The 72,089-nt window shown below is 32.3% G+C and overlaps 5 protein-coding genes across 16 annotated transcripts; 3 read left to right on the plus strand and 2 right to left on the minus strand.

Moving 5' to 3' along the window:
* Positions 1-8,206: 8,206 nt before the first annotated feature.
* LOC100251052 (kinetochore protein NDC80 homolog) lies at positions 8,207-27,617 on the minus strand. Of its 12 annotated transcripts, XR_002032211.2 has the most exons (11): positions 26,367-27,582; positions 24,841-25,087; positions 21,303-21,449; positions 20,044-20,253; positions 18,848-18,997; positions 18,676-18,717; positions 12,043-12,132; positions 11,799-11,861; positions 9,480-10,953; positions 9,336-9,391; positions 8,207-9,177 (listed from the first exon to the last, which is right to left on the minus strand). XR_002032211.2 is itself a non-coding variant. In XM_002279626.5 (4 exons), exons 1-4 carry the CDS (start codon positions 27,455-27,457, stop codon positions 20,838-20,840), a joined length of 1,716 nt encoding a protein of 571 aa, XP_002279662.1. In that variant the 5' UTR covers positions 27,458-27,617; the 3' UTR covers positions 20,597-20,837. The 12 variants fall into 12 exon arrangements, 1 of the variants encoding a protein (XP_002279662.1); XR_002032208.2 differs by having other exon boundaries at positions 9,480-11,861; XR_002032209.2 differs by having other exon boundaries at positions 9,480-11,943.
* Positions 27,618-29,879: 2,262 nt separating this feature from the next.
* Positions 29,880-31,248, minus strand: LOC104882073 (separase-like). Its single transcript, XM_010664001.1, has 3 exons — positions 30,995-31,248; positions 30,402-30,489; positions 29,880-30,262 (listed from the first exon to the last, which is right to left on the minus strand). The coding sequence occupies exons 1-3, from the start codon at positions 31,232-31,234 to the stop codon at positions 29,880-29,882; spliced, it is 711 nt and encodes a 236-aa protein (XP_010662303.1). The 5' UTR covers positions 31,235-31,248.
* Positions 31,249-32,305: 1,057 nt separating this feature from the next.
* Positions 32,306-33,273, plus strand: LOC100242632 (ethylene-responsive transcription factor ERF105). Its single transcript, XM_002281777.5, has one exon. It carries the CDS (start codon positions 32,358-32,360, stop codon positions 33,189-33,191), a length of 834 nt encoding a protein of 277 aa, XP_002281813.1. The 5' UTR covers positions 32,306-32,357; the 3' UTR covers positions 33,192-33,273.
* A 15,422-nt stretch (positions 33,274-48,695) lies between these two features.
* On the plus strand, positions 48,696-49,798 carry LOC100264915 (ethylene-responsive transcription factor ERF105). Its single transcript, XM_002281835.5, has one exon. It carries the CDS (start codon positions 48,891-48,893, stop codon positions 49,713-49,715), a length of 825 nt encoding a protein of 274 aa, XP_002281871.1. The 5' UTR covers positions 48,696-48,890; the 3' UTR covers positions 49,716-49,798.
* A 12,252-nt stretch (positions 49,799-62,050) lies between these two features.
* LOC100259725 (ethylene-responsive transcription factor ERF105) lies at positions 62,051-63,016 on the plus strand. The gene has a single exon (XM_002281876.5). The coding sequence runs from the start codon at positions 62,107-62,109 to the stop codon at positions 62,932-62,934; it is 828 nt and encodes a 275-aa protein (XP_002281912.1). The 5' UTR covers positions 62,051-62,106; the 3' UTR covers positions 62,935-63,016.
* The last annotated feature ends 9,073 nt before the right edge of the window (positions 63,017-72,089 follow it).

A 72,089-nucleotide genomic window follows, 5' to 3' on the forward strand; every position in this document is an offset into this window, starting at 1 on the left:
TGTTAATGGAAACTATGGTTATAGTAGTTCCTTAAGTGGAACTTGACATAGGCTCTTTGAGAGCTAAGACATGTTAGTTAAACACATAACAGAAGGATTTGTAACTCAATGATAATAGAGGTAGTGTTAAAAGATTGACAAATTTTACCTTGTTAGACTGCGGACATTAGTTCATAAGGAGATTAAACACAATGGATAGCAAGTCACGGACCCGAGTATACAGTGTCTTGTTGTTATTTACATAAAATATTGGAGTTATGGTCCCTGGTTTGAGCTCATATACCTTGTTGGCATAGGTTATGAGGGTGGGATTGGTTTTAGGTTCGCTTTTATGCATAAGGGCATTTTGGTAATAACATAAGGTTATACAGGGGTAAGTGAACAAGGTCTTTGGATTAAGCTAATTGATTCATTAGTACACCCTATTAGGTTAATTAATCAATTAGGATCCAATTGGAGATTTGTTAGGTTCCCTCGTATGTGAGGGAGTGGGCCCCATATTCTTGGGGGCCAAGTCAATTACAATAAAATAAATAAATAAACAAAAACATAAATAGATTAAAAAAAACAGAGAAAAGAGAAAAGAAAAAGAAAAAAACACATCTCACTACCCAAATTTCATCAAAGAGCCGATACTGCTTCATATGTGGTTTGATCGAGTTGAAATTTGGAGGAGAGGTTCAAAACTCGAGTAGCTACAATTTGAAAGGTGGAGATCATATTTTGAGCTCGAGAACTGGTGTTACTGCCCGTGAACAGTAACAACGTGTTTTTGGGTATTATTTCTCCAACTTTCCTTGTTTTTTTACCAAGAGAGATAATCCAAGGCTATATATGCTCTTGATGTAGTTGGTGGCCTCTAAAGATTATTCTAGAGAAGACAGGTGTAATCCATTGTTGTTGATATTGGAGTTTGAACTAGACTAGGTCTCGTGGTTTTTTCCTTCGCATTAAGGGGTTTTCCACATAAAAATTTTGGTGTCTGATTTATTTTTCCATTCCATGAGTTTATTTATTTATTACTACTAGTTACTATTACCTATTTAATTTTACACAAAGAAATGGTAGAAAAATCCTGGTGTTTATTGGAATATTGTGAATTCACCCTAACAATTATGATAAATGAAGATGGATAGGGAACTCAAAATATCCATTCCTGGAAGGGTCTTTTCTGTTTCTCTTCTCTTGATGTTATTCTTCTCCTTTACTCAAAACCAAAAACCACCAGAAGAAAAATCTTTTACTCTCTCCAACGTCTCCTCTCTTACTCTCACCCAGAAGAAAGAAGAATAATGTCTCCCTGAGATGGCCTATAGCTTATGTCCTTCTTTTCTAAGACTCCCCACTAGAATAGATGGTGCCCCATTTGCAATGTCTTACTCTGCAGCCTACTCACCACCACAATGCCTCGCCCACAACTTTTCTTCGCATGCTACTTTTCCCAAAAACTCCCTCAAACCCCCTACTCTTTGCCTCACTATCGCTGTAAAAACCAATTCTCTACCCCTTGTTCCTTAGCTATAGAGAGCATCTCCACTACCTTTAAAAGGTGGCCAGCAAGCCCCCTCTAAGAAAACTTGAGCCAAAAGAGTGAAAAAAAAACCCTTCACTAAAGGCCAAAAAAGAGACAAAAGAAGGCTAGAATGAGTACACATGTCCTCATCCCAACCCAACTACTCAAAGACTCTAAAATTCCAAAAGCAAACCCTAAAAAAAAACTAATCCTAATGGGTGTCCGATAATCATGCTAGGACCTGAAATAACCCTTTAAGTGGTCTCCAAAATATAGCTCAAAAATCAATGATGTGAAACATGGACCAGGATGATGAAAAGCTGAGCAAAAATGGATCTAAATACGTGTTAAAAAAAGTGGGGTGAGAGAAAAAAAATATATATATATATATATATATATATATATATATATATATGTGTGTGTGTGTGTGTGTGTGTGTGTGTGTGTGTGTGTGTGTGTGTGTGTGTGTGTGTGTGTGTGTGTGTTAGGGCCAAAATAGAGGATCTATAGTGTTTTTGCTAAATAATAAAACTATTTGAACATATGATTTACAAACAAATTTGTTTTTAAAAAATTTGTACCACTATTTGATTATCGTACTCTATAAACAAAGCAAAATAGAAAACCATTTGTTTTTACTAGAAATTCAAATTAAGGAAGACTTTGTATTAAATTTATTAATAAGTTTAATAATTTTTTAAAAGAAAATTTGAAACTCAAAAAATATATATAAGGACTATAAAAAACAATGGAAATAATTAATATTTTGAATCCTTTAATAAATATTTTAATTTTTAATAATAATTTGAAATTCAAAAAACTAATTTATTAATTATAAATTAAATAAAAAATTTAAGAATACAATGTCTGAGTATTAAATGTATGTATGTAATTAAAAATTTGACCCATTTATACTTAAAAAATTAAACTTTATTTAATTTTATATTCATTTAAAATAAATTAGTATTAGAAATTATTAATTTTGAATTATTATTATTATTATTATTTATTAACAAAATAAATCAATTATGTTATCATATTTTTATAATATTTATAAAAATATATGTCACGCCCCAAAACCCACTCCATGGGCATGATAGTCATTTTACACCTCAAGCCCAAATGCTCAAAGTGGAAATGACACAAACATTCGTATTGTAGGTGGAAATTTACCAATTACCAAATTCCTGTTCAGAGTAGTAGAACAAAATTCTAAAATCTCCAAGTATCAACTTTAAAAAAAACTAACACATCAACCAGAGTGTTATTATCCAAATAACTACAAATTCAAATAATTTAAACGGAAATTAAATTTTAACATCTAAACAATATCCAAAATAAAGTTTGAACCAAAATCCTAACAAAGAAAAATTCCCAAGTCTAGCCATCACTCTTCGCTCGAACTGAAAGTACCTGAAAAATTATCAATAAAGGAGCATGAGCTTAAAGCTCAACAAGGAACATTAATGCAGTTTCATGGATCAAACATTTTCAATCGTGTTTGCAAATAGGAGATATAACATATACTTATTTTCATAAAAACGTTTAAGTTCAAAATACTAATACATTCAAACTTTTCAACAAAACTTTCTCATATCTATTTCAAAACAATTTCTCATCAAAACCAAATCAAATACATTCAAAATATATTTACTCTGGTTATCAAATAACAAATGGTGCCCAATTAGGTGGGACTTCACAAATGAGTGGCTAGTTTCAAATTTGTTCCATTTAAGGTGAATAAATCCAAATGTCAACAATTATAACTCATTGACTAGGACCATAAAGTCAACAATTACAACTCATTGACTAGGGTCATATAATATCAACTATTATAACCCATTGATTAGGGCTGAATATGTCAACAATTATAACCTATTGACTAGGGTCATATAATTCAGAGTCAAACAAATTATTTCATAAATTCAAACTTCCAAAACAAAATATCATATCTCCAAAAAATTTCACTTTTCATAAATAAACAAAGAAAATTCTCAAAAAAAATACTTTCCATACAAAACACATATTTGATCCATGAGAAAAAGATAAAAATAATATTTTTACACATTTCAAAATACAACATAAAATGAAAATTATTTTCTTTTATAAAAATCTGTATTAATTTCCTTTACCTTGGAAAAACACTCAAAATCTTAAAGTATATAACTCTGAAGAATTTCCTCCTCAGCTAACATAATATCATACACAATATTGATTATTGATTATTTATCCAAACATATAAATTTGAAATCCTAAAAATATTTTATTTAGTATTAAGGATCCTAATTAATTTCTCATGCTAATATTATTACTACCCAATATTATTTGTTAACTTACTAAAAAATAATAAATTAATTTAGTGAGTTTCCAAATTATTATAAAATTCATTTTCTTTCCTAATCTTACCCTCACTATTTATTTCTTTGTATACTTAACTTAAATTAAAACCTATATAAGAAACTATTATTATTATTATTATTATTATTTCCTTTGTTAGCTTAAAACTAAATATTATAATTTTTATTAATTTTCAAATTCAATACATAACCAACCCATTACCCTCATATCTTCATTATACGCACAAAATCCTAAGAATAAAACAGTAAGCCCCATGTTTCTTCTCATTATTTATTATTATAAAATATATTTACATATACAATCTTTTCCAATGCCTAAGTCGACACATTGGCAACACACGCATACTCCATTTTTTTTTTCAAATCTAAAGCCTACATAAACAATTTATTTATTTATTTTATAAATCTAAAATTTCTTTTCTTCCATTGATTTTGTTTTCTATTTAATAGAAAATTTCTAAATTTTCCTATTTTCATCACAAATTAATTCACATTCATAAATTTTCAGTCTTTTGATCTAAAAATTAATTTAACAAACCCTAATCTAGATTGAGATCTTCCAAAGAATATTTAAAGTTTTTAAAACTAATTAACGAAAAAATTGATCTTCAAACCCTAAACCTCCAAATCTTCAGTCCTATGCTCTCTGATCTTTCTGATCTCTGTGTAAAAGGGTTTTCTAAATAGAGAAGATAGGAAAAATCTAATTTATATCTAAGGATTTTAAATACGAAAAGACCTTTTTACCCTTATTAAATTACTTTAACTAATTATTAATTTCTAAATTTTGATTTTACCCCTAAATTGGGTTTGGGGCATTACAATATAATTTATGATTTTATTATAATATTACTATTAATATTTTATTTAAAATATTTATTTTTAATAAGGCACAAATTAAATTTAGTTTATATTATATAACTTGAATTTAAAATTCATTTCTTATAAAATCAAAATAAAATATTTTTAAAAACATATTTTTAAAAACAACTTATCAATAAAAGGTTTATATTTTTAACTTTTTGAAAAATATCTTTAAAAATAAATTGTATTATAGAATTAAAATACCTCAAAGATAAATTGAAATATCATTTATAAGTAAAATTTCATTTCCTTTGAAATTAATTTTTATATCATTATCATCAACACTTGAGTTATCTAAATATAAAAATGAATAAGATATCTATCCTCCCTCTTCATTCCCACATCAAACATAACCTCAAGATATGACCATTTAGTTTTGTTTACATCATTTTTTTTAAAAGAGAAAATAAAATTAAATAAATAAAAAATATTTTAAAAATGGATCCTAGTTTGTAGGTACTTGAAATAAAGATGGATTTTAGTCTCAAATTAATATAAAATATATATTTTAATAATGTGATTTTAAACATCTTTTAAGTGTGTGATAATAAAGCGTTTAATGGAACTAGCGCTAATGAATGGTAGTTATTTCATATAAAATAATACAAAACACATTTTTTTATTATTATTATTTTTTAATTTCTTGTGTTTTTTTTTTGTCACCAAAAAATATTTAAGAAAAAAAATTCTTTTTCTTTTGACCTTTTCTACCCACACAACATTTCCTTGGATAAATATTAATAAAAATATTGTTTTATATTGAAGATATTAAGATAATAGAAAATAATATTTAAAAATTATAGATGTAAATTGTTCTATTTTGCATTGCAATATTATATTTTTATTTTCTTGGGGTGAAATAGGAAGTTTCTTTTTTCTTTTCTTTTTTTTGACAATAATTTTTATTTTTCTCTAAACAATTATGTCCATATAAAATAATTTTGCGAAAAAATACAATAAGGAATAACAAGAGTGAAGAAAATAAGAGAACCAAAAAAAATAACCACGATTTGTGAGGTTCTGTTTAAAGTCTACATCAATAGGCAAGTATACATATATAAACTCCTTTATTCAAAATCTCTTATTTCGATATATAAATTCTTAATTACATAGAAAAGATTTGGTATAGGATATTAATTGTCTAATTGTGAAAGATACGTATTCCTATACAAAATTAATTACATAATTATTAAAGATACTTATTCCTAAAAAAACCTTACAATAGGGTGCTTCCTTTATAAAATATACATTTTTTAAGGGCAACACATAATGGGAAAATAGTTAGAAGCTTATAATATTTTATTTTCTTATGATGAGACCATGCTACCATTCAAGGTCAAAGAATAAAGTTGTTTTCAATTTTGTTCATAATATTTTGTACTTTCTTGCTATCCACCGTTATTTTAATTTATTTGATAGATGGTAGTAAGAGTACATTTGATAGTGATTTTAAGAAGTGTTTTTAGTTTTTTTTTATGCTTGAAAAATAAAATTTTTTAAGTATTAAAAAAACTAGAAACACTTCATAAAATCACTGTCAAATGCACTCTAAATAGAATTCAAAATGATATTTTTTAAAAATTTAAATATTGAATAGATTATGTTATTACTCTAAATATATATATTAAAATTGACAACAAATTGTGTAACAATTTTGAATCTTCTGAACCAATATTAGTAATTAGAAGACAAATACTAAAACATTAAAAAAAAAAAAAAAAAGGCCAAAAAAGAACAAATTGAAACATGGACAAACGTAATGGTAAATAGAACATCAATGCAACACATTGTAATAATCTCAGGTTTTTTAATCTTTGATTTCTTATCATCAATATATTACATTTTTATGAAAAAATATTTGAAGTATAACAAATTTAGAACTTACAATGTTGATAAATATGATACAAATTTAATTTATAAAAAAAAAACTTTTTACCTTTTTCTACATCATATTGCATTTTGGTGGTCCAAATATAAACTATAATATTGTTTTGTATCAAAGAGATAAAAATAAGAGAAAAATCAAATTATTGTTTTGTACCAAAGAAATTAAAATAAGAGAAAATTATTATTATTATTTTTTAAAATGAGACTACGAAGTAGAATACCTATAAATACGATTGAAAGATGAGTCATAGTAATATTCAAAACTTAACTTTCTAATATCTTTAAGAAAATTTGACCACCAGATGATTGATTCTAAATTACAAATAATTTTCTTTTTTATAAAAGGAAACTAGAAAGTAGAATACCTACAAATACAATTGAAAAATGAGTCACAATAATATTTAAAACTAATCTTTCTAATATCTTTCAAAAATTCAACCATCAAATGATTGATTCTAAATTGCAAATACCCTTTTTAGTTATGCAATTGTTATTATCAACTTTTTTTTTGTATCGGTTCATATTTTTTTCACCCATTAATATTAGAATTTCTTCAATGGATGGAAATAAGTATATATAATTTACATAAATATATTTAAAAAATTAATATTCGACGTATTATGTTATTACTTCAAGAATTTTTATTATAATTTAATTATTCCTAAAAATGTTTACCAATAAAATTATTTAAGAATATTTTTATAGTATAAACACCTAAGACAACGTGACATTCATAAATTTCCTAAATTTGTTCAAGAAAAAAAATTAACTTTGCTAATTTTGAAGTTGGGAATTTATCTCCAATTGGATATCATCGTGTTTCCAAAAGCCATTTCAGTTACTTTCTTTATAATAAATAAAAATACCAATTGTACCCTTCCTTTACGTAAATTTTTAATTGTAAGGATGATGATAAATTGGGTTGACGATGAGTTACCCATATCAATCCTATCAAGTTTATACAAAGTAATTTTCATGGCCATCATACTCATTGTATTTTCTTTATTTAAAAAAAATTAATAATTTTAGAATTTTTAAATTACATTAAAAATAAATATATTTTATAAATAAGTAAAATATTATAGTTTTTATAACTTATTTTATTTAAAAATAATTTTTTTAATATTTTGTGTTAAAAATGGTAATAGAAAGAAAATCAACAAAATTATTTTTTAAAATTAATTTTATATATAATCGAGGTTAAATGGTACCGAACAAGATAATATCTAAACCGCCAAGAGCCCGTATCTTCAATATCACTTCCTCTTTTTTATTCGATTTTGATTCCTAACATTGTTTTTTGATTCGACTTTGAAAGGTGGTTAAGGACAAGTGCATCTCATTGTAGGGAATATACTCCATCAAAAACATGTTTTTTCCTATTAAGAGTTAAGACTTCGGACAAACACAAGATTATGAAAACAACGTCCAATATGCGGTCTCCCAATACTGTTTTACAGATATTTGCAGGCTCCCAATACCTACAAATTCCCATTCAACCTTCAAATCCAACAGCTATTTGCTCCATTGACAACCCTAGGCTCATCTTTATACCATTCTCAACCCAAACCACACTGTTACCATAGGGCAAGTTGCTAATACTAAATATTTAAGATAAGTAAACATACCATTGCCCTGAAGCCATGTTTGGTATATGGGAATGAGGAATGAAAATAAAAACTTTGTTTTCATTCCTATATCTTCTTGAATAGAAATAGATTTGGTGATTCCAATTCTTATGTTTGGATGCATATAAGAATGTAATGTTGGAATGATTATTTGTTTCCATTGAAGTTTATACATACCGGCTCCAATTCGGGATATGGATGTTGCCGAGGCTCCATGTATCAGCTGCAAACCCATAACCATCGTTCTCTCGTTTGTCCTCATTAATGACCTACAGTGGCACAAATTATTTGTAAAATCAACACTTACAAGAAACTGTAATGCTTGGAGCATCCTGTGCCACATAAAAAAATTTTCAAATATGGTTAACACAAATACTTATAACATGTTTTGGACATGATTTAGAACAGGGATTTAAGAGTTCTACTCCCAACTGGTGCAGGATTTATAAATAAACACAGTTGTAAGACTAGGGTGTTTGAGCATGATTTGAAACTAAAAACTGATTCAAATCCACAGATCTGGGCGGTTGCAAAACCACAATACATTCTCAGGGGCAAAGAGTCAGAAATTTATTTCAGAAGGGCAATATCGAGCTAAAATTTAGATTGCTGGTGACCATATTTTGTTGATGCTTGATGCTTAAATTCTCAGATTTGAATGGAAAATCCTCATCAATTGAGCATTCAGTGGTTCCATGCATCTATTAGTGTCAGTATATTGGCAGTTGTACAGAAAGATACTAATGACTGATGCTAAATCAAAATGCATTGGTAAGACTAAATGCCTTGTAGGATAAAATCTTAGAAAGAGCAACAGTTCGGAAAACAACTTATCAATTTGTTAGTTGGCATAGCTCCAGTCCAATAGTCGGGGCTATTCAATAACCCAATTCAATCATGTGATTTCCTTTTCTGACGCAACCACCTGCTGAAAGACAAGGGTTTCAGAGCCTACATTTTAAGCATGCTTCTTCATGGTATAAGAAGATTCTACTGAGTACAGTTCCATAAAATATAGTTCTCAATTCAAAACCAAACATGATTTGTTAGTTTAAGAAATGAAGGAATGAAAGAGAGGAAGCATACCTCAGGGGCCATCCAGAATGCAGTCCCTTTAAAAGATTGTCTTTCAATTTGCAAAGCTGAAAAGATATACAACCAGAAATATAATATTTAGAAGTCTAGCATTTTGAAACAATAGAGAGATAACTCTAGTAAAAAGAAACTAACCTTTGCCAATCCAAAATCCACAAGTTTCACGGTTCCATTTACATCCACCAGATATCCCTCAAAGATGATACAGAACCAATTAGTATTACAACATAAACAATTTATGTGTAAGTAAATGTACAGCATTGTGGCTTCAACTGTCATTCCAAATGTCTAATTTCCTGAAGTAACCTCAATTGATTCCCAATGTCCACCCATCTCTTCTTAACAATGCAATTATTGGCCTTTGTTGCGCATGACCAAATCAATAAGCCTAATTTCCCTTATGACCTACTGGTGGCACTTCTGAGTCCCATGATCACATCCCTCCATGGTTCTAGCCTTGCTAGTTATCTCAATCACATGAGAGAGAGAGAGAGAGAGAGTTTGTAGCATTGTAAATGGCTTTTGCATTAGGATTCTTTCAATTTTCAGGTTTCCATTCTGTAATCATGACCCAAAAACTCTCTTGAAGAGACACTCAAATCAAGTGAATCAGAGAGATAGAGAGAGTTTGAATCATTATTATGTATTTTTTCTTATATGTTGCTTTTAAAGAAAATTTTGACTTACAAATTAAAAAAAAAAAGAGGATATTATAGCAAGATCAAGCACTGAGGCAGAATATACAAAGTGATATATAATACAGCTAATTGCATGAAGTCAAATGGAAATGGAGTTCTTTATAGTTGATGCAGATATGAGGTTGTTATTTGATAACTGGACCACACCTCATATTATAATTGACATGGAGTTTTATGAAAGGATTAAACTATTAAGATACACAATAATCTCAAAACAAACAACGTAAACCCCACATGTGAAGACACAATGTAAGGTACACAGAAAATTGGGGATATCTATATCTACACCAAGGCTTTGGGTAGGCTCATCTTAGTTATCAGATAATGACCATGTTTAACATCCATGCTCCTAACTCTTCTTTTTGTTTTTGGTTTTTCCATTTTTCTTTTCCTGGAAGAGGGCAGGTGGGAGTGTTGAACTTTTCACTTCACCAAGCAGTCTGTAATCACAGAATTCAGTAAGTGGGCTAACTGGTGCAATCCAAATAATATTGAATGTTTCAAGAAGATAAAAACAAAAATAAATTAATAAAATAAAAACTGAAGAACTTTCTCAGCAGAGTGAACCAATTTTCCCTGAGTAAGAAGGCCATTTAGTTTATGCATATGCAATTCTCTTGGTAGCAAAGGCAGATAATTGAAATAATCAGCACATGTTTCAAGCAGTAATGGCATGTCGATAGAGCAAGGTATAAACAAATAAAGCACAAGCAATATAACCAAAAAATGTAGTAGTAAGATCATTTGAATCACCTGTGAACTACATTATGCTCATGTAGATATTTCAAACCTTTCACAATCTGCCTGGTGTATTTAGAGGCTTGGGAGTCTGACAGTTTATGCTCTTGATAGAGATTTAAAAGTGAACCTTCAGTTGCAAGCTCAAGAAAGATATAAAGTTTGGTCTTGTCCTGGAATGGCAAGACATTTTGTGAGTAAGCAAGAAAAAAAATGACATGAACTCCAATCCTCTTGATGCAGTACCAGAACCAGATCATAAAGGAACAGACAACAACAAAAACATGAAAAATACTAATTCACCCCAAAGAACAGAAAAATGTAACTACTGAGTATTTAGACTGTCAATTAGACAGCCTGCAAGGGAAATAAAAGATGCCTATGATGCATGAATGTTTAGAAACATGCATTCAGAAGCAGACCTACAAGACAAGAACATAGCTTGAAACAACAATAAGGCCAAATACCATGATAAAATAGCTGATACGATAAGTAGATGAGAGATTAAAAAATGATTCTTTAGAGGAAAAAGTGAACTTGAAAAATAACAGATGGGAAGCTCAAGAGACCCCCTCATGAATTTTAGTCCAAGGTTTAGTTCTCATCAAGCAGCTAAAACAGAACATGTCACTTTAAGAGTCATCCAGTCAGGGCAATCCTTCTATAGCCTCTGAAATAAAATTTTGTGATTAAGTACTCTGAGGTACGAAGATGCCAGAGGACTCATGCAACAACTCTACAAGACCCAGATAAAGTTCCTAAATTTGTGTCTTGCTTGCAGCAATATGTAGGTTTTTTATTTTTTTATTTTATTTTATTTTATATATATATAGACAAATTCTCCCCTTTATTCAGGTATGAAATTGACAGGATTTCATGAATAAACACAAAATAAAAGAGAAAAAAAAAAATCTAAGATTGCCACAGTTGACAAAATGCAAAATTGCAAATGGTAGCCCTAATTCCAAGAATGGTACATAACATGAACCCAATCCAACAAGAAAGAATTGAAAAATACCTTGAACGAGCCATAATACTGAACTATGTGCTTATGTTGGAACTGACTCAAAAGAGAGATCTCCTGAACCATTATAAAAGAAATTAGGAAAGAACCCTCTAGTATGCAGCCTGGATCAATATGAAATTGCTTTTGACTGCATAATCTGAGTATGCAATTACTTAGAGGTTAATCAAGATGTATGGAAAACAGATTTAAGGAAGAATTGAACTAATACACAATCAGCACATTTCATCCTTCTAACCTGTTGAAGTTGATCAATGCTTTGCTGCCCGGCCCAGCCCGTCCTTGATCAGTCAACAAAACCTCCTTCACAGCAAAAAAGCGTCCATCACTGCAAGAAAAAGACAAAAAAAGAAAAAAAAAAAAAAAAGTTACTTGATGAAAAGGGTCCCATCTTTTAAATCTAACCCATCACTTTTTTTTTCCCTAAGAAATTTGAGGTTGAGAAGTTTGATGGAAGAAACGATTTTAGTTTGTGGCATGTCAAGATGCGCGTCTTATTGGTTCAACAGGGGTTGTCCAAAGCATTGAAGGGTAGAGAGGCTCTACCAACAACAATGTCTGATGAAGAGACGGATGAACTTATGGAGAAAGCACATAGTGTTATTCTATTGTGCTTGGGTAATGAGGTGCTTTGTGAGGTTGCAAAAAAAGATACGACTGCCAAGTTATGGTTGAAGTTGGAAAGTTTGTACATGACGAAGTCTCTTACAAATCGCTTGTATTTAAAGAAGCGATTGTATACTCTCCAGATGAAAGAAGGTACATCCATTAAAGACACCTTGATGAATTTAATAAAACTATCATGGATTTGAGGAATATTGACGTTAGAATTGATGATAAAGACCAAGCCATAATTTTGATGTGTTCCCTACCAAAATCTTATGAGCACTTTGTAGATACTATGATGAATGGTAGAGATAATCTCACCATAGAGGATGTTAGAGTAGCCTTGAACTCTAGGGAGTTGAAGAAGAGGGTGTCTGAAAGTAGAGAAGATGACTCGGATGAAGGTTTGGTGGCTAGAGGGAGAACATGAAAGAAAAATAATGGTAGAAAAGGTCAATCTAGATCAAAGTCCATGGGAAACAACAAATGTTTCAAGTGCAAGAAAGAAGGGCACTATGTGAAAAATTGTCCAGATTGTAAATGAAAAAAAAATGAGAAAACTTCTAATTTTGGTGATGCAGCAGTTGTAGAAGAAAATTCAGATACTGCAGATGTTCTTTCAGTCACTGTTACAAACTCAAGTGATGAGTGGATTCTTGATTCAAGGTGTTCCTATCATATGTCTCCCAACAGGGATTGGTTCAGTATCTACCAACCCATAAACGGGGTGGGAAGGTTCTCATGGGAAACAATGTGGCCTATAAGGTTGTTGGGATAGGCACAATTTGAATTAAGATGCATGATGACATTATAAGGACATTAACTGATCTAAGGCATGTTCCAAAATTAAAGAAAATTTTGATTTCTTTAGGGACACTTGACTCAAACAAATGCACATATAAAGCTGGAGGTGGAGTTCTGAGGATTTCAAAGGGTGCTCTTGTTGTGATGAAAGGAAAGAAAATTAATGGTCTCTATACATTACAGGGTAGCACAATTATAGGTGCAATTGTAGTTTCAACCTCAGAATCAATTATAGAGACTACTAGATTGTGGCATATGTGACTTGGGCATATGAGTGAGAAAGGGTTAACAATTTTGAGCAAACGAGGTTTGCTTGATGGACAAAAAACGGGAGAATTGAATTTTTGTGAGCATTGTGTATTCGGGAAACAATGCAGGGTGAAATTCAGTGCAGGTGTTCATAGAACTAAAGGTACTTTGGATTATATCCATTTGGATCTTTAAGGCCCTTCTCAAGTTGTATCACATGGTGGTGGAAGACATATGTTGACCTTTATTGATGATTACGCTAGAAAGGTTTGGGTATATATCTTAAAACATAAGAATGATGTCTTTGGAAAGTTCAAGCAATGAAAAGACATGATCGAGAAACAGACTAGGAAACAGATCAAGCGCTTGAGAACCAACAATGGCATGGAATTTTGTGGGAAAAAGTTCAATGAGTTTTGCAAGAATGAAGGTATTTTGAGACAACGCACAATTAGGCATACTCCACAACAAAATGGTGTTGCAGAACGAATGAATAGAACTCTTTTAGAGAAAACACGATGCATGCTTTCGAATGTAGGGTTGTCAAAGGAATTTTGGGTTGAAGCGGCAAATTTAGCTTGTTATCTTATGAATAAATATTCTTCAATTCCTATTAATTGTAGGACTCTTGAAGAGGTATGGTCTGGTTAACCTTCTAATTATGCTAATTTAAGAATTTTTTGTTGTCCTGCTTATGCTCACGTGAGTGAAGGTAAGTTGGAACCAAGGGCAAGGAAGTGCATATTCTTAGGATATGCCGATGGAGTGAAATGGTACAGGTTATGGTGCCCAGATTCAAAATTTTCAAAATTTCTTATTATTAAGATATAACTTTTAATGAGTTTGCAATGTTAAGTCCTAGGAAGGAGCAACTTCATACAGAAAACGACCCCCGTATGAGAGAAAAGGTGGAGTTTGTGACTAAAGCTTCAGAAACCACAGAAAAAGCAATTTCAATAAAGCCAAAGGAAGAAGAAGTGCAACTTCTTGATGATAAAGAAAGTGCACCACAAGAGCAACAATATTGTTTGGTTAGAGATAGAATAAGGAGGCAGATTAAACCATCACAAAGGTATGCTTATGCAGATTTGGTTGCTTATGCACTTAGTGTGGCAGAAAGCATTGAAAATGAGGAACCTCAAACTTATCATGAAGCCATCACTGGTAGAGAGTCTACATAGTGGATTGTTGCAATGAATGAAGAGATTGAATCTCTTCAAAAGAACCACACTTGGAAACTAGTTGAGAAACCTAAAAATCAAAAGATTGTTGGTTGCAAATGACTCTTCAAAAGAAATGAAGGAATTCCAGGAGTGGAGGATGCTAGGTTCAAAACACGCTTGGTGGCAAAGGGTTACACACAAAAGGAGGGTGTGGACTTCAATGAAGTGTTTTCTCCGGTTGTGAAACATAGCTCAATCAGGGTGTTACTTGTTATGGTTGCTTTATTTGATTTAGAGTTAAAGCAACTTGATGTCAAGACTACTTTTCTACATGGTGAGTTGGAAGAACAAATTTATATGCATTAACCCAAGGGATTCATTATTTCAAGAAAGGAATACCATGTTTGTTTATTGAAGAAATCTCTTCATGGTTTGAAGCAATCTCCTAGGCAATGATATAAAAGCTTTGATACTTTTATGATTGGTAATAGTTACCATAGAGTATGATAATTGTGTTTGTCATAAGGAATTGTTTGATGGTTCTTTCATTTATTTATTATTATATATTGATGACATGTTAATTGCCTGCAAGAATATGTCTGAGATCAACATGTTGAAAACTCAACTTCAAGGAGAGTTTGAAATGAAAGACCTTGGAGCTGTGAAGAAAATATTGGGTATGGAGACTCACAAAGACCGAAAAGTATGGAAATTGTACTTATCATGGAAAAAGTACATTGAGAAAGTGTTAGAACGCTTTGGAATGCAAGGGTCAAAACTAGTGAGTACTCCGTTGGCAGCTCACTTCAAACTTTCTAGTGCTTTATCACCATAGACTGAAGAATAGAGGGAGTACATGTCACATGTTCCTTATGCTAGTACAGTTGGGAGCATTATGTATGTCATGGTTTGCACTAGGCTAGAAAAATCACATGCAGTTAGTGTGGTGAGTAGATATATGGATCACCCTGAAAAGATTCATTGGCAAGCAGTGAAATGGATACTTCGACACTTGAGAGGAACATCACATGTTGGCTTAGTATATGATAAAAATTTTGACATCTCTAGGGGAATTGTTGGTTATGTTGATTTTGATTATGTTGGAGATTTGGATAGAAGAAGATCTTTAACAAGGTATGTATTTACTTTATGTGGTAATGTTATTAGTTGGAAAGCAACTTTGCAATCTACAATTGCTTTGTCAACTATTGAAGCAAAATGTATGATAGTCACAGAAGCAGTGAAAGCAGTTATTTGGCTTAAGGGTTTGGTTAGCCGATTTAGGCTTATAACAGGAGTTGACTGTTGTGTATTGTGATAGCCAAAGTGCCATACATTTGACTAAAAATCAGATGTTCCATGAGGGGACCAAATATATTAATGTCAAAATACATTTTATTAGGGATGTGATTGCACAGGGTGCTATTGTACTAAAAAAAAATCCCTACAACAATCCCGTAGATATGATGACTAAGTTTGTTCCTATGATTAAGTTCAAGCATTGCTTGGACTTAATTGGTGTTAGCAATATCTAAAGGCCCCTATGGGGTATGAGAGTGAAATAACCGGGAAGACTTTTGAGTTTGTTTGAATCTTGGAAATTTGAGTCAAGGTGGAGATTGTTGGAAAGTGTCTCAAATTGTATTTTGAGTCAATTTGGAAAAGTTATTGATAGTTTCCTAATACAAGATATTCTTGAAAGTGGGTTTCCTATTATTATAGGAAATATCTTATTATGAGATCTTCTTTTTTAGGAAAAGGTATCTTTGACAATTATACACTTTGTTACCTATAGAGAAACTTCCTTTGTAATTAGGAAAAAATATATGAAGAGATTTTGACCAAAATAGTAAGTCTTTTTTTGGGTATAAATTAGGGCTTTGGGATTTAAGAGGTTCGAGAGTTGTAATCTTGTTTAACAATAGTGAAAGTTCTTCTTCTTCTTCGCTCGTGGATGTAGGCTTAAGGTTGAACCACGTAAATCGTTGTGTTTTGATTTTCGTTTTTTCTTATTCTTTTCTCCCTATTATTATTCTTTGTTGTGATCAGTCACAACATATGTACATACATGAACAAAATGGGATCAAAATAATATTATTATAAACAATATTTTTGCTTTCTAAATGACCTTTGACTTAATAAGAAATAATAAAGATCTCAAACCTCAAAATGAAAGAATACGACACATAAATGATTGCCTAAAATGGAAAGAACTAATGCAAGTAGGATTAAATTCATTGAGTCCAAATGCTTAAAGATGTAAAACCCATTGGGTATAAATGGGTATTTAATGAGAAAAATAAGATTGTAAGATATATAGTGTGATGAGTAGTACAATGTTTCTTGTTGAGATCTAGTATTAACTACGAGGAAATACACTCTCCCGTCATGGATGCAATCACATTTTACTTTCTAATTAATTTAATAGTCTTAGAAGGACTATATATTCATCTCATGAGTGTTGTTACGACATATTTATATGGATTCATATATAATGATATATATACATGAAAATCTTTGAAGGACTCAAACTGTTTGAAACAAATATTACAAAGTCTCCTTTATTCAATTAAGTTACAACAATCATTTTATGGCTTGAAGAGACTAAGACGCATGTGGCACAATCACCTTAGGAAATACCTATTAAAAAAAAGATATGTGAATAACCTTACATGTTTAAGTGTTTTTATTAAGAAATTAAAAAATGATTTATAATTATTATAGTGTATGTTAATAACTTAAATCTTGTTAGGATTACTGAAAAACTCAAAAGAACAATAAATCATTTGAAAAAGGAATTTGAGTGGTTGACTTCTAAGTCACCTTCTCATTCAAGTATATCACATTTGAACACTCATCCCAAATGCATCTTACTTAAAAACCTGTGTGAGTTATTTAGTAGGACTGGGACAATTTTGGAAGCTAAGGCGAAACCAATTTTGATAATAGAAAAAAAAAATCAAAATGTACCTTATTATAAGATTTGTTGAAAGGGGAGTTCTATAAACAAATGACATGGTCATATTAGTTCTAAAATCCTTGAGAAAAACAAATTGGACAATGGATTATGCATCGCACACTAGGTTAAGGAAGTGCAATATTAGGTTTTGCATTCATATATATATATAAGATTTAAATAGAATTTCTCATTGTCATGTTATTTTTGTAATATATAATAGGAACAAAGAATTCAATATTATGTTCTCTAGTCAAACAGTAAACAAGCTTTTATGAAAACTTATGGACCAATGATCCACCCAATTAATAGTTAAGAAGTGTGGTTCAAAATTGGAATAACACCATTGCCAGTTCTAGTATACAAAAATCAACCTAGAAAACTTAAGAGAGTGAGGAGAAGAAAGCTAGACAAGATAATGCCACCAAATCATTCATATAAATTAAAAGGGTTTCATATAGTTATCGGGTATACAAAATGTGACCAAAAAGGCCACAACTTGAGATCATGTTCTAGATTAAGACAACAATAAGAAAGAGAAAATAACTCACATAGCATGGGATGCCCACCAAACTCATAATAATAAGACAACCATGTAATTATACACTTTTTCGCTTTCTTTTTTTATTTTGTTTGCGCTTCTCCATTAGGAGTTTTATACAATGTTTAATATTCTTAAACTTTGCCTTATAATTAGCATGGAAGCCAAACTGATATTTTTTTTCTTTGCCCTTTATTAAAGATTTGTTTTTTCTTTGTTTCAAGAATTTTTTCAATCATTTAATTTTTAAAACATATGTTCTTTTTGTAGGGAACCCATATTACTCCTTTCCTAGGCCATGGATCATAAGGGTGCATGCAATCTATCCTAGGCTCCTCTAGATCTATCTCAGTGGAAATATACGATATCAAAAGCCAAAATGGATAGTAGATTAAGAGTTTCCATAAAGCGTAAAGAGTACAAAGCTTAGACGTGTGTGATTGTGAGAGGGATAAATTCAAAACACTGGATTAAAGCAGGAAGCTGATGGTGTTGAAGAAAGATCATAAAAACACAATAATGAAGCCGAATAAGACTAATGCAGAATCCTACCACTTGGGTTGGGTGTGAGTGCAAAGACTTGCATATGGTCCCCTACACATACACATATTACCATAGTTAGCTGGAGAACAAAACCTCTGTTTCGGTAATGCAGTAGTGTTTACATCTTCATGAAACAGCCATGAATAAGAAGCTACCCAGTTTTCATCACCCTAACACAAACCTCAACTCATGATGCTGCCAGTTCTGCCTTTTGGTCCTCCAAAAGCTTTAGCTCCTTTCACCAACCTTCCAGTTTCATCATCTTGTCCAATTGCTCTGGGTTCATTTCTTGTTGTGATGCTTTCTGCTGTTGGGCTTCTGTGAGCTGAATCTGCAGTTGTAAATATGCACCATAGCATGATTACTGACATTTAACTGAAACTAGATAGATAAAAAAATAAAAACATTCACTTTTCTTATTCCTTCTCGAATTACATTCTTAATTTCTTTAAAGAGGAAAGTCATGGATTAAGATGTAAACCTATTGCCTTACAGGAGTAGAAAGTAGTTGATCTAAGAATGACAATGAAATTGAGCATGTCGTCAACTGCTCCACCCATAATTACTCAAAAGGCCCAATTCTCTCACTCATGAAAACTAGGTAACCGTAGTAATTCTCTCCCAATGAAAGCTGGGTGACCAGATATATTCTCTCTATCCCTCTCTCTCAAACTAGCAATTACTATTGTGCCATTCAGCACAACAGCCAAGAGCCACATAAGAGATCCTTATCCAACAGATCTGAACCTTGAGTGAGTGAGTGAATCCCTCTCACTCTCAAACACCTAAGCAGAAGAGTCAAGACCTGCATAAGAGACAGTTTATACTGCAGGTCCATATTACAGTGGTCGTGATCAACTAAGGCTTCTTCCCACAGGTTTCGTTTGGAATTTGCATGCATCCCCATGTAGCATTTTTCATATTCACATCAGTCTTGAACAAGATCATTTCAACTCTAGAAAAAAATAAATCCGCTCCCTTGACATAACAAATAGAATCCCAGAAATTGAAATATTTAAAATCTCAGTAGCATTTTCTCACAAAAAATATTCCACTAGAGTATGTTCATTAGAAACTGCAGTGAACAATATTGACATCAAACCAAAAATTATTTTTTCTTTTTTTTTTCTTTTAAATAATAAGAACAGACGAAAGGGCTCAGTTAGAACTAAATAATAGAAAGGATCCAGTAATGGACCTTAAGCGATTGGGTTATAAAACTTTGTTGAGTTAAACATTTTCAATAATGATTGAAAAAAAAAAAAGAACAGAGCTATATGTTCCTTAGAGAACAAGATCAGTTTGTTGAAGATAATATAATGTTTAAAAATCAGTGATTACCATTCCTAGGGAACACAGGAGCATAAGAATTCATACCTTCTTTTTTAATGCTCGGATTCTTTTATCAATATCAGGAGCAGCTCCCCCTGGATTTAGACACTCTATTGACTCTGAAGGAGGAGTAACTGTTAGCTCATTCATCTGAGATGCCACTGACTCGACAAATTCTGATCCATGATTCACATCTTCAGCAGAAAGCACTCCATCTACCATTTGCTCCAAGTTCTTACCCTTATCAAGTGCAGTCTGCCACAAGTAATTTATTAAATTTACCTCCAATCAGAGAAAAGGAAAGAGAAATAGGCAAGCAAGCAGCAGCTTACTGTCAACTTCACAAACTTTATGAAATTTATTTGCCTGTTATTGATAATATAGGTGAAAACTAGAAATATGAAAAAGAGTACTCTATTCCCAGTAATTGTGAGGCCTGTTGCAAACAATATCCATCTCCCTACTTGATTTATAAACTTCATAAAACCTTTGATGAGCTGACATGTCAGCCATTTGATAAAATAAGTTCTACATCTTATGGAAGTTTTCCTTCAATGTATCAAAAATGTAGTGCACCAGAAACTGGGGACTGTTGGTATGACAATGATTTCCATCCAAGAAAATCAGATAACTTTGTTTACCATACAATTTCCATTCAACCTTCAGATCCATCCCATGCTCCATTGTCAACCCTAGGCTCATCTTTATGTTACCATAGGGCAAGTTGCTAATACCAAATATTTAAGATAAGTATACATACAATACAAATCAGTCCATTACCCTAAAAGCAAAGGAAAAAGAAAAAGAACTTGTGTCACAGAAAGGAATAATCTATTGGGTCAGTGGTTTGTATCCAAAGTGATACCAAACTGTGCTAACAAGGAGCCTTTGTAAGAATCTGATACAGCTCCTGCTGTTTCTGAAAGGTTGCACTTCATCTCTGAAATTTTTGATGCCATGTGCTCTTTGTATTTTGAAACTGAATCAACCAAAGCATAGAGTTCCCAAGCACACATCTGAATTTCTTCCTCATTTTGCTTGATTGCTTCCTGCAACTTCAATTTGGACGTCTTCATGACAACATCAAAGTCTAGTCAGAATCCCTTGAATTATAAAACCAGGTAGGAATTTTTCAGTGTTATTCACATTAATCAAGAACAATTATAAAGCCAGGTAGGAATTTTTAGCTCTGAAAAGGGAAACCAACCTACGTTAGAATAAGTTTCTTTCAGGTTTACGAGATCCACCCTGGCAATATTGATATCCTTAACATACTAGTTAAGAGAAGAAAAACAAAATTATACCTCCAGAACATCTGCCACTTCTCTTTCCACAATATCTACATTATGGGTTTCTATCTCAACATCCTCCACTAACTTCTTAGCTTCCGTTGCACATCTGGAGGTGTAGTTTTGCGATTCCTTCTTCAAAAAAATTAATTGAGCTTCCACCTGACAAATTGATCATTCATCCATGGTTAACCTCATACAACAATAGCCCAAAAAGTATTCATTCTGATTCCTTGTCAAAAATCAAACAGAAGATAAATATCCATGAACGAAAAACAATTAGATTAAACAATGTGTAACCCAACAATTTATGTTGCAAAATCAAGTTAAACATCAGATCCATCAGAAACAAAGAGTGATTCTGTGATGGATGATACTATTCAATAGCTTATTAATAAAATCACATTATTAGGAAGACACTACTCAATAGCTCTTGACACTAATAATGGAGTTCTTTAATAATGGAATAACCTTACATGGCATAGTTATGCAAGCATTGTTTAAGCTAATGTCAAATATAGTCAAAGCCTTAACAATAATTTCCAATCAACAAGTTGGAAAATTACTTGCTAAAAAATATACTTGGAAAAAGAATCAAATATAGTCAATCTTTTGTAGGGACTAATTATCATCCAAAAATAATTTTTCTTAAGTGTTTTATAGGCCATCAAAGCTACTTTGAAAATTTGGGGCCTGACAACCTATGTGCAATAACAATTGACGTCTCCAGCAGATTTTCTTTTTTTTTTATCCAAAACAAATCATTCATTGATATGAATTTTATTACAAACCAAGGATGAAAAACCCTTTCAAAATATAAAGGATGATTAAAAATTGAGGAAAAACCTAACAAGAGTAGCAAAATAGCTATACTAATCAAGGATGATACAAGAACTTGTACAAAATATAGAGACAATGTACACTTGAAGGGGGCAAAACATACCTTACAAAAGTGTCCATTTGCATGGCTCCACATTTAGCCAAACAATCTGCAACCTGATTCGCTAAATGAGGGGACCAATAGAAGGAACAACCCAAGCTACTAGCTAGATCCAGGGTTTTAGGGAGCCACATGTCATACATCCCAAGAGATGTGATGGGGGAAAGCCTTTCAAAGTATATTCAAAAAGGAAAGGAAGGCACAAATAAACTTTAAGTGGGATTAGTATTAGTTGGAATAAAAATAGAATTAGTATTTATTGGAATCAAATTAGGAATAGCTAAATAATTTATTGGAGAAATAGAGTCATAATAGGTTATATTAGAATCCTAGTAGGCTTTGGATTTTTTAGAGAAGCATGTAAATAAAGCTAATTGATGTAAATCAAAGTAATGGATTGATAATTAATAATATTACGTTTTCTTGCATACTTTGCAATTTTCAATGGTAAGACTCTTGATTTTCTTCCAGGTGAGACTCTTATAAGGCCTTAGTGAGACTCAAAAGTTTCTATCTCTTCTTCTTCGTATCTTCTTTCTCAATGTTTTTTTATTTTATTTTTCTTTACCATAAACTTTATCCCTTGTTCCTCTCCTTAAACCCTAAAAAATAAAAACCGTAACCCACTTATTTGATTGTAGGCAACCATCATAGGGTTGTCCTACATCAATATGTCCAACAATTTAATCATCCCTTTTAATCCAATTTGAAAATATCGCCTATTCTCAACTGAATTATATTAAAGCATATTCGGGTCACATGTTTGATTTCCAAAAGTGGACACAATTCTAGAATTATGCATTTGGAGTATATGTACATCTAGGGCATCCTGAAGATGTGTGCATTCTGAAAATGAACACGTATTCCTATTTCTTATTCTTTCTTCTTCTCCCTCTTCCCTATATTTGTTATTCATCATATCTTCACATCACCTCGGTACCATATCAAAACCATACAACAAGCTGGCCCTTGATCAGCATCCATCTGACCCTTATCAATGGACTTCAGAAACAATGGCATGCACCCCAGATAGATACTATTGGACATTTAACTTCCAAGTCCCCTGGACCAATCTGACATAACTATGGTAGCACACTTTTTGGGTCACACTTTGTATTAGTTCAAAGGAACATTACAACCTGAGCTGTCCATTGATGCCAAAAAGCTGTAATGTGGGTAATACATGCTCCGCTCATATACAATAATTGTTTTTAGCAACGGATACGAAATGGATGTCTATCTAGGGCATCCAAAAGCTAAGATTTCATCTACAACCAAAAGAGTACAACCCCTAAAGCTGAATGGATACAAAATGCCCATGATTGTCCCTTAATAATAACCCCCAACCCACAACCGGCTCAGATTTCCCAAAAAGCAACCTTCCCAGGAAGTGTTTCTAGGAGGAATAACAAACTTATATCTCAACTTATCCCCTTCATCACCCATTCACCCATTAGGCGGTTAGACCAGGCAGCTCTTGCTATCAAATTTTGAGTGACAACTGCTTGTGTAACTGACACATCATTTGCCCTTTGTACCAAATTTTAGATCGACCATTAGGTGGTACTATGCTCCTTTCCAATTATTTTCTCTCCCATATTTCATTTGAGTCATTCTGGAATTTAGCAGTATTCCATCCCCATGGAATTTCTAGGAACATTTTTCTGTCAAAATTTGAATACATCTAAATTATCACCTTTTTGAATTCTAAATGTAGTCTAATCAATTTAACCACAGTAATTGATTTTCCAAGAAATTTTCTTATTGTGCATTCAACTACTAACAATTCAAGAAATTTTTTTTTTTTTTTTTGGAGTGGTAAATCACAATTCAAAAAAACAAATTAAACGAAGGGGAAAGCAAGATTCCAAACAATTTTGTCTTTTAGATTGCAAAGAAAATACCAGAGAAGCTTACGGTAACAACTTTAGTTTTCCTAGAGTAGCATCCATGCAATATAATGACCATGCAATTGTATATGCTACTGCTGGTACTTTAGAAATGGTATTGCTAACAAGTTAGACCACTAGGTAAAGAAGACCTGCTTTGATTTGTTATATAGATAGATGGATAGATAGATACACAGAGAGAGAGAGAGACAGAGAGAGAGAGAGAGAGAGAGTTTGGCCTTTTCTAAGAGCAGCAAAAAGAGGTTGAGTTAATTTGTACTTCGGTTAATTGCATATTCAATAGGGGACCATTGGCTCCAACCATGTGCACGCTCCCTCCATCTGTATCCCTATGTATGTGTGTCTGAGAATTTTATGGGTTAGTCATTCTTTCCAAAATTTTATGTTATGCAGAGTTCTTCTTTCTTGTAACATGATCAATCTTGTTATTTGTACCAAAGATATTCAGGAATGTCTTTGAGAATTTTATGAGTAGAGGATTCATCATCCTCTCCAAAATTTTTGTCTCCTAGAGTTAATCTGGATCTAACATCACCAATACTTTTACCCTTCTTTAAAATTTTTAGGAAAACAAAGTGAAAATCCGGCTGCTCCTGTTGACACCCTAAAAGCATATAAAAAAAAGGCATAGTTTTCTATTCTTCATGAGAGGTATATAAATGCATAGCTGCTGAACAAGAAAAATGAGTTCTAATTCACTTACTTCATCACTACTGGATTGAAGTGCAGCAAGACGATTTCTTTTTGCTTCAATTTTAGCAGCATTTTCAACTGATTGTTGCTGAAGAGAAATCAACTCTTCCAACTTTGACATAGAGCTTTTATTTATGTCATCAGCAAAGGAGTCAAGTGCAGGCTTAAGCGTTGATTTGTAATCAATTCCCAAAACCTCAGCAGGTGAAGACCCTTTGGCATTCAACACATACTGCAAACCATTTCCTAACTTTAACCTGGAAACCATCCAAGAGAAAATACTTCAATCACACAATAGATTGTAGTTTAATAGGTTGAAAGAGTTGCATGAGGCGGCATGCTAATTTGTCAATTCAAAGATGCTCCTGAAAATTAAGTACTTAGTGTTGCCTCTTCATGACTATTAGTTTACTTCAAAAAGTTAAAGAGAACATGGTCCAAAGGGAAACAATAGGCTCCTAAGGCAGGGCTCAGGAAGCAAAGGGTTGGGTGGGTATGGGAAGGTTCCAAGTTGAAACTCATATACCGAGAGATAGAGAGAGAGAGAGAGAGGGGGGGAGGGAGAGGAGAGGGGAGGCTACCTCAAGAAAAGAGGTTGCCAAGGGCAACTGTATCACCTATCTCTGTCTAAATAAATGATTAGAAAACTTGTGAGGATGGAAGTGTTAAATGGAGATTTTTTTTTAAAAGCCAAATCGAGAATGAACATTAACAAACCTTAAAAACCTTTTTATTTTTCTTACTTTGACAAAGCTGTAATGCACCCCAAAGATAAATGCAGGTAAGGCAAATTACAACTCAGAAACTACCCATTGTTGGTTTTGAATCACAACCCAAGTAAACGAATGAAGTTTGAGTTGGCTACTTGGAAATAATGCATGTGACTCAAGAAGACATAAGCCATTGAATGGTTCAGCAACTATATTCACCTGGTCTGAATTTTTGTCTACTGAAATTTTATTTTTTTGTTAGGTAAATTTTTTTGTCCCTATTAGGATTTGAACCCGAACCTCCACAAACCCTCCCAACCCTTTACCTCTTGAGCCAGGCCTCAAGGGCGTGTTCACTGGAATAATTTAAGCAGAGAACAGCAGCTGGATCCTTCTTAGGAATCACCGACTAGTCATGCTATAACTACAGAGCCAGATCCTATGTTCTCACTGAAGTTATACTAAAATGTTGTATATGTTAATGTGTTTGCTAAGAACAGGAAAATATTTCATATCACCCATAAATGACAGACTAAGTCAAAACGAAAAAAAAAAAAAAAAAAAATCTTGTAATCTAATTCATGGAGGTAGATAACCTAATGTTGATAAGAATCACAGTAGACTTCAATGGAATAGAGAAAATCAATTCCAAGCAACACCAAACCTAAGAAAGAACACGATTCTACCATGTTCATTAATTATCAGAAAGCATACTGAAGATTGCTAGAAAGACTTTAGAGTATGCAACTTAAGAAATTAAGAAAATCCTAGTGGAGTGGATTATAGAGGTATGAAAGCCAAACAAAGAGGATAAGGAAAAGAAAACCTCCTGAGAGCTTGGTTGCATTCAATTGAAAGAGCTTCAAGCTCCTTAAACTTGTGCCCAATTGTCGTGTCAAGATCCCAAGACTTCTCCTCCCAACCATTCCTTGCAACCTCAGCCTCCGTGATATCTCTCTCAACTGCCTGCAACTCCCTCTTCATCCTCTCTGCATCTCTTGCATTAAACGTCTGCAACTCAACCCTCTTCTTCAGCTCTTCATTCTCCTCGCAAATTCTATTATTCTCCTCAACCTTCACCCCCAACTCCTTCTCCTTCTCCTCCAAAATCTTCTCCACTGATGCAATCCTTCCTGAAAATTCTGCAATTATTGCATGAAATTTCTTCACATCCTCCTCCAACACCCCCCTCTCCTTCTCCACAACCTCCTTAGCCGAAGGCCCCAACCTCAATTCCTCCAACCTCCCCTCCCTCTCTGCCACCTCCTTCTCCAATGCCTTCACACCTTCCGCCACTGCATCCCTCTCCCTTTCCAACTTCCCCATAAACTCCCTATCCACCGCCTCCATCCCATCATCATCCCCGCGAATATAATGCAAGTAACTATCCAATGCATACACAAAAGTATTGTCAAAACACTGCAAATTCGACACAAGATGGTCATTATACAATGCGATCTGGACCAACCAATGCATTACGCCTAAAAGGGAAGGCCAAGCATGTGGGGTTCCGGGGGCTTTGAGAGCGGACTTGTTGAGCTTGATCGGGCAATTGAGGTGCTTGAGGAGGATAGGAAGATCGTCTTCAAGTTTGGTTGTGGGGAAATCGAGTTGGGAGATGAGGAATTTTAGGGTTTCGGAAATGTCTTTGGCGGAGGGGAGAGGGGGTTTGAGGGAGAGAGGAGAGGAATGGGAGGCGAGAAAGGAGTTGATGGTGCGGATGGCGGAGAGTTGGTAGGACCGGTCGGTGAGGGCATCGCCGGCGGACGAGCGGCTGATTCCAAGGGAGGAAGGGCGGCTGCCAGCGAAACTAGCGTCAGAGTCGCGGCTGAGTTGGCGGTGGTGGTCGACGGAGGGAGGTGGTGGTGGCGGTGGGCGGAAAGAGTCCTTCGGACGGCGGCGGCCGGTGGCTTTCATCTCCGGCTACGTCTCTCTCTTCTGTTCCCGCCTATGTTGCTTATGACTTTGAATCCAATAAACTTTACTAAGAAATACAAAATCCACCTACAAGCTATAACAATAAAAATTAGGATCCAAAGGAAGCTTATGACTTTGAATGTTGCTTAAAAGATGAATTATACCAACGAGCAAAAGAGAACCACATTTTCTAATTAATTTTTAATATAAAAATTTAATTAATTTTTAATATAAAAATTTAATTAATTTTTATTAAATAGCTTACCGTATTATCTGATTAATCAATTATTTTTTTACTATCTTCCTTATCTAAATAATCACTAAGGCTATGTTTGATTCTCGATAAATACTAAGGAAATAAAAAAAGTATTAATATGTTTGATTCCCGTAAACTATAAAGAAAATAAAAAAATTATTAAGGAAAATAATTTTCTCATATTTGATTTTACTATAAAAAAATCAAATATAATTAAAGTTAGTTAGAAATTTATGTAATTTAAAATTATTTAATCTTAATACAATAGAAAAAAATAAGTTATACAAGTTTAAAAAAACATATAAAAATAATAAATTATTTTTTAATCTATTTTTTATTTTTATTTTTTCACTTTTTCTCTTTATTTTCTTTCCCTCAAAATTTCTAAAAACCAAACATAGCCTAGAAAAATGATTTTCTCATGTTTGGTTTCACTATAAAAAAATATAAAAGAAAATCAAATATAATTAAAAATTAGTTAAAATTTTATGCATTTTAAAGTTATTTAATCTTAATACAATAGAGGAAATTAAGTGAAGTAAATTTTAAAAAGTATATAAAAATAAATTATTGACTTTGAAAGTAATTTTAATTTAATATGTTGACTTTTTTTGTTTAAACTTATTTAGTCATTCTAATTAAATAACTAAAAAAAGGAAAAAAAAATAATAATGATATGTAATCTATAATTCTAAACTTCTTTTTAAATCTTTATGCACTTCCCTAATCAAATCCTAAATTTCCAAGTCAAACCCTAAATGGGAAATTTTTTTTGAAACCCCAATTTTTAAATCCTATATTTAAAAATAATAATAATAAAATCTTTGTACACTTCCTAAATTACATTTATAACCATATCTTACTTTATCTTATCTCATTATTTTATAATACATTTAATAAAAAATAATAATGATGTAAATGAAGTGGTGAATGACCATATTGATGGTTAGTTATAAACTCCATTTACTCATCTTTAAGATGAGTAACGAGAGTTCATATGGTGAAACCTATAAAAGGCTTCTTATACCCCATGTAAGAAGCATCCCGAGTAAAAGAAATATATTCTCTTTCTTTCATTCTCTTTCTCTTTCTTTCGTTATCTCAACACTTCTCTTTTTTTATTTCTTTCTCCCCTCTATATATATATTATTAAAGTAATACATAGTCATCTCTACTTTTACTTGAGTCACATTTATTCTCATTTTATAACAAATAAGAAATTATTAGTTAAGATTAATATATTTTGAGGTTATATTAATTATAATTAATTAATTATGTATATAAAATCATAATTAGGTAAAAGGGCATTTAATGTTTTTGACTAATTTAATTAGTAACAATTTGAAGATAATTAGGAGTAGACTATTTTATAGAAAGTTCAATTAAAATTAACAAAAAGGTGCACTAAGTTATAAAAATAAAAATAAATAAATAAATAAAAGATGAGGTGTGTCAACTTCTTCCTTCTTCCTTTGCTTTTTGCCAACTTACTTGACTTACCTTTTCACCTTTGTTTCTTTATCAACATACTTAAAAAGTGAGTCATTGGTTTTGTCTTCCTCATTTCTCAAAATTCTTATGGTGATCTCTTCGAATGCTTCTAATGTCTTCAAAATCAACCCAATTAATCTTTGGAAATTTGGATCCTATTCTACAAATGGTGTTTGAGGAGGAATTTGAAAAAAAATGAAGGATTAATGTTTTGTAATTATGGTTAGAGATTGATTCAATGACTTCAACATATTGAGATCCAGAAAGAAAAATTTAAGATTCTTAAAAAGGTTAAAAGAAAATTATATTTGAATCCATTAAATTTCCGTTCACATTTCTTATATTTTTGCATCCACTTTAAAGTATTAGCCTTATAATTTCTAATATACCTAAAACACCCTTCTCATTATTCCCTTCCACACTCGTCTTTTTCTTTTTCCATCAACTTTTTTTTTTTCTTAATAACAAACCTCATAAGAAAATATTTTTAGGGCTTATTCTTTCTTTAAGTTTTGACGAAAAAATAAAAACTTGTAAAAATAATTGAAAAACATTTATGAAGAATTTAGAAATGATCTAGAAGTGAGAAATCAGTGATGCCCCAATCAAAAAAGGGAGTGTACAGGCTTCTCGAGCTTGACTCATGAATGATCCAATCTTTGGTCTATGGTTACACTAATCTTCACATACAACACTACTACAAGCTTTAGATACTTTCTTCCTTGGGATTTTCTTCTTAGCATCTCCTTTACCACGAGTTATGCTCATGGACTTCAATTCAGGAACCAAACGGCACTGGGCACAAGCCACAGAAGGAGATGATCTTTCTCTCAACCAAGCATCAAGCATGGCCTTACCAAATCGGTCAATATCCTTGTCTGTCACTTCCCATAGATTGGCAACTCTAACAGGGGTACCAGCTGATAGATAGGAAAGATGAGTACCTTGTGGAGTGTATTGCCCATTTAGAGACAATGATCCACTACTGCATCCCATTAGGAGAGTAGCAGCACAATTTTCCAGTTTCTGAATCTCATGCCTGGGAATATACTGTGCCCCTGAACCACCACAAAGATAAAATTCAATCTTTAATAAGCTCACAGGGGCATAGTAATAAATTGATAGGAATGCCAGGAGGAACAACGTGAGTAAAACAGAGAAGAAATCAAAGTGATTAACAGTTTCAATCAAGCGTACCACTTCCAAGGCCAATATATATAAAGAGGTCGTGACTTTTCAAAGCTCCAGCCAATTCTTCGACTGTGGGTGCAATTCCAGCTTTACCCTGAATTTCAAGTGCAAAACAATATCATCTACAGAAACAATAAAAATCTACTTAGATGCATATACCTTATATTAAGTACTTTCTAAGTCAAATATTAAATGATATGGCCCTATTAGATGGCTGGAACTGCAGAGAGGAGGAGGCTGTTGGTGTTGGGTATGTTACGGGGCATGATTAGATGCATAAGATAGTAGATTTGCTGTCTTTTTCTTACCATTTAACAAAGCAGCTGATATTAGTTAGTACATGGTGTCACTATGTCAGCAAATGAGAGTTTTCATATCAGCCTAAGGGGAATAAATTTTATATTATTCTGCCATGACAATGCTGTATCTGCAGATACATCAAGTGGCAAAGAGGTGGTACAACCAGCATTTTCCAAAGCATAAAAGCATGCAACTAGTATTTATGAATAAGCATGATCATAATCTAGCGATCAGTTGGCAATCATTCTATTCTAAAATCCCATCAAATTCTTTTAAATGGGAAACAGCAAGGCATTTACCTCTATGTTTTGATCTCTAAACCATTTTTCAAATGCAGCTTGTGAGCTGCTGAGATCACCACTAGGATTCAACAAATAAAATGCATCCAAGGGATCAATCAACGGAAAGGCAGCAGCATTCATTCCAGCCTGCTCTTGATGGTGGTGGCTTCTGTCAAGTATGGCAGAGATGCTGCCAATTGAAGGCATGCGATAAACCTCCTGTGTTCGTAGCACTGGTATGTTCTCCCATGGAAGCATCTACACAATCAATTAGCTTGAGGTTGAGAATTTTATTTTGATATGATTTCTAAATTTTTTAGAGATAATTATATTATTTATTATGATGATTATCATTCATTTTAATTATGATAATTAACTAACTAATTATGAAAATTATAATATTTATTTTATGTGACATGTCAATATATTATTAGCAAATTATTAACATATGAAAAATAACTTAGTGAAAAAATTTATTTCTACGTACACACGTATAAATATTAATACAAATAAATTCTTTTTTATTATCAAAGATTTATTTCAAATTTTTCCAACAAAATGTATCATAAAAATTTGAAGAAGGGACATGTCATTCGACCTTGAAAATCTTCTTTTAGCCATAAAATTTGAAACAAGAAAGACACAACAAATTATCTTTTTCTTTTTTTCTCATTCAAGAAAACTTTTTTCTTCAACAACGTTAAAATCTGTACTCTTTCCCAAACCTTATTCGTTATGTGCATGCACAATCTTAAATATATAAAAATAACCCCACATCTTATGCGCATATGATTGATTTTCATAGCCTTCCCCTCTTAGTTACAATTATGCAATTATCCTATTTATTGTTATTTTTTCTGCAGAATTTTAGCTTTAAAATGTTATAAAGTTGAATTAAATAAATAAAAAATAGTTATTCATTGGGCGGTAGCAACTGGGCACGCCAGCTGGTGGGCATGTGGTTGAGGGGGAAACTATGCGGATGGAACCCATAGGAGAGACCCAAGTTGAGAAAGCTGTCCGGTCCAAGGGGATAAACCAGCTTCATCCAGAGTCAGATCTTATCATTGAATAGTATTGGACACAAAATAAGTCAAAATATAGGATCTCAGAGTCTCTGTATTAAACCATAAGTCCCTCTATACATGTGGGAAGAACCCAAGAAACCACTGTCGGACTAATAATATAAACCATAAGTTTGAATATATAAATCCCACTTGCGATGTTGACATATGGATACCACAAAGAAGTTTCATTCCCCCGACTTGGAACCTCATCTGAAGCCTCCTCTTTCTATCTATCGTGTTATATATAGCTCCACCACACTCTCTCCTCTCCACTCACTCTCACTCTCTACTTCTCAGTGCTCATCTCCATTGATATGGCAGAAGAGGCTTCATCGGTTCACTTCATTCACCAACAACTTCTCTTCGACTTTGAAGCTTTCGAAAGCTTCGTCTCTCATGTAAATGATCCATCCCAAACTTCAACCTCTGATTCGAGTGCTTCCACCTCAGATATTAATCCGCTCTCTAATTACTTCAATCCCCATGAAGATGAAAACAACCCCTCTCTCCTCCACTGTTCTACCTCTGCTCCGTCTGGCTTTTTCCAGCTTCAAACCAAATCCCCCAAAACTTCCACATTAAGTCATCGGCGACCTCCACTCAGCATCTCAGTCCCTCAGCCCACCGTTTCTCAGTCACCGGCGGAGTCCGATTCAGGCGATATCAGGCATTACAGAGGCGTGAGGAGACGGCCATGGGGGAAATTTGCGGCGGAGATTCGAGACCCGAATCGGAGAGGATCGAGGGTATGGCTGGGGACATTCGAGACTGCCATTGAAGCCGCCAGAGCTTATGATCGAGCTGCTTTTGAGATGCGTGGCTCCAAAGCTATTCTCAATTTCCCCCTTGAAGCTGATAATTGGTCGGGATCTGATCCACCAGCGATATCTGGCCGGAAAAGGGAGAGAGACAGTGAGACTGAAGAGAGACAACAAGTGGAGATTAAGGTTTTAAAGCAAGAGGAGTACTTGCCCGAATCCGACAGCACGCTGGCGGCAGCCAGTCATGTTTTAGGGGTTAGTCCGTTAACTCCGTCAAACTTTAGGGCCGGCTGGGAGGAGAGAGAGATGGAGGGAATATTCCATCTGCCACCGTTAACGCCGTTATCACCCCATCCTTGGATAGCATATTCTCAGCTTATAGTTTGAATCAAAGGAGTTTACCTTACCAAAGACATTGAAATATTACTAGAATTCTTACATATTCTATGAACAATATTGAATTTGTTTATATCTCACACTGTTCCTTTTTTGTCGTCCTATAAATCAATCATTACAAAAATACTTCCGCCAGGGCTTAAAATACTAGCTGATGCACATAGCTGACAACTTTATAAGATGATATAAGTTCTTTTTTTTCTTTTTTCTTTTTAATTTATCAAATTAATTAATTAATAATAAAATAACAACAACAATATTTTAATAGGGTTGATAGAGTAATTTTTAGCTGGTCCATTAGCATGCATGCATGCATGCAAGTGGAGTATGAAATGGCATAGGTATCTTAGTAGTGAACTTGGTATTATTATTATTTTTTTAAAAATGAAAATTATTTAAAAAGGAGAATATTTTTAAATAAAGACAATTAAATTTGGATATAATAGATCAAAACTATGAAATGGCAAAGGAAGAAAAGTTGATACTAATTTTAGGCCTACAATGGGGAAACCTAAAATTATGGGATCATAATTTATTCTGATCTAAGAGTCTTCAATATCTTCAATATTCACCCCCATAAGATGGCATGTGTAAATCTCTAAAACCCATCTTAGATGTCAAATTATAAAACCTATATGTTGGTAAAAAAATGTCCACCAATTTTTGTTGCAAAGGAACATAATACTATGAACTACAACCCTTCTTTATTTTCTCACGAGCCAAGTGACAATCAATTTTAATATGCTTTATCCGTTGGTTGATAGAAGATTGGACTGATAGGAATTTGTAAAGTAGCTTTATTATGATAGTAAAGGTATGTTGGTTAGAAGTGATCAAACTTAGGTCTTTAAGAAAGTAACATAGACACTTAGTCAAATCTAAATCACAATAACCATGTAATTGAGTTGATAATAGAATAATGTCTTACATGGGTCTCACTTTGGATAACACAACATTCACATAATATAATTAAAGTGAGCCTATCTCGGCTTGTCAAGGAATCGGTATAGTGTATGGACATATATAATAGGTGATATAAGGCTTAGTGACGGAGAGATAGATAGACTAGTAACCAATCAAGCGCCAATAATGTGAAGGATCCAAAAGAAGTTACACAGTTGATTTGCTTAACTTTTGCATTTTGTTTCATAGGTTTTTTTTAGACAAATTTGTTCCAAGAAGTCCAAATTTCTTAAGGTCATGTTTAGTTAGAAAACTTTTCCTTTGATTTGGATGTTCCCAAATTAAATCTATTTGAAGAAAATCAAATGCGAAGCTGTCGAAAGTCTCATAAACCCACAATCTTTTACCCAATGACTCAACCTTGAACCTTGGCACTCTAAATGGTTGGGTGCTTGAGAGGATGGAGGCTAAACATTTCTCTAGTCTCTGATGGTGGAAAATGACTGATTGGAAACCCTAACCCCTTAGGGAGTATTTATTGGATTCCCCATTAGGTTTAAGTGACTTGAGTCCACATAGGTTTTTACTTAATTTAGCCCAAAAAGGGTCTTAATGAATTAATTAACCTAATAGGCTTATCCAATTAATCAATTAGCTCAATCCAAAAATATCATTTCACTAACCCTTATGCAACCTTATGTAATTACTAAAATGCCCTTATACACATAAGTGGACCTAGAGTTGATTAAATTCTTATAAACCATGTTATTAAGGTATATGAACTTAAACGGGGACCACTAGGACCCACAGGATAGTACCGACTCCCTCATAATCCAATTTTGAAGGTGAATCAACATCCCACTATAAAGAATCAATTGCACTCCAATATCCTATATATGTAAATAATTATGAGATGAAGCTTTGGTTTGTGACTTACTATCCAATGCATGCAAACTCCCCATGTGTCCATAATTTAAAAAGGTAGTGTTATCACTTATCTAGATTACCTTTCCAATCCTTAAGTTATAGATCCCACCTATTATGCGGTCAATTGACACACTCTAGCTTCAAGGAGCTTATGTCAAATTTCCACTAAAGAAAATACTATGGTCATAGTCTTCTAGATCACATGTCCTTTGAATCACCTACTATCTCACTCCCATATATATCATTATGCCTCTATTGAGAATATTTATTTCTACCAACTTCCATTAATAGTGACCAAATCCATAAGGATGTATGACAACATTAGGGTCTCATTTATAAGTCAAAGCCTCTTATTAATTTTAGAACATACTCAATACACTCTCAAGGTTGAGAGTTCATGTAATATAGTAGATTGGTAAATCATGACAATTGGTAGCCTTACATCATGATTTACTATATGTCATGTCTACTGTGTAACCATATACATTGGTTCACTAACCATGGGAAACCCCATCTTGACGGTCAAAACAAGTCATCCCTCTAATTAGGAGGTAGTGCACTATAGTTTCTACTAAATTGTCCAAATTCATGAACTGATTGTAAATCACTTATCATCTTGTAAGGAACTCATGACTTGTATTCTCTATGCAACTCCTGATATACCTAAGTCATGAACAATGCAAGTGATATGAGTGTGTATGCTAAACTAACAAATTAATGAAAATGATATAATATAGGGAAATTAAGAAACATAGATAAATAAATTTATAAATGAATTTCAATATGTTAAATCATGTCATATTTTCTAGGGCTCAATCCTAACAAAAAGTTCATCCTTATTATGGAAGAAGTTATTAAAATGGAATAGAAGAACCACAACATTCACTAAACCATCTTGGTGTCGTATTTGTGATATGCTAGCTCTATGTGGAAATGAAGAAGAAATACATTGATCTCCGATTAAGCAATAAGTTTAATCAATGAAGGCAAAAGCAAAGGGAATTCAAGAGGTTATTAAATTAGTATAGGGTATAATTTAATAATTGGAAAAGCTACTATAATTGAATAAGTATGAGATAATCTATGTAAGGTAAAACATTATTTTTATAAAGTAAATATTTAGTCTTATATGCTAGTATAATACATTTATAGTAGGTTGTAACTAATATGCATTTGATATAGGTCCATAAATTTGTTGAAAGGTTAAAAAAGAAAGGATATCATTATATGAGAAATTATGTACCATTTATGGGTACACTACTACAACAGGGCCAATGCTTATCTTTCTGAAGGAAGTCCCTCGATTATTATTGTTCAAAACATGTCTGATTAAGAATTCTAACTAAATCATGAGGCACCATTGGATGATCATGGTGATAAGGTAGGTGTTACTCATGCTTTGAAGCATTAAAGTCAATCCACACATATGGGCCCACATCTTTTAGATGTGTCCCCACTTAACAACGAGACTCGTTTTTTTTTTTTTAGTGAAAATTTGATTATTTTAAAAAAAGTTGGACTCACCACTTATTTTTGTTTATTTTTAAAAAAGAAAGCAAAATAAGAAATAAAACCCTAAGTGAATATTTTTTTAAGGATAAACATGTCCACGAAAACTGAGTCCAAGTCTAGAGTTAGGTTACTTATTGGGATGGTACCATATGATAGCACCCCTCTGAGCCCTAAAGAGGTTTCTACTAAATAAGTGGAGAAACAATTAACTAATAGACCAATGGATACCAAGAGACAATAATAAGAATACAACTAGACAATATATGGTAATGATAAACAAAAGCATAACAAGCATATCAAAGGGAACAAGCAAACAAAGAAGGAAGGGAGCATACCTTAATAATGCTCGAAATAGGGCAACACGCTTATATAAGGAAAATAAAGTGCTAGTTTACAAGCAAAATAAGGGATATAATATCAAAGCTAGAGTCATCCAATATATACAAGGTGTATACAATCAAAATGAAGCATCAAAGATAGCTAAACTAGCATCTAAGTGGATCAAAATATACTAAACATGCATAGGGATTAGAACAGGACAACAAGCAGGTATTCACATCTAATATGTATAAGATGTCAATAATTTAAATCAAAAGTCAAAGAAAGTTAAAGCATGCTAAGAGGGACTAAATTATCAAGTTTATATAAGAAATATAGAAGTTGGATAACAAGTAGATAGTTATAAAATAAATCCAAATAAAATAGTTAGAGACGAGATAAAATAAAAACAAAAATTCTAAAACATACTCAAAGTGTCTAGCTAGAACACAACCCAAAACCCTAAGGAACTCAAATGTGCATAAATTAATCCAAATATAACCAAACATCATATTACGTAGGTATAAGGTAGAACAATAAGTCATGCAAAGATTGAATTATTTGACAAGCATAGAGGTGAGATAAAAATAATAATAAATTTCTACAACATATTTAAAGTGTCTATAACATATTAAAAATTTCTATGAGGCCCAAACATGCACCAATTATCCCATAATTCAAAGAAAAATTTCATAACTTTATTTTTTTATTTTTAGAATATGTGACTAATCCAGATGATAAGTTTCCTTTATCTTCACATGGTATGTTTATAAAAAATTAAAGTATAACTTACAAAATAATTTGCATATGAAGAACTCAAATGAATATATTTTAGACAAGAAAATATTATCTTATTAATTTAGGATATACCAATATGCCTAGTTTCCTTTCTCCATATCGTGATGAAAGATATCATTTACATGATTACAAGGGAAGAGGGTGTCATTCTCAAAGTTTAGAAAAGGGCTTTAATTATAGAAAATCATCATTGAGGAATGTCATTAGCAATACTTTGAAGTGTTAAATGCTCAACTCCTAAAGACTTTGCAGATGTAAAAATCATGACATCAAATACCATAGAACTATAATCCATTAAATATGAAGAAGAGGTACACAAATTTATCTGGTTGTTGCTATTCCTAGAGATTTACACCCCAAAACCTATATCTAATCTCACATCCGCAACATAGCACCATGTGTGCTCCATAATGAATCCTTAGTGCCTTGAGGGGATGCAAATCTCTCTCATGAACTTAAGAATAAAAATCATAAACTTTTTCATAGTTTTAGGTTAAACACAAAAAATAATGACTTAAAGTTTAGGCGCATTGGTTCTTAAGAGAACTTTTCCAATAAACATACGTAAGAGAAAATTTAGTGAAATCAATTTAGAAATCATATTTTATCACAAAATATAATTTAGAAACTTAAGAATTTTAGAAAATTTTTGAAAATTTTCATATTTTAAATTAAAAAATATTTGAAAATATTTTTTGTTTAAAATTCTTAATTTACACTGCTTTCCAAATTTCTTAAAAGATTTTTCTTTTTTAAAATTCTCAATTTAAAAATTTTCCTCAATAAATTTTATTCCTAATTTCCATAAATCCACTCTATGCCTATCAGAGTCATTATTCTCACTTAATTCAACCATGCATACCTATTGAATCTTTGGTTGGTTTTGCAGCAACTTTGAATCTACAAAGAAGTGTAATCATATGAAAGTACGTAGAGTCCTAAACCAAGATGAATGACACAAAATTGCCAACTTATAATCTAAATAGCCAATGCATTAACAATCTCCCCATTTGACAATTTTTTGATAATATAATAATGATTTCATAAACTCCCCAATACTCTAAAATGTAGTTTACAAATCGCTCAATATCACTTTTCCTAACCAAACATCCTATAAATTGATTTTCAATATTTGCAACTCGTTCAAAATTCTTGAAATCTAGAGCCTGTGATCGCCATACACTTAATCAATAAAACTTGTGAAAAGCAATGTGTGAGAAAAAAAGGATAAACCAAATTAGTCTAATCACAATCTATTAATCTAAAAACAAACAATAACATATTAAGAAAAATATTAATCCCCAAATTGTCAATCATATACCAAAACAATAATATGAATTTCTCCCCCCTTTTGTCACAAAATGACAAAGATAAAGAAATAAGACAATTAAAACCAATATATCCAAAAAAGAGTTTTTTTTTTTAAAAAAAAAAACAAACAAAGGATGTTAATTCACATCCTTATAATTTTCAAAATAATATTAGAACTCAATATATTAAAATAATCATAAATAATGTAAATAATATATTAAAAAACTTATGTAAATTTTTCATAAAAATGATCAAAAGTATCAGGTTAATTCCAATTTAGACTCTAAAATTTATCAAGAATAAAGAAGACATAACAAGAATAAAATCATCCAAAGAATATAATCTCAAGATCATCAAGTTATTGTTCTATTAAAGTTATATAGTTTAAAAATCAAATTGCTTTTAGATCATGCTTAGTTGTTAATCAATTCAAAATTGATTTAATTTGAAAATAGTCCATTGGATTTCTGTTTAATATGATAAAGTTTTGATTTTTAAAGCACAACTTTACTCTCCTTCAATTGATGTGTTTTTTTTAATCAATTTTTTTTTTATCTTTTTCATTTTACTTTATTTTTTTTCATAGTGGAGACATTTTATCATAAATAGCGAAATCATATTTTCATGCATAGGTAGTGTTTTTTCACTAAAGGGTTTTCCCAATTTTTCAAGTGATGAATTTCGCATTGTTTAAATATATATAATTTAGATTTTACCAAGGTAGACCTTTTGACTTTAGGAAACATTTTTGAATTATATCAAAAATGATATTTCAAATCAATTTAAAATTAATAGGTATAATGCTCATGGATTCCCTGAATTTGAATCTTTACACAAGAATCAAACTTAAGAAGATTTTATCAAATAGTCATATCATATTCTCTATTTACTTTATTATTAAATTCTAAAAGGAAATTAAAATGGTCCTAATGATCACAAATAGAAAAATAAACACTTTAAATGGTAACAAAATTGAATGATCACTCAAAATATTTAAGCAAATAATAATAAATTAAGTAACCACAAAATTCATCTAACCACAAGTATGAAAAGTAAAAGACCAAGGATCTTAAAAAAATGACTCCCCCTAAAGCAATGATCCTAAGTCCTAAACTCATAAATACAAATATAATCCCCCTAACCAGGAGGAAGATTTTAGCACACTAATAACAAAGTCTTAAGAATAAAATATATATAAATTAAAAAATTCTAAGGACTCCTAAAATTGACATAGCACTAGGGATAAGGATGAAACACTAATGAGAGACTCTATGCTATAAAACAAAAAGTGCTACTGAGAAGGGAAAGTTCCTAAAGATTTTCCTAGGAGGTAAAATCCTAAGAAAATCTTTATTTTTAAGTTCAACAAGGACATCTTTCCTAATCCAAATTTGTCTAGTCTTAGGGACTCCGAAAGTCAAATTTGAATTATTAACATGGGAATTATGAATATTCATCCTAAGCTTAAATTGGGTAAGAGCTTTTGAAACCAATTAAATATTTTTTTTCCTATTAAAATAGATTTTATATTTTAATATCTTAGACTCAACTACAAGCTTGTTAATTTGCCTATAAATTCTTCAAACTTCTTAATATGACACCTATCACTAGTGTGACCGCTTCTATGACAACATGAACATTTGTACATAATCTTAATAGGTGTTTGGACATGATTACTGATATTTTTAATAAAAAACAGGGTCAATTATTGCATCTTAAGCTTGAGTATATCATTAAGAGCACCCTTCAACTAAGAAATTGTATGTCACCTTGTGTATACTTGGTTTTCTCATGTTTTCTTTAATTTTTTTTTTATGTTTACCACCATATTTCAAGAATCAAGATTACCTTGAGATCCTTTCGGGACATTCTATGTGCAAGGATGAAGGGTGAATTGAACAAAAAAAAAAAGAAATTTCAAGGAGTTCTTAGGTGTTATCCTTGTTTAACCAATAAAATGTTTTAAAGTGATTGAAGGGGTTAGACTTGTCCAATCAAGCTGAAATTAATTTTCTTAGATTCCTCTCTTTCCAAAATTAAATCTGACCAGTTTTAAAATTTTTAGAGGTTATTTGTCTGATAAATAAATTAGAGAAATGTGAGTGATGTTCCAATTCAAAAGAGTGTCACCAAGGGCACCACTACTTAGTTGTCATCGTCTTATTTTAAGGAGCACATGATAGCCTATGAGTGAGCTTTTTCTGATGTTTAAACACAAGGAAATGGGTTAATTACAATGGCTTACTAATTCCAAACCATCATTTGACCTTTTTCACATGAAAGGTCACTTATCTCATGTGAGGAGAACTTGGAGCTTGCTTGGGAAGGATATAAAGGGGGAACGGGTAGCCATTGAAGGGTTTTTTTTTTTTTTTTTTTTTTTTTTTTTTTACGGGTGGGGAGTGAGGGGGAAAGGGAGAGTCGTGGACGTGCTTGCTCGATTCTTGGAGTTTATCTTGGGAAAGAGGAAATCTTGGATTTTTTTTTTGTTTGCATTTTATGTTTTCTTTACATTATTGTTTTTGTTAAGGTTATTTTCTTGTTTTGAATTTGGTTCCTTTGAAATTGTATTGGATCTTTTCACTATTATTGAGTTCATGTAATTTTAGTTATAAGTTCTAAAATTCTTACTTTAGTTTTCTAATCTCTATTTTATTCTGTCAATTTAACTTTCCTTCAATTTCCAATAAGTAGTCATCTAGGTTGAGGAAAGAGAGCCCTAGAGAATCCCCTTCCACCATTAGAATGACTTCACTCATGAGATTTTTATAGTATTTATCACTTGTTATTTGGATCCCTATTATAAAAATCAAGGCAAAATTTATTTGTTACTTAACATTTGAAGATTAGGGGTTCCTTTAGGGTATTCCAGTGCCTAAGGGTGATACCCTTTTGACTTGAAATGACCATTAGTGATCCCTTAATACTACAATTTAACAAATAGAATCACATAGAACCTAAGTGAAATAACCAAACATTTACATATTTGAAAATCAAAGTTTAAAGGTTCCTTTAAGGTATTCCAAATGTTTAATGGTGAAGCCATTTTGGCTTGGAATGATAACTATTGAGACCTTAATATTGAGATTTTGGAAAATAAATGATGTTTTATGAAAAATGAATATATAAATGGAGATCTAACAAATAGATTGAGATTTTCAATTTAATGTGAATGATTATATTGGATAGCTTCCGACCAAGGGAACCTTAGGGTATCTTGGTTGAAATAATAATAGTAAAGGTCATTCCGAGGTGACAAAGGGGAGCCCATAGGATATACCATCTCCTCAACTATTTATTGCAAGTAGTTAAGAAACTAATTCTTGTTATTCACAAAACCACTTTCCAACCATTTTCTTGCTCAAAGCAAGATTTTAAGAAAGCGTTTTCTGATTGAAGCCAAACTATGTGCTCTAATGGAACTTGTTTGATATGATTTATGCACCATAAGACACTCAAATCATCTAAATTGACCCAAATTGATGCTAAGGCCCTAGCCATGAGTTTTACTTTTATTTTGGAGATTTATATCAAGTTTAAGAGAAGAAAATGGTGGAAGTTGAATCACTTTAGATTTTGAAAAATCAAGAAGGAGTTAAATGAAGAAATGAGCGAGTCAAGACTTATGAACAATGAGGAAAGGAAAGACAAGGATATCATAAGCTTGAGAGATGAGTAATGACCATTATGAAGTAAGAAAGAAGGCACACAAACATGGGAAATGAGGCATGAAGCAAGATTCATCAAGTTTGCATGGAAATTTAGTACTCAAAATCTAGTGGCAACATGTACTTTGAATTTGAGGTGACATTTTTCCCAAGTCCATTTTAGGCAAGTTGTATTACATTTTTCAGGAAATTAGGAATCCAATGCTTCAAATGATGCATGAATCGAAGCTGAAATGAGAAAGTTGTGCATGTTTAAAGCAAACTGGTCAAAGAATAAAGTTGAGTTCAAAATTAACAACTTGAATTCAAAATGGTTTTTGGTCATTTAAAACTCAAATAAATGCAAGGAAGGACTAAGTTTGAATCCTACTACGTATTTCAAGCACACATTTTGAACCCAAAAACATGGAGTTTTTGCATGGGCAGTGGGTGAATTTGAAATTCACTGTGAATTTTGAACTCACCTTGTTGATTTCGAATTGGTCCTATTTTCTCCCACTTATGATTTTGAAATTGATTTGGAACTCACCCAAATTTCAAACTCAACCATTGTTGATTAAGTTTAAGCCTTAAAACACGTCAAAACAAGTTCCAAATGCCTTCACCCAATTTGAAATGCCTTATACTCATTTCGAACTCGTAATTTTTGAAGTTTTTTAAGTTGTTCATGACTTTTTCTTGTAATAAGTGACCAATGAGAGTGTGCCACATGTTATTTCATTGAATATACTATATAAACTCTCTTAGTTCTAGGGTTTAGGCATCTTAGATCTTCCACGGGTGGGAGTTTGACATTTTACGGGGAAGAAGACGAAAACTTTGACTTGTTTTCTTTTCTTCTTTATTGAATATGTTGTTTTTAGCTTCTTTTGATTCAAATTATGGATTGTGAATGTGACATTGATTCGTGCCCACTTGGTGTATCAGTTGATTCATGTCCAGCTGGTGCTCCTTGATTGAAGGAGTAATCAACAAAATTTATAACCTATTGCACCATGAACTAGGGTAGCAAAAACAAAGCTACTATAGCATAGTGGCTCTAGGATCGTTCATTGGGATGGGTTTTCACTTCACAATTGATATTAATTCAAAGATGAATTGGTGCCTTTTCAGTTCAAGGTTAGCTTTAAAAGAAAACATAAAGATGTTTGAATGAAAAAGGTTTGGTTTTAATCTAACCAAAAATAGTAACTGATTTTACTTACAAAGAAAAGTGTTTCTTGGAGTTTAGATCACTAGACTCAGGTTCCTCATACAAAAAGGAAGTTCCGATCACTTGTTTCTTTTCCTCGCATTGGGGATTTAACATATAGTTATTTCCCGAACCGGTGTGGTACAGATGCTTCCCTTTAATGGGTTCAAACACTAAATCCCTCTCACTGACGCATCTTGCAATGACTCATACCTCTCACCTAGCACTTGCCATTCAAGGTGATCTTTAACCTTGGATTACCCGTCAAAAGCTCGCAAAAGATAACTAATGGATGTCACCTTAGAGTCCAAAAGCTTACCAAGTGTTGGCTATTCTAGAAAATCCTACCTTCAAACCACCTCCCAAAGGCTCGCAAGAGGTAAACTAGTGCATCTCAATGGACAGAGATCACTTGCCTTACCAAGTGTTGGCCCAAGTAATTTAAAGGCGTTTTAAGTTAACTAAAAAGATAAAAACCATTAACGGGTCACACTTTCTCTTCATTAAAAACCAAAATAACAAAACTTCCAATTTATGCATGAGGAAACTTACTCGGCTTTCTTCACTCCAAGAGACGAAGAACCTAGCCTCTCATCCTCTGAGGAAAAATCCTCAGAGTTTGATTGGCTAGAAAGAAAAATAACGAGAGAAAAAAAATATATATGAAAAGCAGAGCAAGTGCTCTATATTTTACTACCTTGCAAAACTGTACAAAGGATCCGTCTCTGAGAACAAGCTCCCGAGAGATTGATATTTATATAAGGGGTTATTCACCATTTTTCTAAACTTAATAACTAAGGAATCCTATAATTGGTGGGTTACAAGGAGAGTTTGCGAGGCCACACGTTCCGCCGCCCTCCGATGGTGTGTCCAGACGCCCTGTCCGGACATCTTTTGCCATGGATTCCAAAGAACTCTCCTCAATCTCAGATTGCTTTGGTGATAAAAAAGCTATCAAAACACCAAAACTTAACACAATTTGATTAGAATTGATTGCAAGTGTCCTTAATATGTTAATTGGGTTAAAAGGTGATCATTACTACTCAAAAGTGTTTAAAAGAGTTAATTACAAGCTATGAAATAGCACTTTTGGAGTAGTAATCAGACATCACCTCCATAAGAGGCTAAAAGACTAAATTGGGGCTTGGAGCATGAAAATCTAAGGGTTAGAAACTCATAGGAACAATAGGTAAATTGTTATAATAATGAGATTAATTATTGGTTGGGTCACAATTTATCAATTTTTTTTATCCTATCCTTGTGAGTTAGTTTAGGGAATGATACGGTAAGTTATAAGCAGATACTAATGATTCTTGGTAACTCTTGATCATTAGTTATCTTGATTTTCCTAATCGTTATTTGTCGCAAAACAAATGTACAATGAGTAGGAAGGGTTAAAAAGCCAAACCTTAAACCAATAATCAATCTTATTCATTTGATGGTTTTAAGAATTTGTTTTAAAAAGGAAAAATTAGGTTTCAAATACAATTTTGAGTTATAGAGCTCAAGTTGATCACGAGCGGCCAACGATCCCAAAACCGTAAGATCACTTTACTTAAAAAACCTTTGTTCTCTCTATTCTATAACTTAAGTTAGATTGTGGAAAGCCCAAGACTTGAATCAATTGAATTAAAAATCGATATTCATTTTGTTATTAATTTAGTTCTTCTACTTAGTTTCACTTCATTCACATATTAGCTTTCACTTTAGGATTGAAATAAAAGTGATTCATTTATCCTAGTATTGACAAATTTCATAAGTCAATCCCTAAAGACGATACCCAAGGTACTACAAAAGTCATAGTGACTCTTTCTTTGGTTTTTCTTGACCAGAGTTGCTATATAAAAATTATTTTGGACAATAGAGAAGATCATTAATTTTCCTTCACCAAATTTTCATCCTCTTAACTTTTCCACTTCACCTACATTCGAAGATCACCTATTTGAGGTTCGACACCCAACTCACCATTTTTTTCTTTTTTTTAAAAAAAAGAAGTTACAACTACACCCTACACTTAGGGAATTGCCATTTTATTTATACATAGTATAGTGTGGTTACGACACTAAGACTTACCTTTGTGGCCTTAGCAAAATCAATCTTTCCACTACTAGGAGCAATAGACGCATCAAGATATCCTATGCCTCTCTTGTCTCCAGTAGACTTCTCCTTACTAATGATTTCATTCAAAATCTTAGTTCTAGGGTAGAAGATCTCAATTTTAGAGGGAACCTCTTTTCTTTGTTCTTCAATTTCTCAAGATAGAACATTATTTCTCTCAAGTTGAAATCAATGTTCTTTCTCTAAAAATAAAAATTTTTCTAGAGAATTTATTTTCTCTTCTTTTAACACATCATGCTTAGTTTTTATTGATTTATATGCAATTGTTATCTTGTTGTATTTATTCAATAGAAATTGATATTTTTTACATCAATTTTCAATAATGGAGGCATTTTCATCAAATCACTATCACTATCATTGAAGTAATCATTATCATAAACAACTAAAGCAATGAAACCATAATAATCATTTTGATTATTCATATTCTCACCCAAATTCAGATTGACTCTTACTTGACTCAAAATCACTCCAAGTCGTTTCCTTGACTTCCTTATTTTTCTTGGGACTAACTTTTTCCCTACACGATACTCCTTTCTTGAAATTATTTACTTCAAGTGTTAATGACTCTTTACTTTTATAACACTCATAATTTTCTTTTTCCAAGAAGACAACTTTATTGAAAAGTGACAATCTTTCTTCATTCAAATTAGCAATTATTTCTTGTTGTCTTTTCTATTCAAGGTACAAAGATTCAAAAAAAGATTCTTTCTTCTTGAGTGTTTTTATTCAATTGTTGATTTTTTTTTATGCAATTGTTCTCAATCATAAAAAAACTTTTTCACACAAGCCAAAAGGATATTTAAAAAAAAAAAAAAAGAAAATCCATGAAAACAAGATGAAAGATAGGAATATAAGAAAATTTTGATTTGTAAATTTCTTCATACTTTGATAACAATTGAAAGTTTATAGATCTTGCTTATGGAATACCCAAAAAGTGGTGAATAGATGTTTGATACTTTTTAACCCAAAATTAATTATTTTTAACTTTATCTTTTGATATAGGGAAATGGAAATAATAAATAATGCACAAGAAACAAAACCACCAACAAAGCCTATCATCTCAAAGATTTTGCAAATGTAAAAACGATGGAGTCAGAGACCATAGAGCTATAATCCACTAAATATAAAGAAAAAAATACACAAATTTACTTGACAATTGCTACTCTCTAAGACTTACACCCAATAAACTATACCTAATCTCACTTTCATGACATATTACTATGCTTGCTCCTTAGTGAACCCTTAATGCCTTAAGGGGATGTGAATATTCCTCACAAGCCTAAAAATAAAAATCACTAACTTTTTGAGAGTTTTAGATTAAGCGCAAAGAATACTAACTTAAAGTATAGGCACATTCGTTATTAAGAGAACGTTCCCAATATGCATGTAAAGAGAAAATCTAGTAGACTTAGAATCAATTTAGAAATCATATTTTACCACAAAAACCATTTAGAAACTTAAGAATTTTAGAAAATTTTGTAAAGATTTCATATTTTAACATAAAAAAGATTTGGAAAGATTTTTCTTTTAAAATTGTTAATTTGAATTCCTTTCCAAATTTCTTAATTTTTTTTTTTAATTCTCAATCTAAATTTATTTTTAAATTAATTTTATTTCTAATTTTCATAATTTCACTCTATGTCTTTTAAAGTCATTATTCTCATTTAACTCAACCATACTTACCTATTGAATCCCAAATTGATTATGTAGCAACTTTAAATCTTCAAAAAAGCATAAATCATACGAAAGTACATAAAGTCCTAAACCAATGGATGAAATAAAATTATCATATTAATATAAATAGCCTAATGCACTAAAATATAAATAAATATATTGTTATTGTTTATTGTGCAATTTACAACTTTATAAGGATGCATGATCATAGAGATCTATAATTAAAGAGTATATGATGGGTTATCCTTATTTATCATCCAATAGCACACAAGTGGAGGAAAATGTAATCCTCAGCTGCATTCTATGGCTCACTTTTATGATGAGATTACTTAAGAAATATGCATGTTAATTAAACAATAATTGACTCCTTTTGAACTTTGTTTGCATTTTCAGTTATTATTTATAGCTAATTCAGAGTTAATTGGTAAAATAACTTTTCATTTCCTTTTTATTCGTGTTATTTAATTATTTATTTTAGTTTTTATTATTCGTATCATTATGATATACTTTATTTATTTTTATTTTTTAAAAAATAAAAAAAATGATAAATTCTATATAAAATATAAGAACTCTCGTAAAAAAAAAAAAGGACTTTCCATTATATTCATTAAAATTGCTTTAAAATTTTTAAAATTTGGTATAATAAATTTTTTTCATATCTCAAGTTTTAATTTTTTTATTTATTAAAATCAGTAACTTTTCAACATAAATCTTTAAGATTACTTGAATTTTATAAATAATATTATTAATTTTAAAAAATAGTGATATAATCGATTATTTTATAAATAATAATATTATTTTGATATTGTAAAAAATAGTGAATTTTATAAATAACTTTTCAACATATATATATAATTTGTTCTCACTTGGGTGGGTTCAATTAAGGGTGAGGATTACGATGATGCGTCATTATAATCGATCCAAACCCCAAAGCATATATAGCCTTTTCTATTGGTTGTGGTCCCTTTTGCATTCTAAAGAAAGTACCCTCTGCTCGTCTGTTTTGATGGAGGTAAAAAAAAAATACATATACATGCATGGTCCCTCCACAGATTAAAGAATGTATATACGAACCCTACTTTTTTCAATGGAAAGAAGCTCCATTCCCCCAACCAGGAACCTCATCCGAAACCTCCTCTCTCTATCTAAGATGTTACGCACAACTCTGTTATATATAGCTGCACCACTCTCCTTCCCACTCACACTCACTCTCTTTGATTGTTTAGTGTTGTAATACTTCACTATTTCTAAGTGCTCATCTCCATTAATATGGCAGAAGAAGCTTCATCACTGCACCTCATCCACCAACTACTCCTCTCCGACTTTCAATCTTTCGAAAATTTAAATGATCCATCCCAAACTTCAACCTCTGATTCCAGTGTTTCCACCTCAGATGTTATTCCGCTCTCTAATTACTTCGATCTCCATGAAGATGAAAACAACCCCTTTCTCCTCCACTGTTCTACTTCTGCTCCGTCTGGGTTTTTCCAGTTTGAATCCAAATCCCCCAAAGCTTCCAGATTAAGTCGTCGACGACCTCCACTCAGCATCTCAGTTTCTCAGCCAACCATTCCTCAGTTGCCGGCGGATTCCGATTCAGGCGACGTCAAGCATTATAGGGGGGTACGGCGTCGTCCGTGGGGGAAATTTGCGGCGGAGATCCGAGATGCGAATCGGAGAGGATCGAGGGTATGGCTGGGGACATTCGAGACTGCCATTGAAGCCGCCAGAGCTTATGATCGAGCTGCTTTCGAGATGCGTGGTTCCAAAGCTATTCTCAATTTCCCTCTTGAAGCTGGGAATTGGTCGGGTTCTGACCCACCAGCGATATCTGGCCCGAAAAGGGAGCGAGAGAGTGAGAGTGAAGAGAGAGAACAAGTGGAGACGAAGGTTTTAAAGCAGGAGGAGCAGTCGCCGGAATCTGACAGTACGGTGGCGGGGCCAACCAGTAATGTTTTGGGGATTGGTCCGTTAACTCCGTCAAATTGGAGGGCCGTGTGGGAGGAGAGAGAGATGGAGAGAATATTCAAGCTGCCACCGTTAACGCCGTTATCACCACATCCTTGGTTAGGATATTCTCAGCTTATAGTTTGAGGAGAGGGTGTGCTTTGACTGTAATTATTGAATTTGTTCATTCATTTAATAATTCGTCATTTTAGTTGTTGTTGCCCTCCAAATCGATCTTCACAGAGATACTTAATTAAGAGTAACTATTTATGTGCATAATAGGAATATCTACGTACATATTTTGAGTATAATAATCGGTAGAACAATTAAATTGTTGAACTGAAATTACTAATCTTTCCATAATTATGAAAGAAAAATATTGGAAGCTCACAAGAATATATCTCATAAATTTACAAGCAAGAAAATGAGAATCTAACAAAGTTTATCTTCGTCCATAAGTTGCAAACCTTCTCTTCACATTTTCCTTTCTTTCTCATATAAGCTGTCCATCTTTCCCTTCTTTCTCATCAGACAACAATTTTGTGTGATGGCCATAATCACACCAAATTAGAAAAGGGCAAACCGATTATAATGAGCCCCAATTGTCTAAGAAACTTTAAACACATACTCAACTAAACGGATATACATAGGGTTAACCTCTTCTTTTTTACTTCATCTTTAAAAATTGTTGGCACAACCTAGCGTTGACATATTAGGATTTTGGCTTCTTTGTTTGGTAGAGCAAGAGTAGATGCAAGCTTTTTTGAAACATCAACTTGCTTGTTTTCTTTCCTTGGAATATGTTCAATGGTGATATCCTAAAATCATCCTAACAAGCCAGTTGTGTAGCAATAGTATGGAATTATCTCTAGTTTCTTCACCTCATAGAGGCTAAGGAGCTAATTTATGATTAATTTTGAATCACCAAACACTTTAACTTGCCTTCTCTTTGTCTCCATAGCCATCTCCAACCCAAGAATTAAGGCCTGGAATTCTACCATATTGTTTGAACAATTTTCAATAAGGGTAAAGGAGTATGGGGAAATATCCTCCCTTGGGGGAAATGAATACTACTCTAGCATTTTCCCATTCACAATGAGATGCTCCATCAAAGAACATTTTCCATGGAGATAAAGTTTCAACTAAAAGTACTTCCTAATCAGGAAAATCTTTAGTTAGTTCCTAATCTATTAGGATAGGATGATTAGCTAATGCTTGGCCTTTTATGGATCTTTGAGTGATGTAAATAATTGCAAACTCTTGTAATAAAAGTAATCATTTTGCTAGGCATCTTGATAGGATTGGTCTTGTCATGATGTACTTCTATTGAATGACATGTCCTAGGAGCTGTTGACATGGAGCTGAGTAGATTGAAGTGGAAGTAGTCAAATAAGTTAGTCATGTGGAAGATTTACCTATTCCTTAGGAAGTATTTGTTGATTTGTTTCTATTCTTTAGGAAATATCTATAGGTAGCAGGTTTGTTGCTATTTTTTATGTTTTTCTGTTTTAAGCTAGCTGTATAAATAAGTACTTTGAAGCTTAATAAAATATATCACTTCAGATTCCTCAACGTTCTGTTGCTTCCTGAGAGTTTCTACACTTTGTTTCTATCAAAACCCACAAATTGGTATCATAGCCAAGTTCTTGAGTAACTTGTGAGGTGAGTGAGCCTAAAAAAAACCTACAAACAATATCCAGAATGACCTTAGAAGCTTCACTGAATGCACTGGCACCTCCAATGTTTGATGGAATAAATTATCAAGTGTGAGGAATATGAAGTTCCTCCTCTGTCCGACAATCCAACTATGGCTCAAATAAAACTACACAATGAGATGAGGCAAAGGAAATCAAAGGCAAAAGCTAGTCTATTTGCAATTGTCTCATCTACAATTTTCACCAGAATCATGACACTGAAGATAACAAATGAAATATGGAACTTCCTAAAGAAGGAATATGAAGGAAATGAACAAGTCAAAGGTATGCAAGTGTTGAACCTGATTAGAGAATTTGAGATGCAAACGATGAAAGAATCAGAAACAATCAAGGATTACTCAGATAGACTTCTTAATATTGTTAACAAAGTAAGACTTCTTGGTACTAACTTTTTTTATTCTAGAATAGTTCAGAAAAATTTTATAACAATTCCTGAAAAGTTTGAGACTACAATATCATCTCTAGAAAACTCAAAAGATGTGTCAAGTATCACCTTGTTAGAGCTGTTGAATGCATTACAGGCTTAAAAACAAAGGAGGCTTATGAGACAATAGTGATCTGTGGAGGGTGCATTTTAGGTCATATCTCATTACAAGAAAGAGATGCAAAGCAACAATAACAACAACACTCAAAAGTTTCCACCATGTCCTTACTGTAAAAAATCCAATCATCTATAAAAAAGGTGTTGGTGGAGGTCGGATGTAAGATGTCACCAGTGTGGTCAGCTAGGGCATGTGGAAAGGATATGCAAATCTCAACAGCAACAAGGAGAAGTCAAGGTTGCTGTGGAAGAACTTTAAGATGAGCAACTATTTGTGGTATCATGCTTTACCATTAGCAGCTCCCTAGAAACTTGGCTTATAGACAGTGGTTGTACAAACCATATGACTTATGATCAAGGGCTCTTTAAGGAACTTGACAAAACTGTTACTTCCAAAGTTAGAATTGGAAATGGAGCATATCTTGCAGTAAAAGACAAAGGAACGGTGGAAATTGAAGGCCACACATGTTTGAAATTAATCTCTAATGTCTTATATGTTCTTGAGATTAATTAAAATCTGTTGAGTGTTGGTCAATTACTGGAAAAAGGCTATAAGGTGCTATTTGAGGACAATCATTGCATGATTGCTAATGCACAAGGTAGAGAGGTATTTATAGTCCAAATGAAAGGCAAAAGCTTTGCCTTGGATTTGATGCAAGAAGAGCAAGTTGCAATTCACAAAGAAGAAAGCAATACAATGCTTTGGCATAGGCGTTTGGGGCACTTTCATCATACTGCCCTTCTCTTTATGAAGAAGAACGATCTTGGAGAAGGCTTGCTTGAATTAGAGGTGAAGCCTTCTACCTGTGTAGCCTGTCAGTACGAGAAACAAACAAGACTTCCTTTCCCACAAAACAAGGCCTGGAGAGCTACTCAGAAGTTGCAGTTAGTACACATTGATGTAGGAGGACCTTAGAGAACACCATCACTGAATGACAGTAAGTTCTATATTGCTTTCATTAATGATCACACAAGAATGTGTTGGATTTATTTCATGAAATTTAAATCTAAAGTTGTTGACATCTTCTGGAAGTTTAAAGCTTGGGCTAAAAATCAAAGTAAATGTAAAATGCAAGTGATCAGGTCTGATAATGGAACTGAATACACCTTGGAGAAATTTAACAAATTTTGTGAGGATGCAGGCATTGAGCACCAGCTTACAACACCTTATACCCCTCAACAGAATGGAGTCGTTGAGAGGAAAAATAGAACACTTATGGAAATGACAAGGTGTTTGCTATATGACAAAGGACTGCCAAAGAAATTCTGGGTTGAGGCTACACATACATCAGTCTTTATGCTGAATAGATTGCCAACAAAAGCTTTGCAACAAAAGACTCCATTTGAAGCATGGTATGGCTATAAACCAAGGCTGCAAAATTTTAAAACATTTGGTTGTCTTTGTTTCTCTTATATTCCACATGTTAAGAGAGACAAATTGGATAAGAAAGCAGAAGCTGGGATCTTTATAGGCTATAGCTCAATATCAAAGGCCTATAGAATCTACTTTCCAGAAAACAACAAAGCAATAGTTAACAGAGATGTCAAATTCTTCGAATAAGAAAGTTGGAGTTGAGATAATGATAAGAAGCTTGAGTTTAAAGAGAATCTTGAGTTCCAAAAGGACCTTGAGTTTTAGGAAGAGAATGACAATGTTAATGATGAACTTGTCAAGGAAACCAAATCACTTTCTGACATCTATCGGAGGTGCAATGTTGCTATAATAGAGCCTGTAGGGTATGAAGAAGTTGCAGTTGATAAAAAAATGGATGGATGCAATGAAAGAGGAGCTTAAAATGATTGAAAAAAACTAGACTTGGGAGCTAGTGGACAAACCGACACATAAAAGGGAAATTGGAGTCAAGTGGATTTATAGAACCAAACTCAATTCTAATGGTTCTATAAACAAACACAAGGCAAGATTGGTTGTCAAAGGATATGCTCAGATATTTGGGATGGATTTCTATGAGACTTTTGTCCCAATTGTTAGATTGGACACTACAAGAATGTTGTTGGCTCTTGTTGCTCAAAAGGGCTAGAATATACATAAGATGGATGTCAAATCAGCCTTCTTGAATGGATACTTGGAGGAAGAAATTTTTGTGGAGCAGCCTGAAGGTTTTATTGTTAAAGGAATGGAGGAGAAAGTATATTTGCTGAAAAATGCCTTGTATGGTTTAAAACAGGAACCAAGGGCCTGGTACAACAGGATTGATTCATATTTGTTAGGCTTAGGCTTTACAAAAAGCCTAAGTGAATTTACTCTATACTTTAGGAAGGTTTGTGATGAAACACTTGTGGTATCTTTATACGTTGATGATCTACTTGTGACAAGAAGCAGTATGGAGCAAATTGACAATTTCAAAAAGGAAATGAAGGATGTTTTTGAGATGACTGATCTTGGGAGGGTGACATTCTTCCTTGGCATGGAGGTACAACAAAATCAGAATGAGATCTTCATATGTCAACATAAATATGCCAATGAAATCCTGAAAAAGTTCAAGATGGAAGAGTGCAATCCAAGTGCAAATCTAATGAATCAAAATGAGAAGTTTTGCAAAGAAGATGGAGTTGCAAAAGCTGATGAAAGGCTTTACAGGACCATTATCGGGTGCTTGATGTACCTAATAGCAACTAGACCAAATATTATGAATGCTGTAAGTTTACTCTCAAGGTACATGCATTGTGCTAGTGAAATTCACTTTCAAGCAGCAAAAAGAATTGTTAGATATGTCAAGGGTACAATTGACTATGGTATGAGGTTTTGTCAAGTTAAAAACTTTACTCTCCATGGTTATTCAGATGGTGATTGGGCAGGTTGTGTTGATGACATGAGAAGTACTTTAGGTTATTGTTTTAGCTTTGGTTCTGCTATTTTTTCATGGTTCCAAAAAGCAAGAAGTCATAGCTCAATCCATAGCAGAAGCAGAATATGTAGCTGCTACTACTGTTGTGAATCAGGCTTTCTGGATCAGGGAATTGATGGCTGGCTTGTTTATGGAGCAAAAGGAAAGCACACAAATACTCGTAGACAACCAAGCTGCAATTTCAACTGAAAATAATTCGGTGTTCCATGGAAAAACAAAACATTTCAAGCTGAAACTCTATTTCCTAAGAGAAGTATAGAAAGAGGGAGAAATACAACTAGTTTACTGCAAAACAGAAAGTCGGAATGCTGATATCTTAACCAAGCCACTTTCCAAAGCTAGATATGAGTTCTTGAGGCAAAGGCTTGGAGTCTACAGCTCCAAAGACAAGGAGGAGTGTTGAATGACATGTCCTAGGAGCTGCTGACATGGAGCTGAGTAGATTGAAGTGAAAGTAGTCAAATAAGTTAGTCATGTGGAAGATTTACCTATTCCTTAGGAAGTATTTGTTGGTTTGTTTCTATTCTTTAGGAAGTATCTATAGGTAGCAGGTTTGTTGCTATTTTTTTATGTTTTTTTTGTTTTAAACTAGCTATATAAATAAGTACTTTGAAGCTTAATAAAATATATCACTTCAGATTCCTCAACGTTCTATTGCTTCTTGAGAGTTTCTACACTTTGTTTCTATCAAAACCCACAACTTCATAGGATTTGCTTCTAAAATCAAATCCACCGAATAAGCATGGATATAATGTCCTAACTTCTTTATTGAGAAGAATAGTGCTTTCCATAGTTTCACTATTGGTGTATAATTTAATTTGGCACCTGTTAATGTTTGACTTAAATAATACAAGGCATTTTCTTTTCCTTCATCATTTTTTTTTGGACGAGTAATGATCCTAAAGATTATTATTGTGTTGCAATGTAAGGATGAGTGGTTGACTTGGCATAAGAGCTCTTAACACAAGAGGTTTTGTTAGATGTTCTCTAATGCTTTTAAAAGCATTTCTATTGGCTTCATCCCACTAAAAAAGAACACATTTCTTCATGAGTTAGTTGAATGGTTGGCATTATCCTGCTAAATAGGATATGAATCGATAGATCTAAGCCAAATGTCCTTGTGAGCTTTTCAATTCATACATGTTTTGAGGCTCTAACATTTTTTCGATTGCCTCAATTTTGGATTGATCAATCTTAATGCCATGATGTCGAACGACGAATCCAAGAAACTTTCTTGAGGTAACTCCAAAAGCACACTTTAGTGGATTCATCTTGAGTTAATATTGCCATAACCATTTAGACACTTTCTATAGGTCTTGAAAATGGTTATTTATTTTCTTTGATTTTACAACTAGATCATTGATGTAAGATTCAACATTTTTTGGAGCATGTCATCAAAAATATTTTGCATAGCTCTTTGGTAGGTAACATTGATATTCTTCAACCCAAAATGCATGACTTTATAGTAAAAAATCCCTTTTGGAGTGCGAAAGGCTGTGAGTTCTTCATCTCTTGGAGACATTCGAATTTGATTATTCTTGATGAGCCATCCATGAAGGATAATGCTTCATGTCCAATAATGGCATCAACCATGAGTTCAATCAAGGGTAATGGGAAGTATCTTTTAGACAAACATTGTTGAGATCATGAAAATTAACACATACTCGAATTTGTTTTTTTTTTTTTTTTTAACAAGAACAATATTCAAGATCCAAGTTGAATATTTCACTTCTTGTATGAAGTTAGTTTCAATAAATTTGTTGACTTTAGCTTCCTTTTGAGGAATTAGTTTTGGACAAAAATGGCGTTGTGCCTATTTTACAAGTCGAGCATCATATTTTCTAGCTAAGTGACGATTTGCTACCTTCAAATCTAATTTGAGCATCTCTTTATAACTCCATGCAAAAACATCTTTATATTCTATCAAGAAGTCAGTATACGATCTTTCTTCTTCAAGAGTCAAAAGGGTACTTATGAAAATTAGGTGAACATCACAATTGTTCCTCGATTAGCGTCTTTAAATTTGTTGATGGTGCGTTATGCCCCTTCCTCTAATGAAAAACCAACATCCTTTGTATTATCTTTAATTAAAGGTTCTTGATTTCTTGGTTCTTGAATTTCTATAGGATTCACAAAGATAACATTTTCATTTTCCTCAATATCCTTGTGTATTAGAGCTTAAGGCTTTTGTTAGTTAGTTAAGACCACATTGTGCCTTTTAACTCTAAACCTTTCTCCAGAGGTTATGCTCAAGAGGGTATATATGCCGCTTCATATGAGATGGAACTAAATTTTATGTTCATCAAAATCTTTAAGATTGAGATGTTGATTTTTTTTGTCAACCTTTTTCTTGCTCAATTTAGGCCCCGACTTAGAATGAATTGAGCTTGGTGAGTTTTTGGTAGAAGGAGTTGTTGCCCAAGCTTGTCGAAGACTAATACCCTAATTGAAGACTCACTAATTTGATCAAAGATAGATTGTCTAGTACTCAAAGTTAGATCGCATTCTTTATTATTTACTTTAGCTTTGATATGATGGGTGCTTTCTCTTTTTATTAATATGTGTGAAGAAGTAGAAATAAATCCTAGGATGGCTTTTAAATTTTTTATCTTGTACCCTTTTTTCGTTAGCATTTTTTGGGTTTTGGTAATCCTTTGTGATTTTTCCTCAGCCACTAAGATTGGATATTTTCCTATTATGACCAAGTTTTGTTGGTTAAAGCATGCCTTGGCTAGTAGTTTATAGGCATTAGGATCAAATCCCTTTGGATTAGTATGTTTTGTAGGAAAATTTTCATGCTTTACTTTGCGACTTTGTGATGGTTTAATAGACCCTTCTAGTGGAGGTTTTAAGGGCTTTAACGCAGCCAACTTTGTGAGTGGAAGAGTTGGTCTGTCTAAATTCTTGATTAGGGTCATGTCACATTCTACAAAAGGGGATTTCCCTTCTTTTGTTCTAGACTTAGGTATATACCAAAGTATCGAGGTAGATCTTGGAGATTTTTCAATTTTCTTGTTAGGTGAATTTAATGTCCTATTATCTTCCCTATCCTTTTGTTGTTGAGGTATCACTAGCTGACCCTTATGTGGTGCTTTACTTTTAATAAATGTATTCTTCATTATTGTTAGAATAGCCTTAGGTTGCACTTCTTTTGGGGTGTTTGACTTAGAGTACAATTTAGCATCATCAAAGTATGATCCATCTTTATTGAAAGGCTTGCAATCAACAATAATCTTCTTTTAACCTTCATCTTGGTAGTACTTAATGCATTAATTAAGGGTGAAAGGAACAACTCCATACTCATGTAGCCAAGGTCGCCCTAAAAGCATATTAGAGGATGTTTTAGCTTCAATGACATAGAATAAAGCACTTGTAGTCAATGTATTATATCATGAAACTAAGTCTAATCATATTGATAGCTTTCTAATATCATCGATGGAAATTTTTATATCACAACATCCTGTTATATCACAAAAATTTCCATTGATTGTGAGGCTAGTATGTTAGTTGTACATACTTGATTTTGATCATTTGAACTTTCTTGAACAATTGTTCATCTTATTAACATTTCCTCTTCACTATTAGAGGATTCCTTGCCATTGTATACTTCATAACATACTTTCACCATATCAGCACATTTTGGAACTCTTTTGGCATAAACTCCCATAAGATGACAAGACTCCTTAGCTTTTGTAATTTTACCATTACTTGGTCATTAGGATTCATTGTAATTTTATTTCACTTTCTTAGGATTTGATTTTTTTTTTCTCTTGTATTTTCACAATCTTGGACTTATGCTTGATCTTTCTTGGTTCTGTTGAAGGTGGGCTTAGGTGGATTTGATTTCTTGTTTCTCTAGTGAGTTACAATAGTTCATGTTTTTTCTTGATATATAAATTATTTCAACTCTTGATAAATAGTTATTTATTCTAAACCTATCATAATGGGTTCTTGTATGCTATGAGGAACTTGAAAAGGCACTGATCATATGAAGTTCAATACTTCAATAGGGTCAAATGATACAAATTGAATTGTATTAGCAAGATTGATTTCTTTGCCACAAAGTTGAGAAATTCTTGATATGAAGTAAGAAGTTGTTACATCTTCAAGGTCAATATTTCCGTGTCGGTTCAATTTTCATTATTTTATCTTTCAAAACAAAACATTGTTCAATAAGGTGACTAACAAGTCGATGATATTTGTAATATTTTTTTTATCATCTATTCGACTAACCTCCTTAGGACATTTTTATTTTTGGAAGTTTAATTAACTTAAGGAGCTCTTCGAGCATTCTAGGGGTATCAAAGTCAAGGAATGGATATTTCTTGTCCTGCATTTCTTTTTAAGTAAGCTTTCTCTTACCTTTATCTTTCTAAGTACTAGTGTAATCATCCTCTCTTTTATTTGTTTTGTTTGGGGGTCTGATTGAAGTTGTATTTGTTGTCATAGCTTCCTTATTACTAGTTTTAAGAGAAGCCTTGCCTCATTTGTGATTGTTGAGCTTTTCTTTGTTTCTCCTTAGGTTTTGGGCAGGTGGATCCATGCTTCCATTAGTAACAATGCTAAGCTCCATGTCATGTACTCTTGTTGACAATTCTTCAATGGTTCTTAGTCTTATCCCTTGAAAAATATAGTGCATACCCCAAATGCATTCCTTGTGTACACATCTTAATATCTAAAGCTTTAGTTAGCTTATCCCTACAATCAAGACTTAGGTTTCTTCATCTATTGATATAATCAATAACAAGTTCATCCTTCCATTGGCAAGTATTTGTGAGTTCTGTCATGCTTACAATGTGTCACGTACTATAAAAATGATTGAGGAACTCTCGCTCAAGTTGTTCCCAATTGTATATGAAGTTGGGCTCGAGATCAATGTATCAATCAAATGTATTTCCTTTTAATGAGATAACAAGTTGCTTGACTAAGAGATCTCCTTTAGTGCCTATATTACTACAAATTTCCATTAAATGAGTGGTATGTTGTCTTGGGTTCCTCTTGTCATTGAATTGTCGGAATTTTGGTGGTTGAAAGCCTATAGGCATTCTTAATTGCTCAATCCTTTGAGAATAAGGGTTAATGTAAGTATGAGAAGACAAAACACTACATTTTTGCTCTTAAGGGCTTCAAGGATGAATTCTTTTACTTTGGAGAAACTTGAAGATTCATAAGGAGTTCTTGTGCTTTAGAACTCTCAGAGCCATGATAAGGATTTTATTTCAATGAAATCTTGTGGATGGATCAACAACCATTTGGCTTGATTCTTACATACTTTTAATTTTGCCCATAAGGAGACCGATTTGGGCATCCTTTTTGTTCATGGTTTTTGTAAGGACTTTATTTTGTTTGACCAATTGAGCAATTTGTTCTTCTAGTTGCATTGAGTTTGTCATCATGACTAGCATGATGGTATTAGAAGAAGTAACATGATCAATCGTTGTTGGTTGTATTGCTTTTCAGGTCTCACATGAAGATGTTGGCTTAGATCCACTATTGGACTTAATGTCTTTTTTAGTAGAAAAAGTCTTTAGAGTTTCCTTTTGAGACATTCCACTTGTTCAACCATGTTGTTTTCCTTTACTCGCAAGATTTCTAAGGAGATTCCTAGGTTTTTGGGAGAAGTTGCTTTAGAACCATAGTTGTTTTAGGAAATGAAGCAACTTTCACTTTGTTTCAAGTCATGGGACCAACACTTTAGTTCCAACTACTTTGATTGGATCAAACTAAATAGATTTGATTCCTTGATGACTAGATTTATTTTTTTGTGACTTCATATGATGTAGTGTAGATTTCTTGTAATTAAGGAAGAGATAAGAGATAGAGTTTTCCCACTGGTAGTGGTAGAGATATGTACACACAAATTTCCTCAAATGAAGCAATTATGGATAAAGTTTGTAAATTTGATCATTTGAGAGGATAATCCCAAGTATGCCCTTTGGTTCTCCTTACAAAGATAAAAACACCATTTTTAAGCAATTTAATGCTTAATTTTGGATCAAAAGGGGTTTCTTTAACAAACAATAGATTATGAGGTATTCCGAAAAAAAATAAAAAATCTTCAAGTCCTCTTTTTTTCAAGAAATCTTCAAATTTTCTTTGATTCTTCAAGAAATCTTTGAATCTTCTTCTATTTCTCAAGAAATCTTTGATTCTTCTTTGTTTCTCTAAGAAATCTTCGAATCTTCTTGAAGTCTTCAAGAGATCTTGAATCTTTAAGAAATTTCTTCAAGAACTCTCCAAATTTTCAGAACTCTCCAAATTTTCTTTACTCTTTCGAAATGTCTTTTAGAATGAGAGGAACCCTCTATTTATAGGATTGAGAATTTTATTTTGATGTGATTTCTAAATTTTTTAGAGATAATTATATTATTTATTATGATAATTATCATTTGTTTTAATTATGATAATTAACTAATTATGAAAATTGTAATATTTATTTTATGTGACATGTCAATATATTATTAGAAAATTATTAACACATGAAAAATAACTTAGTGAAAAAATTTATTTCTACGTACACACACGTATAAATATTAATACAGATAAATTATTTTTTATTATCAAGGATTTATTTCAAAATTTTCCAACAAAATGTATCATAAAAATTTGAAGAAGGGACATGTCATTCGACCTTGAAAATCTTCTTTTAGCCATAAAATTTGAAACAAGAAAGGCACAACAAATTATCTTTTTCTTTTTTTCTCATTCAAGAAAACTTTCTTCTTCACCAACGTTAAAATCTGTACTCTTTCCCAAACCTCATTCGTTATGTGCATGCACAATCTTAAATATATAAAAATAAACCCACATCATATGATTGATTTTCATTGCCTTCCCCTCTTAGTTACAATTATGTAATTATCCTATTTATTGTTATTTTTTCTGCAGAATTTTAGCTTTAAAATGTTATAAAGTTGAATTAAATAAATAAAAAATAGTTATTCATTGGGCGGTAGCAACTGGGCATGCCGGCTGGTGGGCATGTGGTTGAGGGGGAAACTATGCGGATGGAACCCATAGGAGTGACCCAAGTTGGGAAAGCTGTCCGGTCCAAGTGGATAAACCAGCTTCATCCAGAGTCAGATCTTATCATTGAATAGTATTGGTCCTATTGGACACAAAATAAGTCAAAATATAGGACCTCAGAGTCTCTGTATTAAACCATAAGTCCCTCTATACATGTGGGAAGAACCCAAGAAACCACTGTCGGACTAATAATATAAACCATAAGTTTGAATATATAAATCCCACTTGCGATGTTGACATATGGATACCACAAAGAAGTTTCATTCCCCCGACTTGGAACCTCATCTGAAGCCTCCTCTTTCTATCTATCGTGTTATATATAGCTCCACCACACTCTCTCCTCTCCACTTACTCTCACTCTCTACTTCTCAGTGCTCATCTCCATTGATATGGCAGAAGAAGTTTCATCGGTTCACTTCATTCACCAACAACTTCTCTTCGACTTTGAAGCTTTCGAAAGCTTCGTCTCTCATGTAAATGATCCATCCCAAACTTCAACCTCTGATTCGAATGCTTCCACCTCAGATATTAATCCGCTCTCTAATTACTTCAACCCCCATGAAGATGAAAACAACCCCTCTCTCCTCCACTGTTCTACCTCTGCTCCGTCTGGCTTTTTCCAGTTTCAAACCAAATCCCCCAAAACTTCCACATTAAGTCATCGGCGACCTCCACTCAGCATCTCAGTCCCTCAGCCCACCTTTTCTCAGTCACCGGCGGAGTCCGATTCAGGCGATATCAGGCATTACAGAGGCGTGAGGAGACGACCATGGGGGAAATTTGCGGCGGAGATTCGAGACCCGAATCGGAGAGGATCGAGGGTATGGCTGGGGACATTCGAGACTGCCATTGAAGCCGCCAGAGCTTATGATCGAGCTGCTTTTGAGATGCGTGGCTCCAAAGCTATTCTCAATTTCCCCCTTGAAGCTGATAATTGGTCGGGATCTGATCCACCAGCGATATCTGGCCGGAAAAGGGAGAGAGACAGTGAGACTGAAGAGAGACAACAAGTGGAGATTAAGGTTTTAAAGCAAGAGGAGTACTTGCCCGAATCCGACAGCACGCTGGCGGCGGCCAGTCATGGGGTTAGTCCGTTAACTCCGTCAAACTTTAGGGCCAGCTGGGAGGAGAGAGAGATGGAGGGAATATTCCATCTGCCACCGTTAACGCCGTTATCACCCCATCCTTGGATAGCATATTCTCAGCTTATAGTTTGAATCAAAGGAGTTTACCTTACCAAAGACATTGAAATATTACTAGAATTCTTACATATTCTATGAACAATATTGAATTTGTTTATATCTCACACTGTTCCTTTTTGCCGTCCTCTAAATCAATCATTACAAAAATACTTCGGCCAGGGCTTAAAATACTAGCTGATGCACATAGGTGACAACTTTATAAGATGATATAAGTTTTTTTTTTTTTTTTTTAATTTATCAAATTAATTAATTAATAATAAAATAACAACAACAATATTTTAATAGGGTTGATAGAGTAATTTTTAGCTGGTCCATTAGCATGCATGCATGCATGCAAGTGGAGTATGAAATGGCATAGGTATCTTAGTAGTGAACTTGGTATTATTATTATTTTTTTAAAAATGAAAATTATTTAAAAAGGAGAATATTTTTAAATAAAGACAATTAAATTTGGATATAATAGATCAAAACTATGAAATGGCAAAGGAAGAAAAGTTGATACTAATTTTAGGCCTACAATGGGGAAACCTAAAATTATGGGATCATAATTTATTCTGATCTAAGAGTCTTCAATATCTTCAATATTCACCCCCATAAGATGGCATGTGTAAATCTCTAAAACCCATCTTAGATGTCAAATTATGAAACCTATATGTTGGTAAAAAATGTCCACCAATTTTTGTTGCAAAGGAACATAATACTATGAACTACAACCCTTCTTTATTTTCTCACGAGCCAAGTGACAATCAATTTTAATATGCTTTATCCGCTGATTGATAGAAGATTGGACTGACAGGAATTTGTAAAGTAGCTTTATTATGATAGTAAAGGTATGTCGGTTAGAAGTGATCAAACTTAGGTCTTTAAGAAAGTAACATAGACACTTAGTCAAATCTAAATCACAATAACCATGTAATTGAGTTGATAATAGAATAATGTCTTGCATGGGTCTCACTTTGGATAACACAACATTCACATAATATAATTAAAGTGAGGCTATCTCGGTTTGTCAAGGAATCGGTATAGTGTTTGGACATATATAATAGGTGATATAAGGCTTGGTGACCGAGAGATAGACTAGTAACCAATCAAGCGCCTATATTGTGAAGGATCCAAAAGAAGTTACACAGTTGATTTGCTTAACTTTTGCGTTTTGTTTCATAGGTTTTTTGAGACAGATTTGTTCCAAGAAGTCCAAATTTCTTAAGGCCATGCTTAGTTTTGAATGGTTTGAGGGAAAATGCAAGAGAAAGAAAATAGAGAAGAAAAGAAAATATAAAGAAACAAAAGAATATATTCAAAATCAAAAAATTGTTTTTACTTATTTAACATTTCTATCTCAACATTAAATAATTTAAAAATATACAACTTTCTTACTATTTTTAATTATATTTGATTTTCTTAATTACTATTTTCTATAGTAAAACCCAATATGAAAAAATTATTTTCCTTATCATTTATTTCCCTCATTATTTTCTAGGAACCAAACAAAGTCTAAGTATTTCGAGGACATATTGGGTTGACTTCAAGTAAATCTCATCCTTGGAAAAGTGCAACTTCAATGCCCAATAAATATTATGATGACTAAGATCTTGAGTTTAAATTTGATGTGGAGATAGTCTTTTGTGGTCTTAATTGGTTTAGGATGATCTCTTGTAATAATTATGTCATCAACATAATTGCTTAGTAAACAAAGAGTAATATGTCTTTCACAGCTTGTATCTTACATGCAACAACTCATAAGGTAACTTAGCAAACCATTGGTGAAATGTTTATTTTAGACCACTAGGAGACTTTTGAAGTCTACAAAATGTATTCTTAATTTCTAACTACATGAACCCAAGTGGGAGTTGCATATAGACCTCCTCATCTAATTCCTATGGAGTTAGGTTGTGATGGGGTTGTTGTTTGGACTCCCTACAATGAAGAAAGGTGTAGGGAAACCCAAATATCTCCATTCTCCATCCTAAACTCAGGTTAGGTGCATGAAAACTCCTATGCAACAAAAGCAAAAAATATATTTTAACATTAAAGGACCAGAAAAAAAAGCTTTTAGAAAAATTTTCCTTTGATTTGGATGTTCCCAAATTAAACCTATTTGAAGAAAATCAAATGCGAAGTTTTCGGAAGTCTTGTAAACCCACAATCTTTTGACCAATGACTCAACCTTGAACCTTGGCACTCTAAACATTTGAGTGTTTGAGAGGATGGAGGCTAAAGCTTTCTCTAGTCTCTAATGGTGGAAGATGACTGATTGGAAACCCTAACCCCTTAGGGAGTATTTATTGGATTCCCCATTAGGTTTAAGTGACTTGAGTCCACATAGGCTTTTACTTAATTTAGCCCAAAAGGGTCCTAATTGATTAATTAACCTAATAGGCTTATCCAATTAATCAATTAGCTCAATCCAAAAATATCATTTCACTAACCCCTGTGCAACCTTATGTAATTACTAAAAGGCCTTTATACATATAAGTGAACCTAGAGTTGATCAAATTCTTATAAACCATGTCATTAAGGTATATGAACTTAAATGGGGACCACTAGGACCCACAGGATAGTACTTACTCCCTCATAATCCAATTTTGAAGTTGAATCAACATCCCACTATAGAGAATCAATTGCACTCCAATATCCTATGTAAATAATTACGAGATGAAGCTTTGGTTCGTGACTTACTATCCAATGCATGCAAACTCCCCATGAGTTGGTTGTATATAATTTAAAAAGGTAGTGTTATCACTTATCAAGATTACCTTTCCAATCCTTAAGTTATAGATCCCACCTATTATGTGGTCAATTGACCTACTCTAGCTTCAAGGAGCATATGTCAAATTTCCACTAAAGAAAATGCTATGGTCATAGTCTTCTAGATCATATGTCCTTTGGATCACCTATGGGGATATACTATCTCACTCCCATATATATCATTATGCCTCTATTGAGAATATTTGTTGATACCAACTTCCATTAACAGTGACCAAATCCATAAGGATGTATGACCACATTAGGGTCTCACTTATAAGTCAAAGCCTCTTATTAATTTTAGAACATACTCAATACACTCTCAAGGTTGAGAGTTCATGTAATTTAGTAGATTGGTAAATCATGACAATTGGTAGCCTTACATCATGATTTACTATATGTCTTGTCTACTGTGTAACCATATACATTGGTTCACTAACCATGGGAAAACTCATCCTGATGGTCAAAACAAGTCATCCCTCTAATTAGGAGGTAGTACACTATAGTTTCTACTAAATTGTCCAAATTCATGAACCGATTGTAAATTACTTACCATCTTGTAAGGAACTCATGACTTGTATTCTCTATGCAACTCTTGATATACCCAAGTCATGAACAATGCAAGTGATATGAGTGTGTATGCTAAACTAACAAATTAATGAAAATGATATAATATAGGGAAGTCAAGAAACATAGATAAATAAATTTATAAATGAATTTCAATCTGTTAAATCATATCATATTTTCTAGGGCTCAATCCTAACAAAAAGGTCATCCTTATTATGGAAGAAGTTATTAAAATGGAATAGAAGAACCACAACATTCACTAAACCATCTTGGTGTCGTATTTGTGATATGCTAGCTCTATGTGGAAATGAAGAAGAAATACATTGATCTCCGATTAAGTAATAAGTTTAATCAATGAAGGCAAAAGCAAAGGGAGTTCAAGAGGTTATTAAATTAGTATAGGGTATAATTTAATAATTGGAAAAGCTACTATAATTGAAGAAGTATGAGATAATCTATGTAAGGTAAACCATTATTTTTATTAAGTAAATATTTAGTCTTATATGCTAGTATAATACATTTATAGTAGGTTGTAACTAATATGCATTTGATATAGGTCCATAAATTTGTTGAAAGGTTAAAAAAGAAAGGATATCATTTTATGAGAAATTTTGTACCATTTATGGGTACACTACTACAACAAGGCTAATGCTTATCTTTTTGAAGGAAGTCCTTCAACTATTATTGTTCAAAACACGTCTGATTAAGAATTCTAGCTAAATCATGAGGCACCATTGGGTGATCATGGTGATAGGGTAGGTGTTACTCATGCTTTGAAGCATCAAAGTCAATCCATGCATACGGGCCCACATCTTTCAGATGTGTCCCCACTAAACAACGAGACTCATTTTTTTTTTATTTTAGTGAAAATTTGATTTTTAAAAAAAGTTGGACTCACCACTTATTTTTGTTTATTTTTAAAAAAGAAAGCAAAATAAGAAATAAAACCCTAAGTGACTTTTTTTTAAGGATAAACATGTCCACGAAAACTGAGTCCAAGTCTAGAGTTAGGTTACTTATTGGGATGGTACCATATGATAACACTCCTCTAAGCCCTAAAGAGGTCTCTACTAAATAAGTGGAGAAACAATTAACTATTAGACCAATGGATACCAAGAGACAATAATAAGAATACAACTAGACAATATATCGTAATGATAAACAAAAGCATAGCAAGCATATCAAAGGGAACAAGCAAACAAAGAAGGGAAGGAACATACCTTAATAATGCTCGAAATAGGGCAACACGCTTATATAAGGAAAAGAAAGTGTTAGTTTACAAGCAAAATAAGGGATATAATATGAAAGCTAGAGTCATCCAATATATACAAGGTGTACACAATCAAAATCAAGCATCAAAGATAGCTAAACTAGCATCAAAGTGGATCAAAATATACTAAACATGCATAAGGATTAGAACAGGACAACAAGCAGGTATTTACATAATAGATCCAAATAAAATAACTAAAGAGGAGATATGATATAAAGGAAGGCTTTTCTAATATGTATAAGATGTTTATAATTTAAATCAAAAGTCAAAGAAAGTTAAAGCATGCTAAGAGAGACTAAATTATCAAGTTTATATAAGAGATATAGAAGTTGGACAACAAGTAGATAGTTATAAAATAATTAGAGATGAGATAAAATAAAAACAAAAATTCTAAAACATACTCAAAGTGTCTAGCTAGAACACATCCCAACATCCTAAGGAACTCAAATGTGCATAAATGAATCCAAATATAACCAAACATCATAGTACATAGGTATAAGGTAGAACAATAAGTGATGCAAAGATTGAATTATTTGACAAGCATAGAGGTGAGATAAAAAAATAATAAATTTCTACAGCATATTTAAAGTGTCTATAACATATTAAAAATTTCTATGAGGCCCAAACATGCACCAATTATCCCATAATTCAAAGAAAAATTTCATAACTCTAATTTTTATTTAGAATATGTGACTAATCCAGATAATAAGTTTCCTTTATCTTCACATGGTATGTTTATAAAAAATTAAAGTATAACTTACAAAATAATTTGCATATGAAGAATTAAAATGAATATATTTTAGACAAGAAAATATTATCTTATTAATTTAGGATATACCAATATGCCGAGTTTCCTTTCTCCATATCGTGATGAAAGATATCATTTACATGATTACAAGGGAAGAGGGTGTCATTCTCAAAGTTTAGAAAAGGGCTTTAATTATAGAAAATCATCATTGAGGAATGTCATCAGCAATACTTTGAAGTGTTAAATGCTCAAGTCCTAAAGACTTTGCAGATGTAAAAATCATGACGTCAAATACTGTAGAACTATAATCCATTAAATATGAAGAAGAGGAACACAAATTTATCTGGTTGTTGCTATTCCTAGAGATTTACACCCTAAAACCTATCTCTAATCTCACATCCGCAACGTAGCACCATGTGTGCTCTTTAATGAATCCTTAGTGCCTTGAGGGGATGCAAATCTCTCTCATGAACTTAAGAATAAAAATCATAAACTTTTTCATAGTTTTAAGTTAAACATAAAAAATAATGACTTAAAAGTTTAGGCACATTGGTTCTTAAGAGAACTTTTCCAATAAACATATATAAGAGAAAATTTAGTGAAATCAATTTAGAAATCATATTTTATCACAAAAAATAATTTAGAAACTTAAGAATTTTAGAAAAAATTTGAAAAATTTCATATTTTAAATTCAAAAATATTTGAAAAGATTTTTTTGTTTAAAATTCTTAATTTAAATTGTTTTCCAAATTTCTTAAAAGATTTTTCTTTTTTTTTTTAATTCTCAATTTAAAATTTTTCCTTAATAAATTTTATTCCTAATTTCCATAAATCCACTCTATGCCTATTAGAGTCATTATTCTCACTTAATTCAACCATGCATACCTATTGAATCTTTGGTTGGTTTCGCACCAACTTTGAATCTACAAAGAAGTGTAAACATAGGAAAGTATGTAGAGTCCTAAACCAGGATGATTGACACAAAATTGCCAACTTATAATCTAAATAGCCTAATGCATTAACAATCTTCCCCTTTGGCAATTTTTTGATAATATAATATGATTTGATAAACTCCCCAATACTCTAAAATGTAGTTTACAAATCGCTCAATATCACTTTTCCTAACCAAACATCCTATAATATGATTTTCAATATTTTCAACTTGTTCAAAATTCTTGAAATCTAGAACCTTTGATCTACATACACTTAATCAATAAAACTTGTGAAAAGCAATGTGTGAGAAAAAAAGGATAAACCAAATTAGTCTAATCACAATCTATTAATCTAAAAACAAACAATAACATATTATGAAAAATATCAATCCCCAAATTGTCAATCATATACCAAAACAATAATATGAATTTCTCCTCCCTTTTGTCACAAAAATGACAAAGATAAAGAAATAAGACAATTAAAACCAATATATCCAAAAAAGAGTTTTTTTTTTAAAAACAAAAAACAAACAAAGGATGTTAATTCACATCCTTATAATTTTCAAAATAACATTAGGACTTAATATATTAAAATAGTCATAAATAATGTAAATAATATATTAAAAAACTGATGTAAATTTTTCGTAAAAATGATCAAAAGAATCAGGTTAATTCCAATTTAGACTCTAAAATTTATCAAGAATAAAGAAGACATAACAAGAATAAAATCATCCAAAGAATATAATCTCAAGATCATCAAGTTATTGTTCTATTAAAGTTACATAGTTTAAAAATCCAATTGCATTATTAGATCATGCTTAATTGTTAATCAATTCAAAATGCATTTAATTTGAAAATAGTCCATTGGATTTCTGTTTACTATGATAAAGTGTTGATTTTTAAAGCACAACTTTACTCTTCTTCAATTGATGGGTTTTTTTTTAATCAATTTTTTTATCTTTTTCATTTTACTTTTTTTTTTTCATAGTGGAGACATTTTACCATAAATAGAGAAATCATATTTTCATGCATAGGTAGTGTTTTTTTCACTAGAGGGTTTTCCCAATTTTGCAAGTGATGAATTTCATATTGTTTAAATAAATATAATTTAGATTTTACCAAGGTAGACCTTTTGACTTTAGGAAACATTTTTGAATCATATCAAAAATGATATTTCAAATCAATTTAAAATTAATAGGTATAATGCTCATGGATTCCCTGAATTTGAATCTTTACACAAGAATCAAACTTAAGAAGATTTTATCAAATAGTCATAGCATATTATCTATTGGGAGAATTATCTTTTGGGGGTAGATGGACCCCCAAATTAACAAAATGTCCATATAACTCTTCAAATTGAGTTGAAGGATATGAAATAATAACGGACAAATATACCCTTTAAAAACACATATAAAATATTTTATAAAATTAAGTTAAATAAATTTTTTTCAATAATTTTTTTTTCAAAAATACTAAATTAAATAAAAGTAGTTTTCAAAAATATTAAATTAAATATTTTTTTTTTCAAAAATATTAAATTAAATTATTTTTTCAAAAATATTAAATTATTTTTTTTTTCAAAAATATTAAATTAAATTAAAGTATTTAAAAAAATATTAAATTAAATATTTTTTTAAATATTAAATTAAATAAATTTATTTTAAAAAAATATTAAATTAAATAAAAGTATTTTGAAAAATATTAAATTACATAAAAGTATTTTTTTAAATATTAAATTAAATAAAAGTATTTTTCAAAAATATTAATTTTTTTCTCAAAATCAACAAAGGGCATTTTTGGAAATACTGAAGGATGATATCCTTCAACTCAATTTTCATACTTTCATTGGGTCCTGGGCTTAATTTGAAGAGTTATATGGACCTTTTGTTAATTTGGGGGCCCATCTACCCCCAAAACATAATTCTCCCTTATCTATTTACTTTATTATTAGATTCTAAAAGGAAATTAAAATGATCCTAAGGATCACAAATAGAAAAATAAACACTTTAAAGGGTAACAGAATTGAAAGATCACTCAAACTATGTAAGAAAATAATAATAAATTAAGTAACCACAAAATTCATCTAACCACAAGTATGAAAAGTAAAAGACCAAGGATCTTAAAAAAAATGACTCCCCCTAAAGCAATGATCCTAAGTCTTAAACTCATAAATACAAATATAATCCCCCTAACCAGGAGGAATATTTTGGCACACTAATAACGAAGTCTTAAGAAGAAAATATATATAAATTAAAAAATTCTAAGGACTCCTAAAATTGACATAGCACTAGGGATAAGGATGAAACACTAATGAAAGACTCTATGCTATAAAACAAAAAGTTCTATTGAGAAGGGAAAGTTCCTAAAGATTTTCCTAGAAGGTAAAATCCTAAGAAAATCTTTATTTTTAAGTTCAACAAGGACATCTTTCCTAATCCAAATTTGTCTAGTCTTAGGGACTCTAATAGTCAAATTTGAATTATTAACATGGAAATTATGAATATTCATCCTAAGCTTAACTTGGGTAAGAGCTTTTGAAACCAATTAAATATTTTTTCTTTTCCTATTAAAATAGATTTTATCTTTTAATATCTTAGACTCAACTACAAGCTTGTTAATTTGCCTATAAATTCTTCAAACTTCTTAATATGACACCTATCACTAGTGTGACCGCTTCTATGACAACATGAACATTTGTACATAATCTTAATAGGTGTTTGGACAAGATTAATGCCATATTTTTAATAAAAATAGGGTCAATTATTGCATCTTAAGCTTGAGTATATCATTAAGAGCACCCTTCAACTAAGAAATTGTATGTCACCTTGTGTACACTTGGTTTTCTCATGTTTTCTTTAATTTTTTTTATGTTTACCACCATATTTCAAGAATGAAGGGTGAATTGAAC

The sequence above is a fragment of the Vitis vinifera genome, chromosome 16 (genome assembly GCF_030704535.1).
Source record: "Vitis vinifera cultivar Pinot Noir 40024 chromosome 16, ASM3070453v1".
NCBI classification, from domain to species: Eukaryota; Viridiplantae; Streptophyta; class Magnoliopsida; order Vitales; family Vitaceae; genus Vitis; species Vitis vinifera.

What these genes read in the sequence shown, in the direction of transcription:
- LOC100259725 (XM_002281876.5), top strand. Translation starts at nt 62,107, where the DNA reads ATGGCAGAAGAAGTTTCATCGGTTCACTTCATTCACCAACAACTTCTC.
- LOC100251052 (XM_002279626.5), bottom strand. Translation starts at nt 27,457, where the DNA reads ATGAAAGCCACCGGCCGCCGCCGTCCGAAGGACTCTTTCCGCCCACCG. An exon ending in TGCAACCAAGCTCTCAGGAG is followed by an intron (nt 25,088 to 26,366) that starts GTTTTCTTTTCC and finishes GATGGTTTCCAG; the next exon opens with GTTAAAGTTAGGAAATGGTT. An exon ending in AAGTGGCAGATGTTCTGGAG is followed by an intron (nt 21,069 to 21,302) that starts GTATAATTTTGT and finishes GTTGTCATGAAG; the next exon opens with ACGTCCAAATTGAAGTTGCA.
- LOC100242632 (XM_002281777.5), top strand. Translation starts at nt 32,358, where the DNA reads ATGGCAGAAGAGGCTTCATCGGTTCACTTCATTCACCAACAACTTCTC.
- LOC104882073 (XM_010664001.1), bottom strand. Translation starts at nt 31,234, where the DNA reads ATGCTTCCATGGGAGAACATACCAGTGCTACGAACACAGGAGGTTTAT. An exon ending in TTAGAGATCAAAACATAGAG is followed by an intron (nt 30,490 to 30,994) that starts GTAAATGCCTTG and finishes CTTGAAATTCAG; the next exon opens with GGTAAAGCTGGAATTGCACC. An exon ending in ATATATTGGCCTTGGAAGTG is followed by an intron (nt 30,263 to 30,401) that starts GTACGCTTGATT and finishes GTGGTGGTTCAG; the next exon opens with GGGCACAGTATATTCCCAGG.
- LOC100264915 (XM_002281835.5), top strand. Translation starts at nt 48,891, where the DNA reads ATGGCAGAAGAAGCTTCATCACTGCACCTCATCCACCAACTACTCCTC.